Consider the following 71,007-nt stretch of genomic DNA (forward strand, 5'->3'; position numbering starts at 1 on the left):
CATCTATTCCTCTCATGATTGTATGCACCTCTATCAGGTGGCCCCTCAGCCTCCTGTGCTCCAAGGAGTAAATGCCCAGCCAGCCCGAGCTCTCCCTGCAGCTCAGCCCCTGGAGGGCTAGCAATATCCTGGTAAACGTGCTCTGCTCTGCAGCTCCATGGAGTTTGGACAATGGGAGAGTGAAGCTCATGAACAGTAACACAGCCTGGGGCGACTGAAGGTGAGAAGTTAGTAGTTGCCTGTAGACCTGTTGGTAGAGCAGTCACTGCCAGCTGCCCCCTGCCACCGGCTTTGCCACCTTCCCCGGCAGCGCTGCGTGCATCCCTTCTTGGAGATTTGGGACTTGGGTCCAGGAACGCTGAGGCTCTGTACAAGGGACAGAGCCGGCTGTACTTTTAGAGAAGGCTCCGCTCCTTCAACATCTGCAGTAAGATGCTGCAGATGTTCTACCAACCGGTGATAGCCAGTGCCACCTGCTTCACTGCCATGTGCTGGGGGCAGCAGCAGCGCGAAGGCCAAGGACACCAATAGGATCAACAAACACATCAGGAAGGCTGGCTCCGTCCTGGGGGTGGGGGTGGGTTCACGGGGGGGGGGGGGGGGGGGTCTTGGAGGGGAGGATGTTCCTCAAACTGCGGAGCATCTTGGACAATACAGCTCACCCCCTCCATGACGCACTGGTCAACCTGAGGAGGACCTTCAGCAACAGCCTGGTTCCACCAAGATGCAGGACAGACTCAGACTGACTCCCTCTCCACCCCCACCCTCCCCACCCCCACCCTCTCCACCCCCACCCCCACCCCCACCCTCACCCTCCCCACCCCCACCCTCCCCACCCCCACCCCCACCCCCACCCTCCCCACCCTCACCCTCCCCACCCCCACCCTCTCCACCCCCACCCTCCCCACCCCCACCCCCACCCCCACCCTCCTCACCCCCACCCTCCCCACCCCCACCCTCCACCCCCACCCTCCACGCCCACCCTCCCCACCCCCACCCTCTCCACCCCCACCCTCTCCACCCCCACCCTCCCCACCCCCACCCTCCCCACCCCCACCCTCTCCACCCCCACCCTCCACCCCCACCCTCCCCACCCCCACCCTCTCCACCCCCACCCTCCACCCCCACCCTCCCCACCCCCACCCTCCCCACCCCCACCCTCCCCACCCCCACCCCCACCCCCACCACCCCCACCCTCCACCCCCACCCTCTCCACCCCCACCCACCCCACCCCCACCCTCCCCACCCCCACCCTCCCCCACCCCCACCCTCCCCACCCCCACCCTCCCCACCACCTCCCTCCCCACCCCCACCCTCTCCACCCCCACCCTCTCTACCCCCACCCTCCCTCCCCACCCCCACCCTCCCCACCCCCACCCTCCCCACCACCTCCCTCCCCACCCCCACCCTCTCTACCCCCACCCTCCCTCCCCACCCCCACCCTCTCCACCCCCACCCTCTCCACCCCCACCCTCCCCACCCCCACCCTCTCCACCCCCACCCTCCCCACCCCCACCCTCCCCACCACCTCCCTCCCCACCTCCTCCCTCCCCCCAAGACCCCGACCATAACGTCACCTACCCATGTTCTCCACAGATGCTGCCTGACCCACTGAGTTACTCCAGCACTCTGTGTTTTGCTCCAGATTCCGGCACCTGCAGTTCCTAACGTGTCGCATGTTGCAATTGTGGTCTTGCTTGTGATGGGAACACGAGGCAACTCTCTGTTACCTGCCACAGCTGGGCACTAGTATATAAAATCACATTCTTACATTCACCACAACATGTGAGCCCTTGGCCAAACTCAACACTGAATCACTCCAGGTGTCCTGGCAGCGCTGGGGTTTATTAGCAGTCTTCAGCTTCAAGTAACAATAATCACTCATCTTTTTGTTTAATGAAAAAATGTATTCAATTATTTACAAGCAATATTTACAAATGCAGTAAATCACAGCAGAAACCGCCCCCAGAATACAATACAATACAATACAATACAATACAATACAATACAATACAATACAATACAATACAATACAATACAATACAATACAATATAATACAATACAATACAATACAATACAATACAATACAATACAATACAATACAAACAAACATAGCAAATGAAACTACCGTCCAACTCTGTTACACTCCCTGTCCATGATGCACTCACCCCCCCCGCGGTGCCCAGTGGTCCCAGAGACCCCCCCCCCCCAGGTGCCCGAGGACAGCGGGTGGTCCCTCTCTAACCCCACCCGGACACGGACTGATCTAACCCCACCCTCTCCACCACCCTCTCCCCCACCCTCTCCCCCCCACCTTCTCCCCCCCACCCTCTGCCCCACCCTCTGCCCCCCCACCCTCTCCCCCCCCACTCTCTCCCCTCTCCCCCACCCTCTCCCCCACCCTCTCCCCCCCACCCTCTCCCCCACCCTCTCCCCCCCACCCACTGCCCCATCCTCTGCCCCACCCTCTCCCCCACCCTCTCCCTCCACCCTCTCCCCCCCACCCTCTCCACCACCCTCTCCCCCACCCACAGGGTGCCCAGAGATGAGGGTGGTGGGTGTGGTGTGCAGCCAGAAGGCGAGGATCACTCATCTTGGCAATGGCGCGCTGGAACATTCTGTCCTCAGAAGCAAAGATCTCCCAATTTTCTGCTCATTAAAAAGTTATCTGTTGGGAAAGCTGATGAAATGTTACGGCACAATCTGGTGACTGAAGTGGATAAGATTTACTTTCCACATATCCATGGGGCAGCGGGTAGAGCTGCTGCCTCACGGCACCAGACACCCGGGTGTGATCCTGACCTCTGTGTGGAGTTTGTACGTTCTCCCCGTGACCGTGACCGTGACCGTGACCGTGACCGTGACCGTGACCGTGACCGTGACCGTGACCGTGACCGTGACCGTGACCGTGACCGTGACGTGACCGTGACCGTGACGTGACCGTGACCGTGACCGTGACCGTGACCGTGACCGTGACCGTGACCGTGTGGGCTCCCTCCGGGTGATCCGGTTCCCTCCCACACCCCAAAGATGCGTGGGGTTGGAGATTCATTGGCCCACTGTAAATTTCCCCTCTAAGAAATGGGTACAACAGTGGGATAACATAGAACTAGTGAATGCTTGATCGCTGGTTGGCATGGACTCGGTGGGCCGAAGGGCCTGTTTCCACGCTGTATCTCCAAACTAAACCAAAATAAAACATCAAGTCCAGAGTGCCTATTTGTCATGTGTGCTGCCAACAGAACAATGACATCCATTCTTGCTGCAGCTCAACGCAATAACACACAGATAATGTACAATAACCACAAACAAGTATAGAATGATAATTGCAATGCCAGCGAACAATAATAGTGTGAACCTGAAGTGTGTGAATCAGCCAGAGACGAGGAGGAGGAGAGAGGGATAACGTGGAGACAGAACAGGCAGCTAATCACTGGGACATTGGCCACTTGTCGATGTTCCAATGATCACCGCGCTTGAGCTTTGATTAAACGTGCTCCAGGCTGCAGTATTGTTGAAAACAAATGAGCCAAATGATTTAGTTATATTAATGGAAGATACAATTGATTAATTATATTACAGAGATTATTCAATAACTTCAAACTTGAAAAATAATTCACGACTTTAACCGTGAATGACGTATTTTTTCTGGTTCTCACTACTATAATTATTTCTAAATGACATTTCCATTTCTGGCATCAGAACTCATGTGTAAAGACTTTTCTAAAGGTGCTGTAAAGGCAGCAGAATTATGCGTTAATTAACAACGTGCATTAATGCAGCAATGTCACGGCTTATTGCTTCCTCTTGCCTCCTGTTACCTGCATTGCATTCACGGTTCCTGCATGACTGGTGTAGGTGCTGTTCCTGCATAGCTGGTCTATGTGCTGCATTACTGGTGTAGGTGCTGTTCCTGCATTACTGGTGTAGGTGCTGTGTGCTGCATTGCTGGTGTCAGATGCGTTTCCCAGTTGGTGTTTCCATCTTTCACTCTTCAGTAGATACCAAGGTGACACTGATGAAGTCTGGAGGTGAGGATGTTGCTCGAGTTCTGGCAAAGAGCCCAGAGACTACAGACAAGTGCTTCACACAATCCCTGTGTGGGCCAGGGCAGAAAGGGCAGTGGGAGGGACGTATAGTGTGAGCTGTACCTGCTGCGCCTTTCACTTGCCTCTGTCCCACTGCCCTGTGGTAACCTCATAGAACAGGACAGCATGGGAACAGGCCCTTCGGCCCACAATGTCTGTGCTGAACATGACGTCAAGTTAAACTAATATATAAAACATAGCACAAAAAGTAAGGAGATTTGTGTTTGGTAGATTATTTCTTGGTTGTAACAATGCTTCTTGGCAATAAATTTTATACCATTGGAAAGCCTGTTTATTTCCCTTTTAAATGGTGCCACATTTGTAAGGAACATGCATTTGTGGGATGAGCAGCAGAGCTGAGTATATGGGTTGCGCCCATGAAAAATTTGCCAAATCTTCTCTGCCAATGCCAAACAGCTTATTCTGCTGTTGCTATTGACTCTTGTTTTGAGCTTCTGGTACCCCCAGGTGCTGACAATCAGGTGCCAAACACAAATTTCCTTACTTTTTGTGCTATGTTTATATACATTATATATATATATATATATACCTCGATTATCTTAAAATCCCAAATCTCTAATTCCTGATTAAACTTAGGAAGTAGGAATATTCCACAACCCTCTTGGATAAAGAATTCCAGAAGTTTCCCCATTGGCGGGTCACGTGTGAAGGCGGGTCACGTGTGAAGGCGGGTCACGTGTGAAGGCGGGTCACGTGTGAAGGCGGAGCCTAACGGCTGTGGCTCGCTGGCAGTCTGTTTGTCCTTTGCCCTTTTTGTTAGTGTGTTGGTGGTGGGGTGTTTTGTTTTGGTTGTGTATGTGGGGGGGGGGGGTATGTGGGGGGGGTGTGGGTGGGGGAAATCTTTCTTTTTTTAGGTCTCTTCCGCGGGGCCTTCCATCGCCCGGTGCGGCTCGGCCACAGGACTGAACAGCGCCCGGTGCGGCTCGGCCGCGGGGCCTTCCATCGCCCGGTGTGGCTCGGCCGCGGGGCCTTCCATCGCCCGGTGCGGGTCGGCCGCGGGACTGAACAGTGCCCGGTGCGGCTCGGCCACAGGACTGAACAGCGCCCGGTGCGGCTCGGCCGCAGGGCCTTCCATCGCCCGGTGTGGCTCGGCCGCAGGGCCTTCCATCGCCCGGTGTGGCTCGGCTGCGGGACTGAACAGCGCCCGGTGCGGCTTGGCCGCGGGGCCTTCCATCGCCCGGTGCGGCTCGGCCGCAGGGCCTTCCATCGCCCGGTGCGGCTCGGCCGCGGGGCCTTCCATCGCGTGGTGTGGCTCGGCCGCGGGACTGAACAGCGCCTGGTGCGGCTCGGCCGCGTGGACTTTCCATCTCCTTGCGGGGGCTGTGCGGCTCGGTCGCCTCGGTAGGGGTCGAGTTGTCTGTACGTGGGAGGGGCATGGGGGAAGAGAGAGGGGAAGTTTTTGGCCTCCATCACAGTGAGGGGGTGTTTGGTGTCACTGTGATGGATGTTTGTGTTGGGGTTGTGTCTTGTGTTTTTGTACTGCTGGCTAAGTAATCTCGTTCCGTAAGGAATGACAAACAAAGCTATTTTGGACTTGGATTTGGATTCCCAGTTTGCTGGGTTGGATCCCGACTGTGGGAGTTTGTACGTTCTTGCTGTGACCACGTGGGCTTTCTCCGGGTGCGCCGGTTTCCTCCCACATCCTCAAGACGTGCAGGTTTGTAGGTTAATTGACTTCTGTAACTTGCCTCTGGTGTAGGATGTGAAAGATAGAACTAGTGTGAATGGGTGGTCGATGGTTGCCACAGGCTCGGTGGACTGAAGAGCCTGTTTCCATGCTGTGTCAGGCAGCATCTGTGGAGAACATGGATAGGTGAGGTTGTGGGTAGAGGTAAGGGGTTAGATTACTGTTGCTTTGAGTGGAGTCTAGCTGCAGCTTTAATGTAACCAACTGTAACCCAGTTGCCGTGTTTCTGATTTGTTGCTTCAGGAATCAACATTGTCGTTCAAAGGACATTGCAAATTAACTTGCTTTAGTTTGTGTCTCCTCATCTCGCACCGTCTAACAAAACCCTTTCACACTCTGGCCGCCCGGGATTCATGAGATGAAGCCATTATCTCACGGCCTTCCAGTCAATGCCGAGCAGTGAGGAGTTACGCCGTGTGTTGCAGTTTAGTCAGTCTGAAGAAGGGTCTGGACCCGAAACGCCACCCATTCCCTCTCTCCTGAGATGCTGCTGTGAAACGTCACCTATCCATGTTCTCCACAGATGCTGCCTGACCCGCTGAGTTACTCCAGCACTCTGTGAAACGTCACCTATCCATGTTCTCCACAGATGCTGCCTGACCCGCTGAGTTACTCCAGCACTCTGTGAAACGTCACCTATCCATGTTCTCCACAGATGCTGCCTGACCCGCTGAGTTACTCCAGCATTTTGTGAAATAAATACCTTGGATTTGTAGCAGCACCTGTAGTTATTTTCTTACACTACCTGTTGCCGGGCAGGAGCTGGGTGGGACCTGTGCAGCAAGTTACCAAGGTGAGCAGCCGGTTACATCTCCACACACTTCAAATGCAGAATCACAATTCAAAGCCACGTCTTGCAATTCATTCAGCTCGCATGTTTATTAATTAATAGACCTCTCTCCTCTTGGATACAGTGATAGCCACCGCTCGGCCCATCTACCCGGAGACTAGCACCAGGGGAAGGCAATGACACGGTGTCATGGTCACCACTCGGCCCATCTACCCCTAGACTAGCGCCAGGGGAAGCTAGCACCAGGGGAAGGCAATGAAGCAGTGACATGCCCACCGCTCGGCCCATCTACCCGGAGACTAGCACCAGGGGAAGGCAATGACACGGTGTCATGGTCACCACTCGGCCCATCTACCCCTAGACTAGCGCCAGGTGGAAGCTAGCACCAGGGGAAGGCAATGAAGCAGTGTCATGGCCACCGCTCGGCCCATCTCCCAGTAGACTAGCACCTGGGGAAGATAAACACATCATCAATCTTTACCCAGTTGTCAGGAAAATACCTGCAGTTTCTGGCAAATCAGCTTTGAGAAACAACACTGACTTAAGGCAGTTCCTTGTTTCTTTCTGCCACAAATCAGATGTTTGTTCAATAAATTAGGCTCCTGTTTAGTTTGGAAATACAGCGTGGAAACAAGCCCTTCAGCCCATCGAAGCTGACCCTGGCTGTTGATGGGATGAAGATGACGTTGATGTTATCTACTACGTTGTGTGTGGCGGGCTCACACTGCCCTCACCCTGACCCTGGCCTGGACCCTGACCCTGACCCTGACCCAGCCTGACCCCAGCCTGACCCTGACCCTGGCCTGGACCCTGACCCTGACCCAGCCTGACCCTCGCCCTGATCCCAGCCTGACCCTGACCCCAGCCTGACCCTGACCCTGACCCGGACCCCAGTCTGACCCTGACCATGACCCTGACCCGGACCCCAGTCTGACCCTGATCCTGACCCTGACCCTGACCCTGACCCTGACCCTGATCCTGACCCCAGCCTGGCCCTGACCCTGGCCCGGACCCTGACCCTGATCCCAGCCTGCCCCTGGTGCCTACACTGTGGGTGCTGGGCTCACACTGACCCTGACCCTGGTGCCTACACTGTGGGTGGTGGGTCCACACTGACCCTGACCCTGACCCTGACCCTGGTGCCTACACTGTGGGTGGTGGGTCCACACTGACCCTGACCCTGACCCTGACCCTGACCCTGGCCCTGATCCTGGTGTCCACACTGTGGGTGGTGGGTCCACACTGACCCTGACCCTGGTCCCCACACTGTGGGTGCTGGGCTCACCCTGACCCTGATCCTGGTGTCCACACTGTGGGTGGTGGGTCCACACTGACCCTGACCCTGACTCTGACCCTGACCCTGACCCTGACCCTGGTCCCCACACTGTGGGTGGTGGGTCCACACTGACCCTGACCCTGACCCTTGTGCCTACACTATGGGTGCTGGGCTCATACTGCCCTGGTTGTGGGAGCTGATTGATCGGCCACGTGTTGAGCTCAAACAGGGCTTGACATTTGAGAAGTGGAGCAGCTTTGTGGGGAAGTGCAGATTATTAATAATTCACAGCCAATGATAGAGTCGTTTGCACATCTAACGGCTGCAATCTGTTCTCTTTTTTAACGTTATTTTGCACCCCTTGTGAGCTGTGGAGGGTTTGGGCAACTCTAGATGTGACCACACACGTACCCTGCCCCCCCTTGTCCCAAACACACCTCCACCCCCACCTCAAGCCCACACTGCATCCAGCAACAACACTAATGCCACCAGGATGTTGCCAGGACTAGAGGGTATGAGCTACAGGGACAGGTTGAACAGGCTGGGTCTCTATTCCATGGAGCATAGGAGGATGAGGGGAGATCTTATAGAGGTGTACAAAATCATGAGAGGAATAGATCGGGTAGATGCACAGAGTCTCTTGCCCAGAGTAGGGGAATCGAGGACCAGAGGACATAGGTTTAAGGTGAAGGGGAAAAGATTTGATAGGAATCTGAGGGGTACCTTTTCCACACAGAGGGTGGTGGGTTTTTGGAACGAGCTGCCGGAGGAAGTAGTTGAGGCTGGGACTATCCCAACATTTAAGAAACAGTTAGACAGGTACATGGATAGGACAGGTTTGGAGAGATGAGTAAACGCGGGCAGGTGGGACTAGTGTAGCAGGGACATGTTGGGCCGAAGGGCCTGTTTGAGTGCTGTATCACTCTGTGACTCTGTGTCACGGGTCCCACCCATCTACAGATATGATGATGGTGGACGCAGAGCTGAGCAGACGCCCGGCAAACCGGGCCGGGAGGGGTGGACCGAGACATTGCACCGCCAGCCATCTCCCACTGTAGAAATGAGCTCATTATTGCCATGTATACCGAGGTACAGCGAACAGCCTTCATACTGCATGTTAACCAGTCAGCAGAAACATCGTACATCAAGCCGTCTACAGTCTGGAGAAGGGTCTCGACCCGAAACGTCACCCATCCCTTCTGTCCACAGATGCTGCCTGTCCCGCTGAGTTACTCCAGCACTCTGTGAAACGTCACCTATCCATGTTCTCCACAGATGCTGCCTGACCCGCTGAGTTACTCCAGCACTATGTGTCTATGTCTGTGTAAGAAAATAACAGCAGATGCTGGTACAAATCGAAGGTATTTATTCACAAAATGCTGGAGTAACTCAGCAGGTCATGCAGCATCTCAGGAGAGAAGGAATGGGTGACGTTTCGGGTCGAGACACTTCTTCAGACTGATGTCTATTTCTGTAATCATTTCTTTCTGCTGTTTACTGTTTTTCCCTGTAAAATATATTAATATAGACAATAGACAATAGGTGCAGGAGTAGGCCATTCAGCCCTTCGAGCCAGCACCGCCATTCAATGCGATCATGGCTGATCACTCTCAATCAGTACCCCGTTCCTGCCTTCTCCCCATACCCCCTCACTCCGCTATCCTTAAGAGCTCTATCCAGCTCTCTCTTGAAAGCATCCAACGAACTGGCCTCCACAGCCTTCTGAGGCAGAGAATTCCACACCTTCACCACTCTCTGACTGAAAAAGTTCTTCCTCATCTCCGTTCTAAATGGCCTACCCCTTATTCTTAAACTGTGGCCCCTTGTTCTGGACTCCCCCAACATTGGGAACATGTTTCCTGCCTCTAATGTGTCCAATCCCCTAATTATCTTATATGTTTCAATAAGATCCCCCCTCATCCTTCTAAATTCCAGTGTATACAAGCCCAATCGCTCCAGCCTTTCAACATACGACAGTCCCGCCATTCCGGGAATTAACCTAGTGAACCTACGCTGCACGCTGCAGGCCAACATTCCATTGGCTTTCTTCACTGCCTGCTGTACCTGCATGCTTCCTTTCAGTGACTGATGCACTAGGACACCCAAATCTCGTTGAACATCCCCTCTTCCTAACTTGACACCATTCAGATAATAATCTGCCTTTCTATTCTTACTTCCAAAGTGAATAACCTCACACTTATCTACATTAAACTGCATCTGCCATGTATCCGCCCACTCACACAACCTGTCCAAGTCACCCTGCAGCCTTATTGCATCTTCCTCACAATTCACACTACCCCCCAGCTTAGTAACATCTGCAAATTTGCTAATGGTACTTTTAATCCCTTCATCTAAGTCATTAATGTATATCATAAATAGCTGGGGTCCCAGCACCGAACCTTGCGGTACCCCACTGGTCACTGCCTGCCATTCCGAAAGGGACCCATTTATCCCCACTCTTTGCTTTCTGTCTGTCAACCAATTTTCTATCCATGTCAGTACCCTACCCCCAATACCATGTGCTCTAATTTTGCCCGCTAATCTCCTATGTGGGACCTTGTCGAAGGCTTTCTGAAAGTCGAGGTACACCACATCCACCGACTCTCCCCTGTCAATTTTCCTAGTTACATCCTCAAAAAATTCCAGTAGATTTGTCAAGCATGATTTCCCCTTCGTAAATCCATGCTGACTCGGAATGATCCTGTTACTGCTATCCAAATGCTCAGCAATTTCGTCTTTTATAATTGACTCCAGCATTTTCCCCACCACTGATGTCAGACTAACTGGTCTATAATTACCCGTTTTCTCTCTCCCTCCTTTCTTAAAAAGTGGGATAACATTTGCTATCCTCCAATCCACAGGAACTGATCCTGAATCTATAGAACATTGAAAAATGATCTCCAATGCTTCCACTATTTCTAGAGCCACCTCCTTAAGTACCCTGGGATGCAGACCATCAGGCCCTGGGGATTTATCAGCCTTCAGTCCCATCAGTCTACCCAAAACCATTTCCTGCCTAACGTGGATTTCCTTCAGTTCCTCCATCACCCTAGGTTCTCCGGCCCCTAGAACATTTGGGAGATTGTGTGTATCTTCCTCAGTGAAGACAGATCCAAAGTAACGGTTTAACTCGTCTGCCATTTCTTTGTTCCCCATAATAAATTCCCCTGCTTCTGTCTTCAAGGGACCCACATTTGCCTTGACTATTTTTTTCCTCTTCACGTACCTAAAAAAACTTTTGCTATCCTCCTTTATATTATTGGCTAGTTTACCCTCGTACCTCATCTTTTCTCCCCGTATTGCCTTTTTAGTTAACGTTTGTTGCTCTTTAAAAGAGTCCCAATCCTCTGTCTTCCCACTTCTCTTTGCTATGTTATACTTCCTCTCCTTAATTTTTATGCTGTCCTTGACTTCCCTTGTCAGCCACAGGTGTCTCTTACTCCCCTTAGAGTCTTTCCACCTCTTTGGAATAAATTGATCCTGCAACCTCTGCATTATTCCCAGGAATACCTGCCATTGCTGTTCTACCGTCTTCCCTGCTAGGGCCTCCTTCCAGTCAATTTTGGCCAGCTCCTGCCTCATGCCTCTGTAATCCCCTTTGCTATACTGTAATATCGACACTTCCGATTTTCCCTTCTGCCTTTCCATTTGCAGAGTAAAACTTATCATGTTGTGATCACTGCCTCCTAATGGCTCTTTTACCTCTAGTCCCCTTATCAGATTAGGATCATTACACAACACTAAATCCAGAATTGCCTTCTCCCTGGTAGGCTCCAGTACAAGCTGTTCTAAGAATCCATCTCGAAGGCACTCTACAAACTCTCTTTCCTGGGGTCCATTTCCAACCTGATTTTCCCAGTCTACCTGCATGTTGAAATCTCCCATAAGCACCGTAGCATTACATATGTTAAAAAACTATTTCAATTTTTCTGCCAGTTTTGAATTCAAACTAATTTCTTAATTCCATACCTTGAGGCCTCCATAATACTGAATGTGATCCTGTTTAATTATTTACGTTTAGTTACAGCGGGTACTAATAATAATTACAGCTGGCCTCTGTACTGACACATGATGAAGACTGGGCTTGTATTCACTGGAATTTAGAAGGATGAGAGGGCATCTTACAGAAACATAAAACATTCTTAAGGGATTGGACAGGACTAAATGCAGGAACAATGTTCCCAATGTTGGGGGAGTCCAGAACCAGGGGTCACAGTTTAAGAATAAGGGGTAGACCATTTAGGACCGACATGAGGAAAAATTTCTTCACCCAGAGAGTTGTGAACCTGTGGAATCTCTGCCACAGAAGGCAGTGGAGGCCAATTCACTGGATGTTTTCAAGAAAGAGTCAGATTTAGCTCTTGGGGCTAACGGAATCAAGGGATATGGGGAGAAAGCAGGAACGGGGTACTGATTGTGGATGATCAGCCACGATCATATTTGAAGGGAGGGTTTGGCCTACTTCTGTGCCTATGTTTCTGTGTTTAACAGTGAGTGTAGGTTGTGACATTCACACTGAACCAGAGACGCTGCCTGACAGAGTGAGGAAATCACAGACACCCACCCACAACGTTTCCTCTTCTCGTTGCCACCTGACTGCAGAGGTGTGAATGTTGGCACCCGAGGGGTTACATTCTTTGGGTTTTGAGCAAAACGTTAAAATGATGCAGAGTACTTTACGGGAGATATAGTGAACCGTGCGTAAGCTGTACGTTTGCACTAGTGGGAGAGTCTAGGACTAGAGGGCACAGCCTCAGAATTAAAGGACATTCCTTTAGGAAGGAGATGAGGAGGGATTTCTTTAGTCAGAGGGTGGTGAATCTGTGGGATTCTTTGCCACAGACGGCTGTGGAGGCCAAGTCAGTGGATATTTTAAAGGCGGATTATTGATTAGTGCGGGTTATTGATTAGTGCGGGTATCAGGCGTTATGGGGATAAGGCAGGAGAATGGGGTTAGGAGGGAGAGATAGATCAGCCATGATTGAATGGCAGAGTAGACTTTTTTCAGTTTTTAGTTTAGTTTAGTTTAGAGACACAGTGCAGAAACAGGCCCTTCGGCCCACCGGGTCCACACCGGACACTAACACTATCCTACACACACAAGGGACAACGTTTACATTTACCAAGCCAATTAACCTACAAACCTGCACGTCTTTGGAGTGTGGGAGGAAACCGGAGATCTCGGAGAAAACCCACGCAGGTCACGGGGAGAACGTACAAACTGCGTACAGACGGCGCCCATAGTCAGGATCGAACCCGGGTCTCCGGCGCTGCATTCACGGTAAGGCAGCAACTCTACCGCTGCGCCACCGTGCTGTGCACCATGGATGGGCTGAATGGCCCAATTCTGCTCCTATCACATGAATTTATGAAATACTTTCACCAGAACAGTTTAAAATGTGACACTTCCTCGGATCCAGCGGAAATCCAAGATGTCAGTCAGTGGGTGACTCGTGATTGTCAGTCTGACCACCTGTGATTCAGGCTTTGACCTCACAGATGGCAACATGTTGGACCCAACACTGCGTTCAACCCAATCTACACCAACGACAGCCTCTGTCCCATCACAAAGCCCCTGGTCAGGAATCCCCAGCAATCTAGAGTGCTCCGTTATTGAATATAATGCAGCCCACAGCAAGATTAACGTGGACAATGCAGCACAGAATGCCACAGGAGATCCTTCTACCATGGGGCTATCAAACTGTACAACCCCTCCCCCTTCTGTCCTGGGGTAGACTGTGAATGGGACTGGGGACTGGGGACTGTCTCCCCCCACAACACTCTGTCTCTGTCTCTGTCTCCCCCCACAACACTCTGTCTCTGTCTCTGTCTCTGTCTCTGTCTCTGTCTCCCCCCACAACACTCTGTCTCTGTCTCTGTCTCTGTCTCTGTCTCCCCCCACAACACTCTGTCTCTGTCTCTGTCTCCCCCCACAACACTCTGTCTCGAGTGGAACACAACAAAGCAGTGTGACAGGTTCTTGCGGCACTTACCCAACCAGCAAGGCTGAGCAGGAGTAAAGTGCAGCCACATAGTGAGCAGGTGAGTGGGAACCACAGGTGATGTCTCCCAGCCTGGACGTTATGGCCGCAGGCAATAATTCCGTGCCAGTTAAGAATGGGATTGAGAGAGGAGTGATTTTCAGGACATTACTGTTGGCATCAATCACCTTCAGCGATGCCTCGCGAACCCCTGTCTGAGCTGAGATGAATATTCTCCTTCCTGAAGAAATTGGAAACTGGTTTTTAATTTATACTGGACCATCTGTCAAACCAACTCATCTTCTGTCAAGCCCAACATGCTGTTGGCCCATTGCATGTGGCGCAGTTAGCAAATAACTGAAGGGTCTCGCCCCGAAACGTCACCTATCCATGTTCTCCACAGATGCTGCCTGACCCGCTGAGTTACTCCAGCAATCTGTGTCCAGCTATTAATTCTGTTGGGTCCAAATTCCATTCTGTTCATCTGTGAGTGACGTTCCTGCTGCTGCATTGCTCTGGCGCCGGGGATTACGCGTAGCCTGTGGCTGGTTTCATTACACATCGGATTATTAGTTTTAATGCCTTATATCTGCAGAGTAATTAACATTTAATCAAAAGCACCGTTGGTAATGAGGGCTGTGAAATAACCTCCTGCAAGCACGTCACTGGATGCAATGACTCTGACACCAGTCGGCGTGTGGTTGGGATGAGCCAGTGATGATTCAAGGCTCAACACGACCACTCTGAAACAAGTACAACGACTAGGGTGGGGGAGGGACGGAGAGAGAGGGGACGCGAGGGTTACTTGGTCACAGAGGTCAATGTTCACACCCCCGGGGGGGGTGAGGCACCCAAGCGAAATATCAGGTGCTGTTACTTTAGTTTACTTTTACTTTGCAGAGATACAGCGCAGAAACAGGCCCTTCGGCCCACCGAGTCCGTGCCGACCAGCGATCTCCGCACACTAACACTATCCTACACACACCAGGGACAATTTACAATTTTACTGAAGCCAATTAACCTACAAACCTGTGTGCCTTTGGAGTGTGGGAGGAAACCGGAGAAAACCCACGCGGGGAGAACGTACAAACTCCGTACAGACAACAGACAATAGACAATAGGTGCTGGAGTATGCCATTCGGCCCTTCGAGCCAGCACCGCCATTCACCGTGATCATGGCTGATCACTCTCAATCAGTACCCCGTTCCTGCCTTCTCCCCATACCCCCTGACTCCGCTATCCTTAAGAGCTCTATCTAACTCTCTCTTGAATGCATTCAGAGAATTGGCCTCCACTGCCTTCTGAGGCAGAGAATTCTACAGATTCACAACTCTCTGACTGAAAAAGTTTTTCCTCGTCTCAGTTCTAAATGGCCTACCCCTTATTCTTAAACTGTGGCCCCTGGTTCTGGACTCCCCCAACATTGGGAACATGTTTCCTGCCTCTAACGTGTCCAATCCCTTAATAATCTTATATGTTTCTATAAGATCCCCTCTCATCCAACACCCATGGTGATTATGGAACCCGGGTGTCTGGCACCGTGAGGCAGCAGCTCTACCCGCTGCACCAGCGTGCCGTGCTGTTATACTGTGATGAGAGGAGGAGAGATCAGTCCACAGTCACTCACCCGGCCCTCAGTCACACGTCGTTGGACAACCTCCTCCTTGTCTCCACCTGGACACTATTCCTCTCAGGTGGAGTTGCTCATCAGATGTTTGGGGATGTGGTTCGTGGATGTGTGTAGCAAGGAACTGCAGATGCTGGTTTAAACCGAAGATAGACACAAAGTGCTGGAGTAACTCAACGGGTCAGGCAGCATCTCTGGAGAGAAAGAATGGGTGACGTTTTGGGTCGAGACCCTTCTTCAGACAGAATCTCCTGCACATTATTTTATCAGTCTGAAGAAGGGTCTTGACTCGAAACGTCACCCATTCCATCTCTCCACAGATGCTGCCTGACCCACTGAGTTACTCCAGCACTCTGTGAAACGTCCCCTATCCATGTTCTCCACAGATGCTGCCTGACCCGCTGAGTTGCTCCGGCATTTTGTGTCTGTCTTTGGTTGGTGGATGTACCACGACCGCCACTGTGGCCAGTCTGGACTGACCTGCCATGGTCGTGGTCACCATGTTCTAGTACATGTGCAAGTGTTGGGAGCATTGAGATGTCCCTCTGGTTCCACACAGAAGTTGGCGTTGCTCGTCATTGCTTCTGATTATAAATCCAGGCAGTTTCACTCTGATTGTGATCATTAACATTTTTCATCAAATTCACAACGTTTCCATTGGAGATTTCTGTGCTGTAAACACCGCAATTAACAAAGGAATGTTTCAAACCATCCTTCTGATAGTTGAACAAAACCACAACACTGTGTAATGATCCCATCTCCAATGTGAAGGTTTATTGTGTATCGGCCAGTCCAACAGTTGCATGCGATCCACTGACATGGTGTGGTGGGGGGGGGGGGGGGGGTGAGGGTGGGGGGGGTTGATGGGGTGGGGATGAGGTGGTGGGAGGTGAGGGGGTGAGGGTGAGGGTGGGGGGGTGAGGGGGTGGGGGGGTGGGGCGGTGGGGGGTGAGGGGGTGGGTGTGAGGGGGTGGGGGATTGGGGGGTGAGGGGGTGGGGGATGAGGGGATGGGGGGTGGGGGGAGTGGGGGGGGTGGGTGGGGTGAGGGTGAGGTTGGGGGGGGGTGAGGGGGTGGGGTGACGGTGAGAGTGGGGGGGGTGAGGGGGTGGGGGGGTGGGGCAGTGGGGCGGTGGGGGGTGAGGGGGTGAGGGTGGTGGGAGGTGAGGGGGTGGGGTGAGGGTGGGGTGATGAGGGTGGGGGGGTTGATGGGGTGGGGATGAGGTGTTGGGGGGTGAGGGGGTGAGGGTGAGGGTGGGGGGGTGAGGGGGTGGGGGGGGTGGGGCGGTGGGAGGTGAGTGGGTGAGGGTGGTGGGAGGTGAGGGGGTGGGGTGAGGGTGGGGGGGTGAGGGTGGGGGGGTTGATGGGGTGGGGATGAGGTGGTGGGAGGTGAGGGGGTGAGGGTGAGGGTGGGGGGGTGAGGTGGTGGGGGGGTGGGGCGGTGGGGGGTGAGGGGGTGAGGGGGTGGGTGTGAGGGGGTGGGGGATGGGGGGTGAGGGGATGGGGGGTGGGGGGTGGGGGGAGTGGGGGGGTGGGTGGGGTGAGGGGGGGTTTGGGGGGTGGGGGGGTGAGGGGATGGGGGGTGGGGGGATGGGGGGTGGGGGGTGGGGGGAGGTGGGTGGGGTGAGGGTGAGGTTGGGTGGGGTGAGGGGGGGGTTTGGGGGGTGGGGGGGTGAGGGGATGGGGGGTGGGGGGATGGGGGGTGGGGGGTGGGGGGAGGTGGGTGGGGGGAGTGGGGGGTTGGGTGGGGTGAGGGGGGGGGGTTGGGGGGTGGGGGGGTGAGGGGGTAGGGGGTGGTGGGGTGGACCTGATACATGGATGGTGATGAGCTGATGAGTGTTGTGGGGTGGAGCATGGCAGTCTCCCCACAGGGACATCTGACTGAAGCCGGTTGGCGTTTTGTGCATCAAAGCTCGTCCTTTATTTCTGCATCAGTGCGGTCTGATCCGTGACGGAGTTTCTGCAGGAAGACCAGCGTTGGAATTGGGTTATAATGGCCACGTGTACTGCCTGTGTCCCAGCAGCACACACATGTAGTCACGCCACACACACATGTACAACACGTGTGAGCGGCATAGAGAAACACCCCAGGGTGTACAATGCTGAAGTTGCTCCATGCAGACACTTGAAGTGTTAAAGTTACAGAGAAAAAGTGCAAGGTCTGCATTCAGGTAGGTCGGAAGATCGGGACCACACCCGAGTTTATGGAAGTAGCGTGATAATAGTGCAGTCCAATACGAAGCTGCCCCTCAGGCTGGGGGTGGGGTTGGGGGGTTCAGACTGGGGCTGGGGGTGGGGGTTCAGGCTGCGTGTGGGGTGGGGGGTTCAGGCTGGGGGTGGGGTGGTGTGGGTGAGGGGTTCAGGGTGGGGGGGGGTTCAGGCTGGGGGTGGGGGTGTGGGGTTCAGGCTGGGGGTGGGGTGGAGGATGGGGGATGGGTGAGGGGTTCAGGGTGGGGGGGTTCAGGCTGGGGGTGGGGGTGTGGGGATTCATGCTCCTGTACCTCTGCCTGAGGGGCGCGGGGAGGGGGTGATAACTGGGGTGACACATGTTTATTTAATGCTCTATCACTCTGCACCATCCTGTCAGATACCGGCATGGATCAGACGGCCACGGATCGCCAGCCACCTGAGCTCAATCCCCACAATCTTCAACCCAGCCAAGCATTACATTAAAAAAAGCAGATTTGTTCAAATATGTGGCGCGCTGTTAAAAAGCCCATTGCCTCCTAGGTTGGGAAAGTAACATATGAACATTCTTTTCCAAAATAAAACTGTCTGGATCAGTCTGAAGAAGGGTCCTGACCCGAAACATCACCTATCCATGTTCTCCACAGATGCTGCCTGACCCACTGAGTTACTCCAGCACTCTGTGAAACGTCACCTATCCATGTTCTCCACAGATGCTGCCTGACCCACTGAGTTACTCCAGCACTCTGTGAAACGTCACCTATCCATGTTCTCCACAGATGCTGCCTGACCCGCTGAGTTACTCCAGCACTCTGTGAAACGTCACCTATCCATGTTCTCCACAGATGCTGCCTGACCCGCTGAGTTACTCCAGAACTCTGTGGCTGTCTTTGGCTGGACACGTACCTTCATTTCTTCTTCTTTGTCCAGAAACTGAGACCAGGCTTGCAGAGTGTGGGCTGCCGTGTAGTGCAGAATCTGTGAACACAGATGAGGGGAGTCAGTGAGGACCACATGGCTGACATTGCCAATGGACGTGCCGCTTGGTCTACACACCTTTCTCTCCCTGTCGGCAGGGAAATACTTCACACTGGGGAACTGCTCCACGATGACAGAGTCCACTGTGTTTGCTGTGATGTCTATCTTAGCAATCACAAGACTGGCCACCGCCGCGTACTTTGTCCCAAGCTGTTCCCAGAGAGAAAGAATGTCCTTGCATCGCTCAGACCATGGAGCACCTACAAAGCAGAGGATTGGGCTGTTACTCAACACCATACAAAGGCTCAATAGACAAGACCCGGAACTCGAGACTCAAGAAACCAGAGTCAAGACTCAAGACTCAAGAGTCAAGAGTCAAGAGTCCAGAGTCAAGAGTCAAGAGGTGTAGGAAGGAACTGCAGGTGCTGGTTTGAATCGAAGATAGACACAAAATGCTGGAGGAACCCAGCGAGTAACTCTGAGTAACTGTTGGAGTAACTCTGAAGAAGGGTCTCGACCCGAAAAGTCAACCGTTGCTTCTCTCCAGAGATGCTGCCTGTCCCGCTGAGTTACTCCAGCATTTTGTGTCCGTCTTCGAGACTCCAGACTGAAGAGTGTTTATTTGTCGTGCTGGTGTATCACCGCCCCGCGCCCCACGTGACCTCACCCAGCCAGCGGCCACGTGCTCCCGCTCCACCAATGGTGGCCGCCCAGGCCGGGAGGCGGGTTGCTACGCAAGCTCCGTTAGGCGAACACACTCGGGTGCGCAACCCGTCTCCCGGCCCGGTCGGCCGCCATTAGTGGAGCGGGAGCACGTGGCCGCTAGCTGGGTGAGGTCACGTGGGGCGCGGGGCGGTGACGCCACCCTTTGTCCCGTATTTGGGAGTGAGGAAGTTGGCAACCCCATCAGTACATGGCGCCTGTTGTACACTGTCTCGGTGTACAATGCCTGTACAACACTCCCATGCACTTGTACTGAACTATCAGTGTGTTTCGGGATAGGAACATTTCTACGGAACTGTACACATAAAAGGAATCTCACCGCACCTTGGCATCAAAGTACCAGGGGGCACAAATATATGCCCGGCAATTTACAGAAGATGGAACAGTTTTCAAAAGCTTTGATGAACATGGAGATAATACTAAATGAGAGCAGGGTTTGTGGAGATGGTGGAACTTACAAAACAGCACAAGAACATCCTTGGTTGCGTTAAACACAACTTCTTCAAAGTTCCTTCCCACCAGGACCTTGACAGGATGCGTGTTCCAGTCGTCCGGCAGCTCTTCACTGGGCTGTTGTGGCTGTTTACAGAGTGGCCATGTTATCACAGGTGGACCTCTCGTCCAACAGCCAGATACCCTTCCCACAGCGCCTGCTCTCCACTTACCACCCGCCCCACACCCTTGTAGAGATGCCACCTCCATGTCTGGGTTAGAGAGGTACGGCATGGAAACAGGCCCTTCGGCCCACTGAGTCCATGCTGACCAGCGATCATTCGTCCACACTAGTTCTATGTGATCCCAACTTTCCCATCCACTCCCTACACACCAGGGGCAATTTACAGAAGCCAATTAATGTATAAACGTGATGGGGAAGAAGCCAGAGCACCCGGAGAAAACCCACGCGGTCCCAGTGAGAACGTGCCAGGCAGAAGAGGGCTCTGCCCGAGCCGGCCGCCTGCCCCTTTTCCGGGGTCACGTCCGTCCGTGTCCGGGTGGGGTTAGAGAGGGACCACCCTCTGTCTACGGGTATCCTGGGGGATGTCGTGGACCCCTGGGCACCGCGGGGGGGGGGGGGGCATCCTGGACAAGGAGTGTAACAGAGTTGGACAGGAGTTTACTGTTTGTCGTGTGTTATGTGGTGGGTTACGTTTTGTTTTATTGTATTGGAAATATTATTTTTAATAATTGAAAAAAAAATTGAGATAAAAATATAAAAAAATAAAACCCAGTGGCCGTGTTGTGTGTTGAGAGTGAGTGTGTGTGTGTGTGTGTGTGGTGTGGTGTGTTGAGTGTGTGTGTGTGTGTGTGTGTGTGTGTGTGTGTGTGTGTGTGTGTGCGCGCGGTGTGGTGTGTTGAGTGTGAGTGTGTGTGGTGTGGTGTGTTGAGTGTGTGTGTGTGTGTGTGTGTGTGTGTGTGTGTGTGTGGTGTGGTGTGTTGAGTGTGAGTGTGTGTGGTGTGGTGTGGTGAGTGTGTGTGGTGTGGTGTGTTGAGTGTGTGTGTGTGTGTGTGTGTGTGTGTGTGTGTGTGTGTGTGTGTGCGCGGTGTGGTGTGTTGAGTGTGAGTGTGTGTGGTGTGGTGTGTTGAGTGTGTGTGTGTGTGTGTGTGTGTGTGTGTGTGTGTGTGTGTGTGTGTGTGTGTGTGTGTGTGTGTGGTGTGGTGTGTTGAGTGTGAGTGTGTGTGTGTGTGGTGTGGTGTGTTGAGTGTGTGTGTGTGTGTGTGTGCGCGGTGTGGTGTGTGTGTGTGTGTGTGCGCGGTGTGGTGAGTGTGTGTGTGTGTGCGCGGTGTGGTGTGTTGAGTGTGAGTGTGTGTGGTGTGTTGAGTGTGTGTGTGTGTGTGTGTGTGTGTGTGTGGTGTGGTGTGTTGAGTGTGAGTGTGTGTGTGTGTGTGTGTGTGGTGTGGTGTGTTGAGTGTGTGTGTGTGTGTGTGTGTGTGTGTGTGTGTGTGTGTGGTGTGGTGTGTTGAGTGTGAGTGTGTGTGTGTGTGTGTGTGTGTGTGTGTGCGCGGTGTGGTGAGTGTGTGTGGGCTACCAGTGGGTGTGTGCTCATTGAGTGTGAGTGTGTGTGTGAGAGGTGTGGTGTGTTGAGTGTGAGTGTGTGTGTGTGTGAGTGCGAGTGTGAGTGTGTGTGCACGGGCTACCAGTGGGTGTGTGCTCATTGTGTGTGTGTGTGCGTGCAGTGTGTTGTGTTGAGTGTGTGTGTGTGTGCGCGGTGTGTTGAGTGTGTGTTGAGTGTGTGTTGAGTGTGTGTGTGCACGGTGTGTTGAGTGTGTGTGGGTGTGGGTGTGTGCGCGGTGTGTTGAGTGTGTGAGTGCATGGGCTACCTTGGCCTTGCCGTTGAGGTAGGTTCGGCAGAAGTCGGCCACAGCCGGGGCAGTGACCGTGTGTCTCTGCATCCTGTACGTCACCGACTCCGTGATGTTGATCATTCTCACGGCCGGGACGTCCAGGTCCCGGATCTGGAAAAACTCTCGGATTCGCCCGTTCCGATTCTCATCGGAGTCGACCAAAATAAAGATGATCTGTGGAGTTCAATGAGAGAGAGAGATTGGCATCAGCACCACCGCCAACGGAGCAGAGCGCGGCAAACGCACACGGCAAACGCACGCGGCAAACGCACGCGGCAAACGCACGCGGCAAAGGCACGCGGCAAACGGGGAGCGTGGCAAAGGCACACGGCAAACGCACACGGCAAAGGCACACGGCAAATGGGGAGCGTGGCAAACGCACACGGCAAACGCACACGGCAAATGGGGACCGTGGAAAACGCACACGGCAAACGCACACGCGGCAAACGCAGAGTGTGGCAAAGGCACACAGCAAAAGCACACGGCAACACACGCGGCAAATGCACACACGGCAAACGCACGTGGCAAACGCACACGGCAAACGCACAGTGTGGTAAACGCACAACACAGACCAGCTGACCCTCACCACCCCCTTCCCCCCCCCATGGCCAACCCGTGACCAGCTGACCCTCACGACATCTTTCATCTGACAAGACATGGGGTGGCCACATAGTTGAGCCAAGCCCGCTCCAATGTGCTGTAACTCCATTACACATCCAACAGGCGGATTACTGTTTGATCTACACAAATATAATCACCCCGTCAAATTATACAACGACTCTGTGTGATGGGCCGGGTGGAATGGTTCCAGCTTTGCGTGAGAGAGAGAGAGAGAGAGAGAGAGCGCAGCCTGCGCTGACACACGAACGCTGTGTGATGGCCTGGCCAAGCTGGCCATCCACGAGTCACGGCGCCAGGCTCTGCCCGAGCCGGCCGCCTGCCCCTATTCCGGGGTTACGTTGGTGCCCGGGTGGGGTTAGAGAGGGACCACATGCTGTCCACGAGCACCCTGGGGGATTCTGGGACCGCTGGGCACCGCGAGGGGTGGAATGTATCCTCAATAAGGACGTGCAGGGGGTATAGGGAGAAGGCAGGTACAGGTTACTGAGCTGGATGATCAGCCATGATCATATTGAATGGCGGTGCAGGCTCGAAGGGCCGAATGGCCTACTCCTGCACCTATTTTCTATGTTTCTATGTGCTATAGTTGTATGATAGTTTACTTGGTCGACTTGCAATGCTGCCATTGTGGTGCCGGGCTTGTTTAGAATAATTCAGTCTTGCACATATTACAGTAAACAGGTGAATAAATTATATTTGGAGTTTGTAGCGTCTGTGATAGGATTGTGGATGTGACCTCTCCAGCTTTGACTGGGACCAAGTTGAAGAGAGATTGAATGAAGAAGCATTGGGTTGCAAGATCCATCTCACTCCGAGATCAGAAGCAAATGGGCGATCCACATGAAACAGATGCGGATTGTACAGTGGTGATAAGATGCAAATGGCAGGCGGGGACAGAAACCAGGCTGACGTTGCAACATCCTCATCAAAGGTTCATGTTCAAAGCAGCCACCGTGCTGTGACACTGGACACAGTGAGAAGCATAAAGTGCTTATTTAATGTCTTCACTGATTTAATTTTGTGGACTTCAGTAGCAGCTGAATTATATTACTCCTAATGTTAGACGTTCGTAATTGAGCATAAACACTCCGAATTATTTTGTTTACAAGTTCTGCTCCATATTTTACATTAGATGTGTAATAATAACAGAGTCTGTTGCGCAGAGTAGGAGAATCGAGGACCAGAGGACTTAGGTTCAAGGTGAAGGGGTAAAGATTTAATAGGAATCTGAGGGGTAACTTTTTCACACAAAGGGCGGTGGGTGTATGGAACGAGCTGCCAGAGGAGGTAGTTGAAGCTGGGACTATCCCATCGTTTAAGAAACTGTTAGACAGGTACATGGATAGGACAGGTTTGGATATGGACCAAGCGCGGGCAGGTGGGACTAGTGTAGCTGGGACATTTTTGGCCGGTGTGGGCAAGTTGGGCCGAAGGGCCTGTTTCCACACTGTATCACTCTGTGACTCTATGAAGGTGCCTGTTTCCACACTGTGTCACTCTGTGACTCTATGAAGGGCCTGTTTCCACACTGTATCACTCTGTGACTCTATGAAGGGCCTGTTTCCACACTGTATCACTCTGTGACTCTATGAAGGGCCTGTTTCCACACTGTGTCACTCTGTGACTCTATGAAGGGCCTGTTTCCACACTGTGTCACTCTGTGACTCTAGGTTAAATCACAAGTTTGGAGATTAAAAGTGAAAAAGTGCAGTTAAAACTAAATGTCAAGAAATGCACACTGAAATGAAGCCTATTTGTTACTTGATTGTGGTGGAGCAGCTTTAGATGTGAGCTGGAGATGCACTAATTGATTTGAAGGTGGTGGCAGTGAGGCTGACCTGGCCTTTGAAGTGAGCAGCAGTTGTGTGAAAGGCCTCGTACATCGCATCAAACTGCTGCACAGCTTTGCCAGTGAAGAGCAGCAGGTGGCTGTCGATGCCTACATCAAATGTCCTCCTCGAGCTCTGCAGAATAGAGGAAGCAAATACAAATATAAAGCACGGAAACACATCAAATTATTAAAGCATTGCACAGGCTAGATGCAGGAAACATGTCCCCGATGTTGGGGGAGTCCAGAACCAGGGGCCACAGTTTAAGAATAAGGGGTCGGCCATTTCGGACTGAGATGAGGAAAAACTTTTTCACCCAGAGAGTTGTGAATCTGTGGAATTCTCTGCCAAAGAAGGCAGTGGAGGCCAATTCACTGGATGTTTTCAACAGAGAGTTAGATTTAGCTCTTAGGGCTGATGGAATCAAGGGGTATGGAGAGAAAGCAGGAATGGGGTACTGATTGTGGATGATCAGCCACGATCATATTGAATGCTGGTGCCAGCTCGAAGGGCCGAGTGGCCTCCTCCTGCACCTATTGTCTACGTTTCTATGTTTCTATGCAAATTAATTTCTCACATTTGAATACCTTGGAAACAAAGATGGTTTTAAAATTTTACTTTACAGAAAGAATTTAAGTTAGTTTTATTTAAGAATTCCACTTCAAATTGAACAATATGAACCCTAGTAATGCCACAGTGGGCAATGTAACGAGTGGGGCATGAATCTCACTTCATTCATTTCTACTCAGAGGGACTGTGCAGTAACTCAAAATAATAGAGTGTAGCGTTCTGAATTCGGTGATATGACCTCTGGCTGTGACTGAAAAGCAGAGGTGCTGGCTGGGTGGTCACTTGACCATCGAGAGGCTGACCATACGACACACACCCAGGTCTGATCACTCTGTGGTGAGCCTGCCTCCACTGGGGGGGTCTTGTGTAACAATACCCAGTGACGTTGAGGTACACAACTGAAGATGTGTCTGAATGGTACCAACATCACCTAGTGGTCACCCCCAAGAACAACACCATGCAAAGCAATTGTACTGCAAACCTTCAGGGACTGTAACAGCCCGTCCCACTAATCAATCTGACATCTCTGAGACCCCTCCTCAAACTAACCATTAAACTCTTGTCTGATTAACGTAATAGAAGAAATAACTTGAAACTGTTAATGTAGCGTAATAAAGCATTACCACGTGATTGTATTCTGTGACTGACTGCAGTGCGTTGACTTTGATGAATTTAACAAGAGGGTTTTTCTGCATTCCATGTCCGTCAGCAGGCGGGTAATCAATGCGTCGTTCTTCAAACTACAACCAAGCAGAAACGTGGAGCCGTTACAGATACATAGATACATAGACAATAGGTGCAGGAGGAGGCCATTCAGCCCTTCGAGCCTGTACGCACCGCCATTCACCATGATCATGGCTGATCATCCACAATCAGTACCCCATTCCTGCCTTCTCCCCATATCCCTTGATTCCGCTAGCCCCTAGAGCTCTATCTAACTCTCTTTTGAAAGCATTCAGTGAATCGGCCTCCACTGCCTTCTGAGGCAGAGAATTCCACAGATTCACAACTCTCTGGGTGGGGTGTGGTGGGGTGGGGTGGGATGGGACTTTATTAGTCACATGTACCGAGGTACAGTGTACAGTGAAGTACGAGTATCACTATACATAAGCATCTCAGATACGGGACCAGTGTGTTGCAGTGGTACACTGAGACAGCACATAGTCCAGTGTAGCCCACAACACAGACGGCTGTGGAGGCCACAAGGCAGTGGATATATTTAAGGCAGTGATAGATAGATTGTTGATTAGTGCGGGTGTCAGGGGTTATGGGGAGAAGGCAGGAGAATGGGGTTAGGAGGGAGAGATAGATCAACCATGATTGGAGTAGACGTGATAAGCCAAATGGCCTAATTCTACTCCGATCACAATAAACAATTGGTGCAGGAGCAGGAGTAGGCCACAATATGATACGTTTTACTCTACAAATTGAGAGGGAGAAGGGAAAATCGGAAGTGTCAGTATTACAGTATAGCAAAGGGGATTACAGAGGCAGGAGGCAGGAGCTGGCCAGATTTGACTGGAAGGAGGCCCTAGCAGGGACGACGGTGGAACAGCAATGGCAAGTATTCCTGGGAATAATGCAGAAGTTGCAGGATCAATTTATCCCAAAGAGGAGGAAAGATTCTAATGGGAGTAAGAGGCAACTGTGGCTGACGAGGGAAGTCAAGGACAGCATAAAAATAAAAGAGAAGTATATCACAGCAAAGAATTGTGGGAAGCCAAAGGATTGGGATTCTTTTAAAGAGCAACAGAAGATATCAATATCAATTATAGACCAGTTAGTCTGACATCAGTGGTGGGGAAGATGCTGGAGTCAATTATAAAAGACGAAATTGCGGAGCATTTGGATAGTAGTAACAGGATCGGTCCGAGTCAACATGGATTTACGAAGGGGAAATCGTGCTTGACTAATCTTCTGGAATTCTTTGAGGATGTAACTAGGAAAATTGACAGGGGAGAGCCAGTGGATGTGGTGTACCTTGACTTTCAGAAAGCCTTCGACAAGGTCGCACATAGGAGATTAGTGGGCAAAATTAGTGGGCATGTTGTGCTGTTACTTGCGAGCGAAGCTCCAAGGCAAACTCCTTGTATATACACATACTTGGCTAATAAAATGTGTTTATTTATGCAATTCAAGTCTACTCCGCCATTGAATCATGGCTGATCTATCTCTCCGTCCAAACCCCATTCTCCTGCCTTCTCCCCATAACCCCCGACACCCGTACTAGTCGAGAATCTATCCATCTCTGCCACAAATATATCCACTGACTTGGCCTCCACAGCCGCCTGTTGTACAAGTGCCAGTGATCTTTTACACAATCACATAGCTCTTCAGTAACATCACACGATTGCACTGATTGTGGACATTGGGAGTGTAACTACTGTGGGTCAGGCAGCATCTGTGGAGAACCCTACCTTGCGGAACAGTGCGACCGTGTCCCTGGTGATGTTGTACTTGGCAAAATGCTCCACTTTGTCCGTGACACCAAACGGCAGATCGGGGATATCTTTGGCAGCTTCATAGAATGTCTGTGTGTCACCACCTTGCAGGTCCTGATTGGAAGTTATTTAATAATACTTTATAAATAATAAGCTCATAACATTGAAAAAAAATTATAATACAGAATTTATTTGTGAAACTAGAAGGGTGCAGTCCATACAATCTTCAAAATAGTTGCATAGAAAACCCAGGCACTAATGTTGTTACCGGTATAAACAACGTTGTGGTATTAGCAGTGATTGCCATTAGAATTGAACTACATGAAGTATATGAAGGGTTTTGATCCTGGATGCTCCAGGTCACATCTACTTTATACACACACAAAACTGGAGCAACTCAGCGAGACAGGCAGCATTTCAGGTCGAGACCCTTCGCCTGACTAGCCTGAAGAAGGGTCTCGACCCGAAACATCACCCATTCCTTCTCTCCAGAGATGCTGCCTGTCCCACTGAGTTACTCCAGCGTCTATCTGTTGTCTACACCAGCACCTGCAGTTCCTTCCTGCACACATTGCATTGTATTTTGTTATTCTTCCTGTCACCTGTAGAGGTGAGTCTCTCTATCTCAGTGTTAAGGCACAAAGTTTAGAGTAGTTTAGTTTAGAGATACAGCGTGGAAACAGGCCCTTCGGCCCACTGAGTCCATGCCAACCAGCGATCCCCGCACATTAACACTATCCTACCCACTCCAGGGACAATTTACACTTACACCAAGCCAATGAACCTACAAACCTGCACGTCTTTGGAGTGTGGGAGGAAACTGAAACTCCTGGAGAAAACCCATGCAGGTCACGGGGAGAACGTGCAAACTCCGTACAGACAGCACCTGAAGTCGGGATGGAACCCGGGTCTCCGGCGCTGCATTGGCTGTAAGGCAGCAGCACTACCCACCGCACCACCGTGCACAGGGTTTTGATTAAATAATCCGTTTATAAGCAATTTGAATAATGTTAATTTAAAAATATCGTGATGGAGTTCAGTTAAAAACGATGTTAATGTTCCTTAAAAATATTTGAAACAAGTTTTTAAATGTTGTGATTAAAGTCTGATTCATGTAGAACAAAGTGGCTGTTTCAATGAGCTGCCCCATCCCAATCACACCCTTGCCCATACCTTCTCATTAATACATCGGGCAGTGTTGCTTTATTGTATATCATGACTTTGAATCTCAGTTCCTCTTACTAACCCCGTTTTAATTGCTATTTCACGCTGCTCTTTGTGTTTCCCTGGGACCATCTGTTGTTCTCAGTTTCCACACACAATTACCTCCTTGTGAACAGAGATTATTCTGAGTTTTTGCCTCTTCAATATTTCCCATAAGATGCCCCAGTTTCCACAATCTCCCGGCCTCCTCCATCTTTAACAGCCCGACACACAGCGTCCTCAAGTACCCTCATCCCAAATAGAAACGAAGATATGCAGTGCTGGTTAATACACAAAAGGAGACACTGTGCTGGAGTAACTCAGCGGGTCAGGCAGCGTCTGTGGAGAACATGGATAGGTGACGTTTCACAGAGTGCTGGAGTAACTCAGCGGGTCAGGCAGCATCTGTGGAGAACATGGATAGGTGACATTGGTGAGGAAGTTGGCAACCCTATGCGTGGGTCTCCACACGGATGGGAAAGACCCACGGGCCAAACATGGCCAAATGGGATCAGTGTGGATGGGGATTGTGGGTCGGCATGCACGAGTTGGCCAGTTTCTGAGCTGTGACCATGGCTGGGAATGTGACCGCTGTTTTAGTGAGTGTTTCGCAATACACCGGCCATACGATGATTCATTACAGACTCTGGCACAAAGTACAGCAGGTGGCTCAATGCCCCAACACCATGAAACACGGCTGGCTGCCACTACCTTGAAGAATCCGATGACCACCACATCTCCCGAGTCCGTGAAGCTGTCGAGGTGAGCCAGGCTGGTCAGGGGATCGGCACTCACCCCTGTCCTCCTCTTTAACCACGTCACGATGGAAGAGTCTGTCCTTACTCCTGGAAGAAAGCACTTAGAACCTTGGACTGGGGAGGGACAGCATGGAAACAGGCCCTTCAGCCCAGCGAACAACAATCACCACTGACCACTGAACCTTGGACTGGGGAGGGACAGCATGGAAACAGGCCCTTCAGCCCAGCGAACAACAATCACCAAGACCACTGAACCTTGGACTGGGGAGGGACAGCATGGAAACAGGCCCTTCAGCCCAGCGATCACCATGACCACCAATCACCATGACCACCAATCACCATGACTACTGAACCTCGGACTGGGGAGGGACAGCATGGAAAGAGGCCCTTCAGCCCAGCGAACACCAATCACCACTGACCACTGAACCTTGGACTGGGGAGGGACAGCATGGAAACAGGCCCTTCGGCCCACCGACCAACAATTCACTGGTTCTATCCAACACTCTTGGGACAATTTACAATTTACAGCAGCCAATTAACCTACAAACATGTCTGTCTTTGGGATTCACAAGTTCACAAGTTAGAGGAGTAGAATTAGGCCATTCGGCCCACTGAGTCTACTACTACCCACACTACTGTAAGAGATTGTTCAGTATTACATTGTGGAGCATCACTGCATTAAACAGGATCAATAAATCTGACAACCTTCCTCCCAATTCATAAACTTGATTGAGTTCAAAAATCAATATTATTAAACCCTGCTTTAAATGTCAATGTGAATTACTGTAAACAGAGTTAGATAATTGTGTACGGTTATAAATCCTTTTAACATATTCAAACATATTTCATGAATGAATGTAAACGTGACGTGTGTGTCGTGTGTAGTATGTTCAGGGAGGCCGTGTTACATGCACTGAATGCATGATCTGGCGTGTCATGTGCACACGCATCCTCCAAACATTCACAGCAGGAAACAAAGTCTCTCAGAGTCATTTACACAGGCACATGGATCTGCTGGGAATGGAGTGATGTGGCTCACGTCAGGCAAGGGGACGAGATTAGATTGCCATCATGTTCAACACGGACTTTGTGGGCAGAAGGGCCTGTTGTTGTGTGCTCTGTACCATGGGCTATGTTCTCTGCTGATCAGGCAGCATCTGTGGAGGGAAACGTCACCTCTCCATGTTCTCCACAGATGCTGCCTGACCCGCTGAGTTACTCCAGCACTCTGTGTGTGACTATTCTACTGAGCGTACGTTCTGAAGATGTATCTGTGCACTTGGTCAGATGTTGAGGTTGACATTATACTTCCTCAGGGAGTGAGCAGGGTTGTAGTTTGACAGCGAGTGTTGTTTGGCAAACACTGCAGGAATGGGAGTGATGGTGTTGGTGAGGCAGTGCGTACAGTGTTGGTGAGGCAGTGCGTACAGTGTTGGTGAGGCAGTGTGTACAGTGTTGGTGAGGCAGTGTGTACAGTGTTGGTGAGGCAGTGTGTACAGTGTTGGTGAGGCAGTGTGTACAGTGTTGGTGAGGCAGTGTGTACAGTGTTGGTGAGGCAGTGTGTACAGTGTTGGTGAGGCAGTGTGTACAGTGTTGGTGAGGCAGTGTGTACAGTGTTGGTGAGGCAGTGCATACAGTGTTGGTGAGGCAGTGTGTACAGTGTTGGTGAGGCAGTGTGTACAGTGTTGGTGAGGCAGTGTGTACAGTGTTGGTGAGGCAGTGTGTACAGTGTTGGTGAGGCAGTTGGTACAGTGTTGGTGAGGCAGTGCGTACAGTGTTGGTGAGGCAGTGCGTACAGTGTTGGTGAGGCAGTGCGTACAGTGTTGGTGAGGCAGTGCGTACAGTGTTGGTGAGGCAGTGCGTACAGTGTTGGTGAGGCAGTGGGTACAGTGTTGGTGAGGCAGTGCGTACAGTGTTGGTGAGGCAGTGCGTACAGTGTTGGTGAGGCAGTGCGTACAGTGTTGGTGAGGCAGTGCGTACAGTGTTGGTGAGGCAGTGCGTACAGTGTTGGTGAGGCAGTGCGTACAGTGTTGGTGAGGCAGTGCGTACAGTGTTGGTGAGGCAGTGCGTACAGTGTTGGTGAGGCAGTGCGTACAGTGTTGGTGAGGCAGTGGGGGTGACGGTGTGTGAGCGGGCGTGCGTTACGTGTTGGTGTGAGCAGGCGTGCGTTACGTGTTGGTGTGAGCGGGCGTGTGTTACGTGTTGGTGTGAGCGGGTGTGCGTTACGTGTCGTGTGAGCGGGCGTGAGCTACGTGTCGGTGTGGAGCACGCGTGGAGCTCCGTGTTGGTGTGGAGCACGCGTGGAGCTCCGTGTCGGTGTGGAGCACGCGTGGAGCTCCGTGTCGGTGTGGAGCTCCGTGTCGGTGCCAGCACTGACCTGTGCAGTTCTGTGGGCTGCTCCTGTCACCGTTCACAAAGTATTTCAGCGTGGGATAGTCGTGGACGTGGAACTCCTGGACAAGTTCCTTCTGTGTCGGGACGTCCACCTTGCCCAGCGCTGCGGCATTATTCTCCTTCTTCAGCTGTTCTGCCGCCGCCTCAAACTCAATCAGCAGCTCGTGTGAAGCCCCAGACAGTGGGGCATCTGTACAGTGAAGGAGCAATCAGCACTGCACAGGATGCTCTGTGGCTCCATTAACCTACGAACCCACACGCACACACACACACACACGCGCACACACACACGCACACACACACACACGCACACACACACACACACACGCGCACACACACACACACGCGCACACACACCCACACGTGCACACACACGCGCATGCACACACACATGCACACACCCACACGCGCATGCATGCACACGCACACACACGCACACACATACGCACACATACACGCACGTGCACACAGACACGCGCACACACACACACACGCACACACACACGTGCACACGGACGCGCTCACACACATATGCACATGCACACATGCACGTACACGCACAGACGCACGCACACACGCATGCATACCTGCATGCACGAACGCACGCGCACGCACACACGCACGCATGCACACATGCATGCGCACATGCACGCGCACACGCACGCGCACACACACATGGACGCCTTTGCAATGTGGGAGGAAACCAGAGAACCCGGAGAAATGCACGCGGTCACGGTGAGAACGTGCAAACTCCGTACGGATCCGTGGATCGTGTAGAAACATACAAAATTCTTAAGGGATTGGACACGTTAGAGGCAGGAAACATGTTCCCAATGTTGGGGGAGGCCAGAACCAGGGGCCACAGTTTAAGAATAAGGGGTCGGCCATTTAGAACTGAGATGAGGAGAAACTTTTTCAGTCAGAGAGTTGTGAATCTGTGGAATTCTCTGCCACAGAAGGCAGTGGAGGCCAGTTCTCTGAATGCATTCAAGAGAGAGGTAGATTTGGCTCTTTGGGCTAACGGAATCAAGGGATATGGGGAGAAGGCAGGAACGGGATACTGATTGTGGATGATCAGCCATGATCATATTGAATGGCGGTGTTTATTCACAAAATGCTGGAGTAACTCAGCAGGTCAGGCAGCATCTCGGGAGAGAAAGAATGGGTGACGTTTCGGGTCGAGACCCTTCTTCAGGGTGCTGGCTCGAAGGGCTGAATGGCCTCCTCCTGCAACTATTTTCGACTGTATGTTTTCTATGATTTCTATGTCAGGGTGGACCCAGGTCTGCGCTGTGAGGCAGCAGCTCTACCCGCTGCTCCACCGTGCTGCAGTGCGTGGTCCATTGGTCCATTGGTCCATTGGTCCATTGGTCCATTGGTCCATTGGTCCATTGGTCCATTGGTAGTGACACAGGCTGGAAGTCACGGATGTCACGCATCTGTTGTGCTGCCACAAAGAAGAGTTTCATTGTTTCGTTCAAGGACATTTGACAATGAGGCCCTCCTGCCTCCTGCCACACGCACACTGCCCTGGATACCAGTTACCAACACAACTACCTGCATCTGAAGAAGGGTCTCGACCAGAAACGTCACCCATTCCTTCGCTCCACAGATGCTGCCTGACCCGCTGAGTTACTCCAGCACTCTGTGTCTGTCTTCAGGTAGTGAGCAACCTCACCAGTGATACGACACTGCCACCTCCTGGCCCCACTGCAAACTGCACACACCCTTCCTGGACACAGAATCCAGCTCATACACAAACATAGATACACAGAAAACAGGTGCAGGAGGAGGCCATTCGGCCATTCGAGTCAGCACCGCCATTCATTGTGATCGTGGCTGATCATCCACAATCAGTAACCCGTGCCTGCCTTCTCCCCATACCCCGTGATTCCACTGGCCCCTAGATCTCTATCTAACTCTCCTCCGCTGCCCTCTGTGGCAGAGAATCCCACATATTCACAACTCCCCCTCTCCCCCTCTCTCTCCCCCTCTCCCCCTCTCCCCCTCTCTCTCCCCCTCTCTCTCCCCCTCTCTCTCCCTCTCTCCTCCTCTCCCTCTCTCCTCCTCTCTCTCCCTCTCTCTCCCTCTCTCTCCCTCTCTCTCCCTCTGGGTGAAAAAGTTCCTTCTCACCTCAGTTTTAAATGGCCTCCCCTTTATTCTTAGACTGTGGCCCCTGGTTCTGGACTCCCCCAACATTGAGAACATTTTTCCTGCATCTAGCTTGTCCAGTCCTTTTATAATTTTATACGTCTCTATAAGATCCCCTCTCATCCTTCTAAACTCCAGTGAATACAAGCCCAGTCTTTCCAATCTTTCCTCATATGACAGTCCCACCATCCCGGGGATTAACCTGGTGAACCTACGCTGCACTGCCTCAATTACAAGGATGTCCTTCCTCAAATTAGGAGACCAAAACTGCACACCATACTCCAGGTGCGGTCTCACCAGGGCCCTGTACAACTGCAGTAGGACCTCCTTGCTCCTATATTCAAATCCTCTCGTTATGAAGGTCAACATGCTGTTAGCTTTCTTCACTGCCTGCTGTACCTGCATGTTTACTTTCAGTGACTGGTGTACAAGGACCTGCACCCAGGTCTCGTTGCACTTCCCTTTTTCCTAATCTGGCACCAATAGACAACAGGTGCAGGAGGAGGCCATTCAGCCCTTCGAGCCAGCACCACCATTCAATGTGATCATGGCTGATCATTCACAATCAGTACCCCGATTCAGAGAGATGGTGGAGGCAGCCACAATACAACACCGCGCACACAACTGCTTAGACTCACCTGGTGAGGCAGCCACACCTGTACACCACACACACACAACTGCTTAGACTCACCTGGTGAGGCAGCCACACCTGTACACCACACACACTCTACACTTAGACTCACCTGGTGGAAGCCACACCTGTACATCACACACACTCTACACTTAGACTCACCTGGTGAGGCAGCCACACCTGTACATCACACACACTCTACACTTAGACTCACCTGGTGGAAGCCACACCTGTACATCACACACACACAGCAGCTTAGACTCACCTGGTGAGGCAACCACACCTGTACATCACACACACACACAGCAGATTAGACTCACCTGGTGAGGCAGCCACACCTGTACATCAGACACACACAGCAGCTTAGACTCACCTGGTGAGGCAGCCACACCTGTACATCACACACACACAGCAGCTTAGACTCACCTGGTGAGGCAGCCACACCTGTACATTACACACACTCTATCGTTAAACACACCTGGTGGAGGAAGCCACACCTGTACATCACACACACTCTACACTTAGACCTGCCTGGTGAGGCAACCACACCTGAACACCTCACACACTACACTTATACTCACCAGGTGAGTCTAACACTACACCACACTTAGAGTTACCTGGTGAGGCAGCCACACCTGAACACCTCACACATTACACTTATACTCACCAGGTGGAGGCAGCCAGGTGAGTCTAACACAACACCACACACTCTACACTTAGCTTCAGGCTGAATAAACTCACGGAATAGGAGCAGGAGGACGTTGTTTTCACTGAGTGCCTGGTCAAGGGTTTGTTTGGTGATCACGAGGATCCCTTGGTCATCTATGATCTTGTGTCGCGCTGCCTTCCCTGCCTTGCTGTCAGCTTGTGCCTTCTTGTCTTTGGGGCCAAGCTCAGCTCCGATGGTGGGTATGAGAGTGGGCAGCAGCAATACCAGCAGCGATAGCCTCATGGTGCGGTGAAGACAGGAGCCCACCATCTAACCTTGCCACACGTCACTCACAGCAGTGAAACCTTCACAGCAGCTTGCAGATAACCAGAGCAAACAGTCCCTGCACCTGTGCACCCAACCCTCAAAATACCTGTGTAAACACCTGCAATCAAGGTGATTCCACCTTGCCCACAGCACAAGGTCAGCCTTACCCGCGGCTCCACGGGATTGGAGTTTCTGCATGCCTCACCTTGTCGGAACCAAAGCAAAGTGCTGGAGTTACCTGAACCTGGCGCATTAGAACGATTTGCTCCCCCCTCCCCCCCACCCCCCCACCCCCCCACCCCCACCCCCCACCCCCCCACCATCCCCCCACCCACCCCCACCCCCCCACCCCACCCCACCCCCCACCCCACCCCCCACCCCACCCCCACCCCCCCATTCATTGCCACAGACGGCCGTGGAGGCCAAGTCAGTGGATATTTAAGGCAGAGACAGATAGATTCATGATTAGTGCGGGTGTCAGAGGTTATGGGGAGAAGGCAGGAGAATGGGGTTAGGAGGGAGAGATAGATCAGCCATGATTGAATGGCGGAGTAGACTTGATGGGCCGAATGGCCTAATTCTACTGCTACAACTTGTGAACAGAAGCCACAGGTCCAATGAATTCAAGACACAGATGCACTTAGATTAAGTCCGTGGTGTGAGAGAGGATTTATTGTGAGTGTAAACTGTTGCCACTGCTCCTGCGTTAAGCGATGTGTAGAGTGTTTACATCACCAGGGCTGCACACAGGAGCAGTCTCTCCCACACAACCACCAGTGGGTGTCACCCACAGAGCGGCCGTCTGTTTGACCGGGTGCGTTGCCCGGTCCTGCTCTCCAGCACCACCACACAGGGGAGACTACAACTCATTCTTCATGTCCACGCTAGCAGCCGCCTCGTCTTCTGCAGATCGCCCCGCAGTGACGTTGGTCTTCGCCAGGAGAACCTCGTCCGTGCCCTGCAACACCCAGGGGGTCATTACACATGGAGACCCACGTCCACCCCCTGCAACACCCACCCAGGGGGTCATTACTCCCGGAGACCCACGTCCACCCCCTGCAACACCCAGAGGGTCATTACTCCCGGGGACCCACGTCCACCCCCTGCAACACCCACCCAGGGGGTCATTACTCCCGGAGACCCACGTCCACGCCCTGCAACACCCAGGGGGTCATTACACACGGAGACCCACGTCCACCCCCTGCAACACCCAGGGGGTCATTACACACGGAGACCCACATCCACCCCCTGCAACACCCAGAGGGGTCATTACTCCCGGAGACCCACGTCCACCCCCTGCAACACCCACCCAGGGGGTCATTACTCCCGGGGACCCACGTCCACCCCCTGCAACACCCACCCAGGGGGTCATTACTCCCGGGGACCCACGTCCACCCCCTGCAACACCCAGGGGGTCATTACTCCCGGGGAAAGCGAGAATGTGTCTGAGAGTAGGGGTTGCCAACTTCCTCACGCCCAAATATGGGACAAAGGGTGACGTCACCATCCCGCGCCCCACGTGATCTCACCCAGTCAGCGGCCACGTGCTACACAACCCGCCTCCCGGCCCGGGCGGCCGCCATTGGTGGAGCGGGAGCGCGTGGCCGCTGGCTGGGTGAGGTCACGTGGGGCGCGGGGCGGTGACGTCAGCCTTTGTCCCGTATTTGGGAGTGAGGAAGTTGGCAACCCTACTAATACGGGACAAGGGCGGTCCCGTACGGGACAAACTCATTTACACCAGAATACGGGCTGTCCCGGCTAATACTGGGCGGCTGGTGACACTACTCAGAGTACAGGATGGGCTGTGCGGTAAGCTCGTGCCGGTGACAGACTGGACCACTCACCACGTCACCATGGTCATCTGTGCCGTCTGCTTCAGGGAGCTCACCGCCGTTTTCCAGAAAGCTGGTGAAGGTTTCCAGATCCCTGGCCCCAGTGAAGTCCACAATCTGCCACACAAGCCACAGGCAGGTTAGTTACTACACGATGTGCTGCCCCCACACAACATATTGGAACAGGGAGCCCCACCCAAAACGTCACCTATCCATGTTCTCCACAGATGCTGCCTGACCTGCTGAGTTACTCCAACACTCTGTGAAACGTCACCTATCCATGTTCTCCACAGATGCTGCCTGACCCGCTGAGTTACTCCAGCACTCTGTGTCTGAAATTGGAATCTAACATATGTAACATGTTGGGATGGGAAGTAATATCTTTGTGAAGGGATCCACCATGTGATCATGGCTGATCTATCTCTCCCACACAACCCTATCCTTCTGCCTTCTCCCCGTAACCTTTGACCACCGGAAGGCAGTGATGGTTCTCCATCATCTACGTCATCTTCGTGAAGTCATCCACCGTTGGGTGTTGTGGCTCTGAACCTAATGCAGGCACATGGGACGAGCCGGGGAGGAGGGAGGGAGGGGCCTGAGAGATGGACATGGTCTCGTCTGTACGCAGGTAGGGAGTCTTAAAACAGAGGGCATAAGGTGAGAGGGGAGAGGGGAGAGTTTAATAGGAACCAAAGGGCCAACCTTTCCACACAGAGGGTGGTGAGTGTTTGGAACGAGCTGCCCCAGGAGGTGGTAAAACCAGGTACAGTTACGACATTTAAAAGACACTTGGACCGGTGCATTGATAGCAAAGATTAATGGGTGGTAGATTGGGCTAGCACGGTTAGGTAACGTGGTCGGAATGGAGGCGTTGGGCCGAAGGGCCTGAAGGGCGGTGGATGGCTCCGTGACAATGACCCCAGTTGTGTGCACAGTGGTCAGAGAGGGAGCTTCAACATACCTTTCTGTCTGGGCCAGCGGGGAAGTACTTGATGGTTGGGAACCCTTGGACCGTGACCGCCTCCACCTCGTTGACCGTGGCATCCATCTTGGCGATGACAATGTTTGCGTGGTCTTCGTACCTCTCCGCCAGCGCGTCCCAGACTGGGGACAGCTCTTTACAGTGACCGCACCACGGGGCATCTGCCAGGGACAACAACATCACTAAAGCACTCACCCCCTGCACGCCACCACAGTGGTGTTGGCAGCAACCAACAACCAACAACCTACCTGTCTGCCACTGACCTGGCCTCCACAGCCTTCTGTGGCAACGAGTCCCACAGATTCACCGCCCTGAAGGACCAGCAGTGAAGGGGTCTGGAGGACCAGTGGGGCAGGGGTTGGGAGGACCAGTGGTGCAGGGGCTGGGAGGACCAGTGGTGCAGGGGCTGGGAGGACCAGTGATGAAGGGGTTGGGAGGACCAGTGGGGCAGGGTTGGGAGGACCAGTGGGGCAAGGGTTGGGAGGACCAGTGGGGCAGGGTTGGGAGGACCAGTGGTGCAGGGGCTGGGAGGACCAGTGGTGCAGGGGCTGGGAGGACCAGTGATGAAGGGGTTGGGAGGACCAGTGGGGCAGGGTTGGGAGGACCAGTGGGGCAGGGTTGGGAGGACCAGTGGGGCAGGGTTGGGAGGACCAGTGGGGCAGGGTTGGGAGGACCAGTAGATGAGCAATCTCTGGGGAAGGCGGGATGGTTACTGGGCTGCTTTTGATTTCTGGCAGTGGGAGTGTGTGACTCCCAGTGTGAGTGGCATGGAAGGGCAGCAGGGACTGGTGAGGGGCGGTCACTGGTCACGGGGTGAGGGGGTGAGGGGCGGTCGCTGGTCGCGGGGGGGAGGGGTGAGGGGCCAACCTGTCGCTGGTCATGAGGGTGAGGGGGTGAGGGGTGAGGGGTGAGGGGTGAGGGGCCAACCTGTCGCTGGTCATGGGGGTGAGGGGTGAGGGGCGGTCGCTGGTCGCGGGGGTGAGGGGTGAGGGGTGAGGGGTGAGGGGTGAGGGGCCAACCTGTCGCTGGTCACAGGGGTGAGGGGTAGTCTCTGGTCGTGGGGGTGAGGGGCCAAGCCAACACAAATGCACAGAGGATGGAGACGTTCTGGGACCGGATGTTTATTCATTTAAACCCACACATTGGTGTTTGTGTCCCCAGTGAGAGCCCGGTCTACTGGTGTTTGTGTCCCCAGTGACAGCCCTGTCTACTGGTGTTGGGGTCCCCAGTGAGAGCCTGGTCTACTGGTGTTTGTGTCCCCAGTGAGAGCCTGGTCTACTGGTGTTTGTGTCCCCAGTGAGAGCCTGGTCTACTGGTGTTTGTGTCCCCAGTGAGAGCCTGGTCTACTGGTGTTTGTGTCCCCAGTGAGAGCCTGGTCTACTGGTGTTTGTGTCCCCAGTGACAGCCCTGTCTACTGGTGTTGGGGTCCCCAGTGAGAGCCCGGTCTACTGGTGTTTGTGTCCCCAGTGAGAGCCTGGTCTACTGGCAGCAACAATACTGGGATCAGGAAATGATTGAGGCAGGGAATGTTTCCTAATTAAATCTTCGTACGTCGCTGGATTGTGATTTCCTCGCCCTTGTTGGGACTGAGGAAACTTACCGTTGAAGGAGGTTCCAGGTGAAACTTGTCCTTTAAACACAGTGACCAGCGCTGTGCTAAAGATAAAGCTGCACGTGTGTAGTGACTTAATATTGAACACAATATTGTCTCATAATACAATATTGATCATGCTTGGAGCCAATAGTTCTAGCTTTATCCTTGTTGAAACTAGGCTGTGTTCCTGGTTTGTGTCACCACTACTAGAAACATCAGCGCTGGTCAGGGGACATTCGTTAGTGTTTGGCTGAGGTGTGTAGACCACCACATTGGACTGACCGCACTCAACACCTTAAACCCAGGGCTGACATTATCTAAATATCGTGTTTAGTTAAGTATAGATTAGAGATACAGTGTGTAAACAGGCCACCGAGTCCGCACCGACCAGCGATCCCCGCACACTAACACTATCCTACACACACTGGGGACAGTTTACATTTACACCGAGCCAATTAACCAACAACCTGTGTGTCTTTGGTGTGGGAGGAAACCGGAGAAAACTCACGCAGGAGAACGTACAAACTCCGCACAGACAGCACCCGTAGTCAGGATGGAACCCGGGTCTCTGGCGCTGTGAGGCAGCAGCTCTACCCGCTGCTCCACCGTGCCGCCTGAACTGTGTTGTTTGAATACACAGCACTGACATCTAAGCTAGCCGTGTGTCACATCACTGACATCTCCGCCAGCCGTGTGTCACAGCACTGACATCTAAGCTAGCCGTGTGTCACATCACTGACATCCCCGCCAGCCGTGTGTCACAGCACTGACATCTAAGCTAGCCGTGTGTCACATCACTGACATCTCCGCCAGCCGTGTGTCACAGCACTGACATCTAAGCTAGCCGTGTGTCACATCACTGACATCCCCGCCAGCCGTGTGTCACAGCACTGACATCTAAGCTAGCCGTGTGTCACATCACTGACATCCCCGCCAGCCGTGTGTCACAGCACTGACATCTAAGCTAGCCGTGTGTCACATCACTGACATCTCCGCCAGCCGTGTGTCACAGCACTGACCGTGTGTCACAGCACTGACCGTGTGTCACACCAATACTTACAGAACTCCACAAACACATTCTTCCTCTCGTCAAAGGCCACTTCTTCAAAGTTCTTCCCAACCAGGACTTTCACGGGATTCTTGTCCCAGTCGTCCGGAATATCTTTACTCTTTAAATAAGGCTTGAAAAGATTGAAGAAATTCTTGTTACGATGGATAGAATGGGAGTGTAGAACAGTCCAGCTCAGGAACAGGCCCTTCGGCCCACAATGTCCATGCCAAGCCCACTCTGTGCTTCAGTGGCCCTGCACAGACTGGTTGGCTGAAGAAAAGGGCTTTTCCTTTTATTTCAGAGATACAGCGTGGAAACAGCGCCCCCCCCCTCGCCCCCCCCCCCCCTCCCGGCCCACCGGCCCCCCCCCCCTCGGTCGTCCCCCCCTCGGCCCCCCCCCCCCTCGCCCCCCCCCCCTCGGCCTCCCCCGCCCCCCCCCCCCGCCCCCTGGGCCCACGCCGACCAGCGATCCCCGCACACTAGTTGTATGTTCTGCTACATTCTCATCTACACCGTACACACTAGGGGCCATTAACTTACAGACCTGCACGTCTTTGGGATGTGGGAGGAAACCGGAGCACCCGGAGAAAACCCACAAGGTCACAGGGAGAACGTGCAAACTCCACTCAGACAGCATCCGAGGTCAGGATGGAACCCGGGTCCCTGGGGCCGTGAGGCATCAGCTCTACCCGCTGCATCATTGTGCCGCCCAAAGGCCAAGACTAATAAACCCAGCCCAAAATTCACGGCCCTCTGGGCCACAGGGACCCCCACCCACCCGACAACCTGGAGAAACCTCTCCAGAACATGACATGCAATGACTCTTGTTACGGTGACACAGTGACCCTGGCTTGGCAGCACCAGGGGGTGATGGTGTGGAACCCAGAGTGTCGTGTGGTACGCACAAACAACGGACTACACATGCTGCTTTACAAACAGGACACAAAGAACAACTCAGTGGGTCAGGCACAGACCCCAGACTGAAGAAGGGTCCCGACACCAAACGTCACCTATCCATGTTCTCCACAGATGCTGCCTGACCCGCTGAGTTACTCCAGCACTCTGTGAAATGTCACCTATCCATGTTCTCCACAGATGCTGCCTGACCCGCTGAGTTACTCAAGTGCTGTGGGTCACACATTGTTTATTGTGATCTATTTCTGTTTCAGACTTATTCACAATAAAGCTGTTGAGAAATACTAAGGTTATCAAATACTGGGAACAATGCAGAGAAGTGGCATGTGGTAATATATTGTAAGCTGTGCCGGGCAGAGTAACATTGTGGGAGGTACCTGGAGATGTCCATCCAGACCACGCTGACAGAAGCTCTGGACATTACTGGCTGTGATCTCATCCAAAGGGAACTTGTACTTCTTCTTGCCGATGATGTCAATGAGACGGATTGTGGGAGCATCCTCTCTCTTCACAGAGAAGTAGTCCAGCACGTGGTCATTGTCACGGTCAGTGTCCACATAAACAAAGAGCACCTGAAACCAGAGAGGGCCAGCACTGAGCACAAGCTCCAGCCTTGGTCTCCCATCCATCCACATCTTCACACAGGATCATCTCCCTGACCAGCACCGTTACAACAGTGCATTCATTGCATTACCAAACTAAGACAGGACTGGTGATTATGTCAACTAGAGATTGCCAGAGGAGGTGGTTGAGGCAGGGACCATCACAACATTCAAGAGACATTTGGACAGGTACATGGATAGGACCAGGTGTAGAGGGATATGGCCAGACACAGGGAGGTGGGACTAGTGTAGATGGGGCATGTTGGTTGGTGGGACTAGTGTAGATGGGGCATGTTGGCCGGTGGGACTAGTGTAGATGGGGCATGTTGGTAGGTAGGACTGGTGTAGATGGGGCATGTTGGCTGGTGGGACTAGTGTAGATGGGGCATGTTGGTAGGTAGGACTGGTGTAGATGGGGCATGTTGGTAGGTAGGACTGGTGTAGATGGGGCATGTTGGCTGGTGGGACTAGTGTAGATGGGGCATGTTGGTAGGTAGGATTGGTGTAGATGGGGCATGTTGGCTGGTGGGACTGGTGTAGATGGGGCATGTTGGTAGGTAGGACTGGTGTAGATGGGGCATGTTGGCTGGTTGGACTAGTGTAGATGGGGCATGTTGGCCGGTGGGACTGGTGTAGATGGGGCATGTTGGCAGGTAGGACTGGTGTAGATGGGGCATGTTGGCAGGTAGGACTGGTGTAGATGGGGCATGTTGGCCGGTGGGACTAGTGTAGATGGGGCATGTTGGCCGGTGGGACTGGTGTAGATGGGGCATGTTGGCAGGTAGGACTGGTGTAGATGGGGCATGTTGGCCGGTGGGACTAGTGTAGATGGGGCATGTTGGCCGGTGGGACTGGTGTAGATGGGGCATGTTGGCAGGTAGGACTGGTGTAGATGGGGCATGTTGGCAGGTAGGACTGGTGTAGATGGGGCATGTTGGCAGGTAGGACTGGTGTAGATGGGGCATGTTGGCAGGTAGGACTGGTGTAGATGGGGCATGTTGGCAGGTAGGACTGGTGTAGATGGGGCATGTTGGCAGGTAGGACTGGTGTAGATGGGGCATGTTGGCAGGTAGGACTGGTGTAGATGGGGCATGTTGGCAGGTAGGACTGGTGTAGATGGGGCATGTTGGCAGGTAGGACTGGTGTAGATGGGGCATGTTGGCAGGTAGGACTGGTGTAGATGGGGCATGTTGGCAGGTAGGACTGGTGTAGATGGGGCATGTTGGCTGGTGGGACTAGTGTAGATGGGGCATGTTGGTCAGTGGGACTAGTGTAGATGGGGCATGTTGGCAGGTAGGACTGGTGTAGATGGGGCATGTTGGTCAGTGGGACTAGTGTAGATGGGGCATGTTGGTCGGCATAGTTGTTCCCTCGAAATCATTCCCATCCATGTTTCTGACCAAATGTCTTTTAAATGGCATTGTAGTCCCTGTCTCAACTACCGCCTCTGGCAGCTCGTTCTGTACTCCCACCCCCTCCTCTGGCAGCTCATCCCCCCTCCTCTGGCAGCTCGTACCATGCACCCACCCCTCCTCTGGCAGTTTGTTCCCCTCCTCTGGCAGCTCGCCTCCCCTCCTCTGGCAGCTCGTTCCGTACGCCCACCCCCCTCCTCTGGCAGCTCATCCACCTCTGACAGCTCGTTCCTCTCCTCTGGCAGCTCGTTCCATGCATCCACCCCTCCTCTGGCAGCTCGTTCCATACTCCCACCTCTCCTCTGGCAGCTCGTTCTGTACACCTACCCCTCCTCTGGCAACTCGCCGCCTCCTCTGGCAGCTCGTTCCATGCACCCACCCCTCCTCTGGCAGCTTGTTCCATGCACCCATCCCTCCTCTGGCAGCTCGTTCCGTGCACCCACCCCTCCTCTGGCAGCTCATTCTGTACACCTACCCCTCCTCTGGCAGCTCGCCCCCCTCCTCTGGCAACTCGTTCCGTGTTCCCACCCCTCCTCTGGCAGCTCGTTCCGTACTCCCACCCCTCCTCTGGCAACTCGTTCCGTGCTCCCACCCCTCCTCTGGCAGCTCGTTCCATGCATCCACCCCTCCTCTGGCAGCTCGTTCCATGCACCCACCCCTCCTCTGGCAGCTTGTTCCATGCACCCATCCCTCCTCTGGCAGCTCGTTCCGTGCACCCACCCCTCCTCTGGCAGCTCATTCTGCACACCTACCCCTCCTCTGGCAGCTCGCCCCCCTCCTCTGGCAACTCGTTCCGTGTTCCCACCCCTCCTCTGGCAGCTCGTTCCGTACTCCCACCCCTCCTCTGGCAACTCGTTCCGTGCTCCCACCCCTCCTCTGGCAGCTCGTTCCATGCATCCACCCCTCCTCTGGCAGCTCGTTCCATGCACCCACCCCTCCTCTGGCAGCTCGTTCCATGCACCCACCCCTCCTCTGGCAGCTCGTTCCGTGCTCCCACCCCTCCTCTGTGTGGGGAGCTGCCGTGCCCCTGGGTCTGAGGGGCGTGTCTCTACCTTGCCTCTGAAGAAGGCCGCTGCCTCTCGAAACTCCTGCAGAAGCTGCTGCTGTTCCTCGATTGTTTTGTTGATGAACATCAGGATGTGATTGTCAATTTTAGCATCAAATATCTTTGGGTTAGTCTGCAAAATGAAAACATCATTGGTGAAACACAGCTGGACAGACTGTACAAGCAGAAGGTCATCAGTTCATTGGTGATAGGAGCAGAATAGGCCATTCAGCCCATCGTCCACTCCACCATTCTATCACAGCCGGTCTAATTAGTTCCCCTCTGGATATACAAAGAAATTAGTCATTTGCCTCATATTCCCATCTTTGCCCCCTATCTTCACTCCATGGCAATCATCGAAGGGTTTTATTAATATTAAACATGTGCTGGTAAATCTCTCCCCACACACCCTGTCCTGCTGTTACCATGGTATCTCGAGTGTTTCCTGCCCCTCGTGATCTTTCCCCTCTCACTGTGAACCTGTGCCCTCTAGTTCTCGGCTCCCCTACTCTGGGGGAAAGACTCTGTGTGTCCCCCCCATCTATTCCCCCCGTGATTTGACCCCCACCTTCACGAGACCACCCTCAGCCCCCAGTGCAGCAAGAACTGGGGCCACAGTTTAAGAATAAGGGGTAGGATGAGGAAAACGTTTTTCAGTCAGAGTTGTGAATCTGTGGAATTCTCTGCCTCAGAAGGCAGTGGAGGCCAATTCACTGGATGCATTCAAGAGAGAGTTAGATAGAGCTCTTAATGATAGCGGAGTCAGGGGGTATGGGGAGAAGGCAGGAACGGGGTACTGATTGAGAATGATCAGCCATGATCACATTGAATGGCGGTGCTGGCTCGAAGGGCCAAATGGCCTCCTCCTGCACCTATTGTCTATTGTCTATTGACTATAGAACTAACGCCCTTCCATCAATGCACACGTCTGTCAGGAAGCAACGTTACTGCGACCTACCTCTTTGGTGAATTCAGTAACCAGGTGCATCTCATTAATTCTGATGAATTTACTGAGTTGGTCCTTCACCAATCCTGACTGCTGATCAATCTCAAAGTCCGTTCTGTGATCATCAAACTGTGGGCAAAATCGCAAGTTAATTGTTCCTTCAGCAGAGATAGTCTCTCCCAGTCAGAATCACACGCCATGATTCCACTGCCAACATGGCACTTCCCTCTGGAAGGCCACTCTGGACTGTCACAGCCACCACAGCCAGACATTACAACAGCTTTACTCCACAAGTGGTAGCTCGACTCAACAACCAAACCTCTGTAGCCTCCTTCTGCTCTGGTTTATTTCACTCACTTGTGTAAACTGTAACGTTGTATTCTTAATGTCTTAATGTTTTATGTTTTATTCATAATTTACTGTGTGTTGGCGTTGTTACTTGTGAGCGGAGCACCAAAGCACATTCCTTGTGTGTGCATATACTTGGCCAATAAACGTGCTCAATTCAACTCATACTCATTACCGCTACAGCACAAAGCTGTTCCCACGACAAGAAATGGCGCAGGAATATCCAGGGCTCGTTCTGTGACTGGCACCAATGAAACATGACTCTTAATGACATCAATCCAGATAATCGTCTCACAGCATGAAAGTGAAGACAAGCAGTCGGGGAGGTGGCAGAGATGGGAATCCTTGCCGATACATTATCACTGAGAGTGGGTGTGCGGGTAATCAATCACACACCGTGCTATGGGAGCTGTGGCGATGGGATGAATACTGTAGGTGTGGGTGGTATGTTTAATGTTACCAACAATGACCTCTCTACAGACCCATGTGTGGAGCCCCACACGTTGCCCACTAACACACCCTGGTGCTTTACCCACACGTTGCCCACTAACACACCCTGGTGCATTACCCACACAGTGCCCACTAACACACCCTGGTGCTTTACCCACACGTTGCCCACTAACACACCCTAGTGCATTACCCACACAGTGCCCACTAACACACCCTGGTGCTTTACCCACACAGTGCCCACTAACACACCCTGGTGCTTTACCCACACAGTGCCCACTAACACACCCTAGTGCATTACCCACACAGTGCCCACTAACACACCCTAGTGCATTACCCACACAGTGCCCACTAACACACCCTAGTGCATTACCCACACGTTGCCCACTAACACACCCTAGTGCTTTACCCACACAGTGCCCACTAACACACCCATGGTACTTTAGCTCCTAGTCAGGAGACAGCACTGACCTGCTTGAACATAGAGACAGTGTCCGTGGTGATCCCGTACTGTCCACGGATCTCCGCGCTGCTGCTCAGGCCAAACGGGATGTCCACAGCTACCTCTGCCACCTCCACAAACACCTTCACATCGTCACCTTCAGCATCCTCCACAGAGAAAAGCAATATCAGCCACACAGCATCGCCCAGGAACACGGGCTCATCATCACAACACGGGCTCATCATCACAACACGGGCTCATCATCACAACACGGGCTCATCATCACAACACGGGCTCATCATCACAACACGGGCTCATCATCACAACACAACAGACAATAGGAGCAGGAGGAGGCCATTCGGCCCTTCGAGCCAGCACCACCATTCAATGTGATCATGGCTGATCATTCTCAATCAGTACCCCATTCCTGCCTTCTCCCCATACCCCCTGACTCCTCTATCCTTAAGAGCTCTATCTAGCTCTCTCTTGAATGCATTCAGAGAATTGGCCTCCACTGCCTTCTGAGGCAGAGAATTCCCCAGATTCACAACTCTCTGACTTAATTTTTTTTTCCTCATCTCCGTTCTAAATGGCCTACCCCTTATTCTTAAACTGTGGCCCCTTGTTCTGGACTCCCCCAACATTGGGAACATGTTTCCTGCATCTAGCCTGTCCAACCCCTTAATAATCTTATATGTTTCAATAAGATCCCCTCTCATCCTTCTAAATTCCAGTGTATACAAGCCTAGTCACTCCAGTCTTTCAACATATGACAGTTCCGCCATTCCGGGAATTAACCTAGTAAACCTACGCTGCACGTCCTCAATAGCAAGAATGTCCTTCCTCAAATTTGGAGACTAAAACTGCACACAGTACTCCAGGTGCGGTCTCACTAGGCCCCTGTACAACTGCAGAAGGACCTCTTTGCTCCTATACTCAACTCCTCTTGTTATGAAGGCCAACATTCCATTGGCTTTCTTCACTGCCTGCTGTACCTGCATGCTTCCTTTCGGTGACTGATGCACTAGGACACCCAGATCTCGTTGTACGTCCCTTTTTCCTAACTTGACACCATTTAGATAATAATCTGCCTTCCTATTCTGACCACCAAAGTGGATAACCTCACACTTGTCCACATTAAACTGCATCTGCCATGCATCCGCCTCACGGACTCATCATCATCGTGACACAGCTCACAAGCTGTAAGACTGGGTCACTGCCACACGCCCCAAACACAAGCCTGACATTCCAGCAGCACAACATGTGTGTAAACACTAATAAACAGCAACGTATGTACAGTGTATATATACATGTGTGTGTGCATGTGTGTGTGTGTATGTGTGTGTATATATGTGTGAGTGTGCGTGTGTGTGGGTATATATATATATATATATGTGTGTGTGGGTGCGCGCGTGTGTGCGTATATATGTATATCTGTGTGTGTATGCGTGTGTACATATATATATATATATATATATATGTGTGTGTGTGCGTGTGTGTGCATATATATATGAGCGTGTGTGTGTGCGCGTGTGTGTGTGCGCGTATATATATATACATGTGTGTGTGCGCGTATATTTATGTGCGTGTTTCTGCGCGTGTGTGCATATATATATATTTATGTGTGTGTGTGTGCGTGTATATATGTGTGTGTGTGTGTGCGTGTATATGTGTATGTGTGTGCGCGCGCGTGCGCGTGTGTGCATGTGCGTATATATATATATGTGTGTGCGTGTGCGTATATATATATATGTGTGTGCGTGTGCGTATATATATATATGTGTGTGTGTGTGCGTATACATATATGTGTGTGTGTGCGTTTATATATATGTGTGTGTGCGTGTGAACGTATATATATGTGTGTGTGTGTGCGTATGTGTGTGTGTGTATGTGTATATACATGTGTGTGTGTGCATATATATAAATGTGTGCGTGTGTGTGAGTGTGCGTGTGTGTGAGTGTGCGCGTGTGTGTGTGTCATAGAGTCCTACAGCACAGAAAGAGGCCCTTCGGCCCATCGTGTCCGTGCCGCCCGTTACCAAACACAGTCTAATTTTAATCCCATTTTCCCGCATTTGGACCGTAGCCCTGAATGTTGTAGCATTTCAAGTGCCCATCCAAATGCCTCTTAAACGTTGTGAGTGTTCCCGCCTCCACCACCACCCCAGGCAGTGAGTTCCAGACTCCAACCACCCTTGGGTGAAAAAGTTATTTCTCACATCCCCCCGAAACCTCCCTCCCCTTACCCTGTATCTATGTCCCCTCGTTGTTGAGCCTTCCACCAGTGGAAGAAGTTCCCCGCCATCTACCTTATCTATGCCCCTCATGATCATGTACACCTCGATCATGTCCCCTGTCAGCCTTCTCTGCTCCAGGGAAAACCCCAGTCTGCCCAGTCTCTCCTCATAGCCGAGGCCCTTCATCCCTGGCAGCATCCTGGTGAATCTCCTCTGCACCCTCTCCAAAGCTATCACATCCTTTCTATAATGTGGTGACCAGAACTGTACACAATACTCCAGCTGTGGCCTCACCAGTGTTCTGTACAATTCCATCATTACCCCCCTACTTTTATATTCGATGCCCCGGCTAATGAAGGCCAGTAACCCATATGCCTTTTTAACCACCCTGTCCACCTGTCCTGCTGCTTTCAAGGACTTGTGTACCTGTACTCCAAGGTCCCTCTGTACCCCTGTCTTCCCTAGGGTCCTTCCATTCATGGTGTACTCCCTCTCCAAGTTATTTCTGCCAAAGTGCATCACCTCGCACTTTTCAGGATTAAATTCCATCTGCCACTGCTCCGCCCATCTGACCATCTCATCTATATCTTCCTGCAGCTTGCAGATCCCTTCCTCGCTATTCACCACCCCCCCTACCTTTGTGTCATCTGCAAACTTGCTGATCATGCCCTGTACGTTGACATCCAGATCATTTATGTAGATTACAAACAGTAAGGGACCCAACACCGATCCCTGCGGCACCCCACTGGACACCGGCCTCCAGTCACAGAAGCAACCTTCTACCATCACCCTCTGCCTTCTGTCACTAAGCCAGTTTTTTTAATCCATTTTGCCAAGGTGCCCTGGATCCCATGGGCTCTTACCTTCTTGACTAGTCTCCTGTGTGGGACCTTGTCAAAAGCCTTACTGAAATCCATGTATACCACATCCACTGCACTACCCCCATCTACCTCCTTGGTCACCCCTTCAAAAAATTCAATCAAGTTAGTCAGACACGACCTTCCCTTAACAAAGCCATGTTGACTATCCTTAATTAACCCTCGATCCTCCAAGTGAAGACTGATTCTGTCCCTCAGAATCTTTTCTAACAGCTTCCCCACCACCGATGTCAGACTCACCGGCCTGTAGTTCCCAGGTTTATCCCTACTGACCTTTTTAAATAATGGCACCACATTAGCTATCCTCCAGTCCTCCGGTACATCCCCTGTTGCAAGAGAGGCTCTGAAAATTTGTGCCAGAGCCCCCGCAATCTCCTCCCTTGCCTCTCTCAGCATCCTGGGATACATCTCGTCAGGGCCCGGAGACTTATCCACTTTTAAGCCTGCCAGAGCCTCTAGCACAGCCTCCCTGTCAATAGCAATATGCTCAAGAACATCACAACCCTCCTGCTCCATTTCTAAGTCCGCATCGCCCTCCTCCCTCGTAAAAACAGATGCAAAAAATTCATTTAAAACATCTCCTACATCCTCTGGCTCCACACACAGCTTTCCACTATGGTCCCTGATGGGCCCCACTCTTTCCCTCGTTATCCTCTTACCCTTGATATACTTATAGAACACTTTGGGATTGTCTTTTATTTTGCCCGCTAGTGCTATCTCATGGCCCCTTTTTGCTCTCCTAATTTCTTTTTTAAGAACCGCCCTACACCTTCTGTATTCCTCTAATGATGCCTGTGCCTTAAGTTCTTTATGCCTTCCAAAAGCCCCCCTTTTTTTTCGAATCAATCCTACTATATCGTTCGACATCCAAGGTTCTTTGGACTTGTTTGTCCCACCCTTGAACTTTAGGGGAACATGCTTCCTCTGTACTTTTTCAATTATTCCTTTGAATGACTCCCACTGTTCTGATGCGGTCCTCCCCACGAGAAGCTGATCCCAGTCCACCAGGGCCAACTTCTGCCTTATCAGATTAAAATCGGCCTTGCCCCAATTTAGAAATTTTCCTTTTTCCCCTGGTCCCTCTTTATCCTTTTCCATTACCACCTTAAATATCACTGAATTGTGATCACTGTCACCAAAATGCTCTGCCACTGACACTTCAGCCACCTGTCCGGCCTCATTTCCCAAGATTAAGTCCAATACCGCCCCCTCCCTTGTTGGACTTTCAACATATTGGCTCAAAAAGCCCTCCTGGATGACCCTTAGGAACTCTGCACCCTCAGGGCCCTTGACACTTTGGCTATCCCAATCAATATTCGGGAAGTTGAAATCCCCTACTATTACTACCCTGTTGTTTTCACACCCCCCCGAGATTTGCCTACAAATATGTTCTTCTATTTCCCTCTGACTGTTTGGGGGTCTGTAGTATACACCCAGTAAGGTGCATGCCCCTTTTCTATTTCTCAATTCCACCCAAATAGCCTCATTTGAGGAACCCGCTAATATGTCATCCCTTCTTACAGCAGAAATAAATTCTTTGATTAATACTGCAACACCCCCTCCCCTTTTTCCCTGCTCTCTGTCTCTCCTGAAGATTCTATATCCTGGAATATTGAGCTGCCAGTCCTGCCCTTCCTTCAACCATGTTTCCGTAATGGCAACAATGTCGTACTCCCATGTGTTCAGTAACACCTTCAATTCATCCCCCTTGCTTCCAATACTCCTTGCATTAAAATAAATGCCGTTCAGACTTGCCCAACCCCATTGTGCTGGGGCATTCTTGTTCTGCCTCCCAATCTGACCAGTTGTTTCCTCTATATTTACCTTCTCCTCACCCCCTATACTAGCTCCATGCTGTATCCCAACAGTGTGTGTGTGTGTGTGTGAGTGTGAGTGTGTGTGTGTGTGTGTGTGAGTGTGTGTGCGTATATGTGTGTGTGTGTGTGTGTGTGTGTGTGTGTGTGTGTGTGTGTGTGTGTGTGTGTGTGCGAGTGTGCGTGCGAGTGTGCATGCGTGTGCGTGCGTGTGTGCGTGCGTGTGTGAGTGTGTGTGTGTGTGAGTGTGTGTGTGTGTGTGTGTGTGAGTGTGTGTGCGTATATATATGTGTGAGTGTGTGTGTGTGTGTGTGTGTGTGTGTGTGTGTGTGTGTGTGTGTGTGTGTGTGTGTGTGTGTGTGTGTGTGTGCGTGTGTGCGTGTGTGCGTGCGTGTGTGTGTGTGTGTGTGTGAGTGTGTGTGCGTATATATATGTGTGTGTGTGTGTGTGTGTGTGTGTGTGTGTGTGTGTGTGTGTGTGTGTGTGTGTGTGTGTGTGTGTGCAAAGACAACAAAGCCAAGCCCCACGTCCATACAGTTGAGAGTTTAGTGCAGGCTGTCGTGCTGTTGTGTTTAATAACCTGATGGTTGTGTATTTTCTATGTCGACGTCTATTTTGCAAGTTTGTGAAACTAGTTTAGCTGGAATCAGTACCTGGAAGAATCCCACCACGGCAATCTGTGCGGAACCAATGAAGTCTTGCAGTTGAGCGACAGAGTCCAGGAGCAGGTAGCTGCTGCCAGCCACCCTCCGCTTCACCCAGCTCACAATCCCACTCTCAGTCTGTCTCCCTGCAAACCACAACGTATCAGATAAACATCGGCACAAGTCGTGGTGGTTCACTCAGTGCATTATCCATAGACTGATGCCACATTAACTCAAGCAAGGTGCTGGCATGCATATCAACTAAACATCAAACTACACCCCCCCTCCCCACAGCCACAACCAGTGGGTCGGCACGGTGGCGCAGCGGGTAGAGCTGCTGCCTCACAGCGCCAGACACCCGGGTTCCATCCTGACCACGGGCGCTGTCTGCATGGAGTTTGGACGTTCTCCCCGTGACCGCGTGGGTTTTCTCCGGGTGCTCCGGTTTCCTCCCACACTCCAAAGACGTGAGGGTTTGTAGGTTAATTGGCCTCAGTAAAGATTGTAAATTGTCCCTAGTGTGTGTAGGATAGTGTTAGTGTGCGGAGATCACTGGTCAGCACGGACTCGGTGGGCCGAAGGGCCTGTTTCCACGCTGTATCACTAAAGTCTAAAGTAAAAGTCAATGCACTTGCATAAGTCCAAGTGGAAACTAGTTGGTGAAAGATTCTGTAAAGTGGAATAAGTGTGATAATTCAGACTGTAACTAGGGGTGAGTAGACAACTAACAGACAAATAACACAGTGCTGAGATTTATAAATGTAAATGGGACCTGTGTCAGTTCATTAAATAAAGTACCTTTCTGTCAGAATATTCCACCTCGGGGAATTGTGGACATTAATATCATCTCATCAGACTCGACCCAGCGACAGTTAGATCATTAAACATTGAATCGTTGCAGGCATTATCAAGTTGTAATGAACATTGACACAAATGGACAGTGCTAAGCTAATTCAAGTCTTGAATCCACTCCACCATCAGCGAGGTTTCTGCAGATCAGTGATTGAACCACACTGTGTGTTCTGCCTTCACTTGGTAATGTCTCAGTTTAACAGCGATCTGTCCACTTCACACAGTAACAAACAGCTGCCCATTGTGAGGCTGTGCGTGTGTTGCTGTGCGTGTGAGGCTGTGCGTGTGAGGCTGTGCGTGTGAGGCTGTGCGTGTGAGGCTGTGCGTGTGTTGATGTGCGTGTGAGGCTGTGCGTGTGAGGCTGTGCGTGTGACGCTGTGCATGTGAGGCTGTGCGTGTGAGGCTGTGCGTGTGAGGCTGTGCGTGTGAGGCTGTGCGTGTGTTGATGTGCGTGTGTTGCTGTGCGTGTGTTGATGTGCGTGTGTTGATGTGCGTGTGAGGCTGTGCGTGTGTTGATGTGCGTGTGAGACTGTGCGTGTGTTGATGTGCGTGTGAGGCTGTGCGTGTGAGGCTGTACGTGTGTTGATGTGTGTGTGAGGCTGTGCGTGTGAGGCTGTGCGTGTGAGGCTGTGCGTGTGAGGCTGTGCGTGTGTTGCTGTGCGTGTGTTGATGTGCGTGTGAGGCTGTGCGTGTGAGGCTGTGCGTGTGTTGATGTGCGTGTGTTGATGTGCGTGTGTTGATGTGTGTGTGAGGCTGTGCGTGTGAGGCTGTACGTGTGTTGTGCGTGTGAGGCTGTGCGTGTGTTGATGTGCGTGTGTTGATGTGCGTGTGTTGATGTGCGTGTGAGGCTGTGCGTGTGAGGCTGTGCGTGTGTTGATGTGCGTGTGTTGATGTGCGTGTGTTGATGTGCGTGAGGCTGTGCGTGTGAGGCTGTGCGTGTGAGGCTGTGCGTGTGAGGCTGTGCGTGTGAGGCTGTGCGTGTGAGGCTGTGCGTGTGAGGCTGTGCGTGTGAGGCTGTGCGTGTGAGGCTGTGCGTGTGTTGATGTGCGTGTGTTGATGTGCGTGTGTTGATGTGCGTGTGAGGCTGTGCGTGTGAGGCTGTGCGTGTGAGGCTGTGCGTGTGAGGCTGTGCGTGTGAGGCTGTGCGTGTGAGGCTGTGCGTGTGTTGATGTGCGTGTGAGGCTGTGCGTGTGAGGCTGTACGTGTGTTGTGCGTGTGAGGCTGTGCGTGTGTTGATGTGCGTGTGTTGATGTGCGTGTGTTGATGTGCGTGTGAGGCTGTGCGTGTGAGGCTGTGCGTGTGTTGATGTGCGTGTGTTGATGTGCGTGTGTTGATGTGCGTGAGGCTGTGCGTGTGAGGCTGTGCGTGTGAGGCTGTGCGTGTGAGGCTGTGCGTGTGAGGCTGTGCGTGTGAGGCTGTGCGTGTGAGGCTGTGCGTGTGAGGCTGTGCGTGTGAGGCTGTGCGTGTGAGGCTGTGCGTGTGAGGCTGTGCGTGTGTTGATGTGCGTGTGTTGATGTGCGTGTGTTGATGTGCGTGTGAGGCTGTGCGTGTGAGGCTGTGCGTGTGAGGCTGTGCGTGTGAGGCTGTGCGTGTGAGGCTGTGCGTGTGAGGCTGTGCGTGTGTTGATGTGCGTGTGAGGCTGTGCGTGTGAGGCTGTGCGTGTGAGGCTGTGCGTGTGTTGATGTGCGTGTGCGTTGTGTCAGTAGCAGTGTGAGGGAACCACATTACCTGTGTAGTCTACTGGTGCGTCTCTGTTGCCCGCTTGAAACAGCTTCAGTGTGGGGTAGCTGTGGACCTGGAACTCTGCGGCCAGCTCGGACTCCTCGATGGCATTGACCATGGCCAGACTGACCTCCACAGACTCTTCCCTCAGCTGCCCGGCGGCTCTGGAATATTCCGGAGCCAGACTCTGACAGTGGCCACACCAGGGGGCATCTTCAGCAAGGACAGAGAGAAGTAACATTAATCATCACCTTCAACTCTGAACACACGCACAGTAACGACCATGGTTAGATAGTCCAGGGTCACTGATGAAGCAGATGGCAGCTCAGCGATGCTCTCTGGTTGTGGCATCTTTATATAGACAATGGACAATATGTGGTTGTTTAACACTTTATATTATAGTGCAGTCTTCATTACAAAGAAAAGTAATTCCTTGCAATGATCCACATCTACAGATGACTCCAGATGCAGCAGGAACGGTTCACAATATCCCTGTGCGTGGCCAAGGGAGACTGCTTTGTAACCAGTGCTCTGGTCCACCAGCTTTACATGGGGTGTGTCTGTAGTTATCACAGCGTATCCAGTACTCTGCTGATTGATTGGTGGATAACGTGCTCACAAATGTGTCACTTCTCACGGCAACAGGTTCAGTGGATATTTGTACGTGTGGTTTGTCAAGGAAGTTTAATTCAACGTTGGGTCAAAGCTTGGAGAGAAGGTTGGGTCCGTTACTCAGGCACACTTACAGAAGGTTGGGTCCGTTACTCAGGCACACTTACAGAAGGTTGGGGCCACGTTACTTGGGCCCGCGTTACTCAGGCACACTTACAGAAGGTTGGAGAGAAGGTTGGGCCCATTACTCAGGCACACTTACAGAAGGTTGGGCCCGTTACTCAGGCACACTTACAGAAGGTTGGGGCCACGTTACTCAGGCACACTTACAGAAGGTTGGGGCCACGTTACTTGGGCCCGCGTTACTCAGGCACACTTACAGAAGGTTGGAGAGAAGGTTGGGCCCATTACTCAGGCACACTTACAGAAGGTTGGGTCCGTTACTCAGGCACACTTACAGAAGGTTGGGGCCTGCGTTACTTGGGGCTGTTACTCAGGTGCACTTGCAGAAGGTTGGGGCCACGTTACTTGGGCCCGCGTTACTCAGGCACACTTACAGAAGGTTGGGGCCATTACTCAGGCACACTTACAGAAGGTTGGGGCCATTACTCAGGCACACTTACAGAAGGTTGGGGCCCGTGTTACTCAGGCGTACTTACAGCAGGTTGGGGCCTGTGTTACTCAGCGTACTTACAGAAGGTTGGGGCCGTGTTACTTGGGCCTGCGTTACTCAGGCATACTTACAGAACGTTGGGCCTGTGTTACTCAGCGTACTTACATAACGTTGGGCCTGTGTTACTCAGCGTACTTACAGAAGTCCACCAGCAGGTACTTGCTCTCCTTCAGAGCTGTGGCAAAGTTGTGTTTGTTCAGCACCAAGACGTCTTGCTCTTCCGTGATCTGGTCGGAGCCGGCCTCCTGGACATCCTGGTGTGGTGGTGTGGCGGGGTCCTGTAGCTGGGCATTGGCAGTTGTGGTCAGGATGGTGAGGGTGAGGAGCAGTGTGGCCAGGTAGCTCTGGGACATGGTGATGGGTCCACACACACTGACTGAGGAGGCAGGGCTGATAAAGACCAGGCCAGAGAGACGCCCAGCTCCTACACTGCGTGGAGCGTTACTACTGGCCTGCGCTCTGATCACCCCCACCCCTGGAACTACACCAGCACCTGGTGTGGCAACTACTTCATCTGAGCTTGTGGGGAAAACGTCACCTTCTGCCAATATATTGCACCTGTTTGTGAACTTATCAGTGCGAAACTTCAGAAATGTTGGATTAATGATCACTTCAGGTGATCGATCGGTGGGTAACCTTGTCAGTTAATAACTCACACGTGCAGTGAAATTAAGTATTCATTCTAAACTTTTAGTTCCATTTTAGTTTAGTTTAGAGATACAGTGCAGAAACAGGCCCTTCGGCCCACCGAGTCTGTGCCGCCCAGCGATCCCCACACACTAACACAATCCTACACACACTGGGGACAATTTACAATTACACCAAGCCAATTAACCCACAAACCCGCACATCTTTGGAGTGTGGGAGGAAACCAAAGATCTCGGAGAAACCCACGCAGGTCACGGGGAGAACGTACAAACTCCGTACAGACAGCGCCCGTAGTCGGGATGGAACCCGGGTCCCTGGCGCTGTGAGGCAGCAACTCTACCGCTGCGCCACCATGCCGGCACGCTGATTTCTCACCCATTTCTGATGGGGAAGAGTCTCATCACTCCATGACCATTAAACACTCTTGGCTGCAGACAGACACAGAGTGCTGGAGTAACTCAGTGGGTCAGGCAGCATCTGTGGAGAACATGGATGGGTGACGTTTCACAGAGTGCTGGAGTAACTCAGTGGGTCAGGCAGCATCTGTGGAGAGAGGGGGTGCGTGACCCTTCGGTCTTGTCCTGAAACGTTACCCAATCCCTTCTCCCCAGGGATGCTGCCTGTCCTGCTGAGTTACTCCAGCATTTTGTGTCTATCTTTGGTTTAAACCGGCACCTGCAGTTCCATCCCACAAACACTCCGGGCTCCTGGGTTGGAATGATAATGGCCAGATCAGGATTGCCGGCTCCACAATACGGAAACTCTCCTGGACTTTCCTGAGAGACCTGCAAAACGAAACACTCTGTCCCCCAGGCAAGAATCAGCTGCAGCAATACTGGCGAGGCCACTCCTGGTCTGGTGTTGGGGGCCACTCCTGGTCTGGTGTGGGGCCACTCCTGGTCTGGTGTTGGGGGCCACTCCTGTTCTGGTGTTGGGGGCCACTCCTGGTCTGGTGTGGGGCCACTCCTGGTCTGGTGTTGGGGGCCACTCCTGGTCTGGTGTTGGGGGCCACTCCTGGTCTGTTGTGGGGCCACTCCTGGTCTGGTGTTGGGGGCCACTCCTGGTCTGGTGTTGGGGGCCACTCCTGGTCTGGTGTGGGGCCACTCCTGGTCTGGTGTTGGGGGCCACTCCTGGTCTGGTGTTGGGGGCCACTCCTGGTCTGGTGTGGGGCCACTCCTGGTCTGGTGTTGTGGGGCCACTCCTGGTCTGGTGTGGGGCCACTCCTGGTCTGGTGTGGGGCCACTCCTGGTCTGTTGTGGGGCCACTCCTGGTCTGGTGTGGGGCCACTCCTGGTCTGGTGTGGGGCCACTCCTGGTCTGTTGTGGGGCCACTCCTGGTCTGGTGTGGGGCCACTCCTGGTCTGTTGTGGGGCCACTCCTGGTCTGGTGTGGGGCCACTCCTGGAGTCTGTGTTGGGGCCACTCCTGGTCTGGTGTGGGGCCACTCCTGGTCTGGTGTGGGGCCACTCCTGGAGTCTGTGTTGGGGCCACTCCTGGTGTTGGGGCCACTCCTGGTCTGTTGTGGGGCCACTCCTGGTGTTGGGGCCACTCCTGGTCTGTTGTGGGGCCACTCCTGGTCTGGTGTGGGGCCACTCCTGGTGTTGGGGCCACTCCTGGTCTGGTGTGGGGCCACTCCTGGTCTGGTGTGGGGCCACTCCTGGTGTTGGGGCCACTCCTGGTCTGTTGTGGGGCCACTCCTGGTCTGGTGTGGGGCCACTCCTGGTGTTGGGGCCACTCCTGGAGTCTGTGTTGGGGCCACTCCTGGTGTTGGGGCCACTCCTGGTGTTGGGGCCACTCCTGGTGTGGTGTGGGGGCCACTCCTGGTGTGGGGGCCACTCCTAGTGTTGGGGGCCACTCCTAGTGTTGGGGGCCACTCCTGGTGTGGTGTGGGGGCCACTCCTGGTGTTGGGGCCACTCCTGGTGTTGGGGCCACTCCTGGTGTGGGGGCACTCCTGGTCTGGTGTGGGGCCACTCCTAGTGTTGGGGGCCACTCCTGGTGTTGGGGCCACTCCTGGTGTGGGGGCACTCCTGGTGTGGGGGCCACTCCTGGTGTTGGGGGCCACTCCTGGTGTGGGGGCCACTCCTGGTGTGGGGGCCACTCCTGGAGTCTGTGTTGGGGCCACTCCTGGAGTCTGTGTGGGGGCTACTCCTGGTGTGGGGGCTACTCCTGGTGTTGGGGGCCACTCCTGGTGTTGGGGCCACTCCTGGTGTTGGGGGCCACTCCTGGTGTTGGGGCCACTCCTGGTGTGGTGTGGGGCCACTCCTGGTGTGGGGCACTCCTGGTGTTGGGGGCCACTCCTGGTGTGGGGGCCACTCCTGGTGTGGGGGCCACTCCTGGACCCTTGCCTTGAGGCCACTCTTGTGCCCACCTGTGGTCTCCCTGCTACAGCGTGGATGTGGTTCATCTGCACGGAGCTGAGAGCAGATTTACGTGGATGTTGCCAGGACTCGAGGGCCTGTGTTACAGGGGGGGGGGGGGGGGGGGAGGCTAGGACTTTATTCCTTGGAGCGCAGGGGGCTGGGGGTGATGTTATTTGCAGGAGTGTATGAAATCATGAGGGGATAGGTGGTGTGAATGCATTGAGTCGTGCCCAGAGTGGGGGAATCAAGCACCAGAGACACAGGTGAAGGTGATGTTAGACAATGTTTGGCCCAACACATCCTCACCTGCGACAGAACTGTGCGTTTAAATGTTGAACTAGATGTGAGAATGAGCTGGGCTCGCCCCACGGGTGAGGGGTGGGTGGGTGGAGCTGGACTCGCCCGGTGGGTGAGGGGTGAGTGGAGGTGGGCTCGCCCGGTGGGTGAGAGGTGGGTGGGTGGAGCTGGGCTCGCCCGGTGGGTGAGGGGTGGGTGGGTGGAGGTGGGCTCGCCCGGTGGGTGAGAGGTGGGTGGGTGGAGCTGGGCTCACCCGGTGGGTGAGGAGTGAGTGGGTGGAGGTGGGCTCGCCCGGTGGGTGAGGGGTGAGTGGAGGTGGGCTCGCCCGGTGGGTGAGGGGTGAGTGGAGCTGGGCTCACCCGGTGGGTGAGGAGTGAGTGGGTGGAGCTGGACTCGCCCGGTGGGTGAGGGGTGAGTGGAGGTGGGCTCGCCCGGTGGGTGAGAGGTGGGTGGGTGGAGGTGGGCTCGCCCAGTGGGTGAGGAGTGAGTGGGTGGAGGTGGGCTCGCCCGGTGGGTGAGAGGTGGGTGGGTGGAGGTGGGCTCGCCCGGTGGGTGAGAGGTGGGTGGGTGGAGGTGGGGTTCTGAGGCAGCTCACAGCTGACTGACTCTGGGAAGCGGGCGAGCCCAGCAGATGCAGGGAGAGACGTGGAGACTGGTGGTGGGTCCACGTTGTGGCTGTCGTTTACCCACCTCCTCCACTGGATCCACATTGTTGACATTGCCAAGTGCTGACGCATGCTAGGAGTGACTTTAACAAAGTAACCACTAAAGTTATAACCAGGCAGAGAGAGTACACACGTAAACAGATCATACAATGTAGTAGTTGGCGATTCACCTAGAAATAGTTGTTTTATTTCACAAACTGCAGGACACAGGTTTAAGTTGAGTGGAGAAAACGTTAATGGGAACCTGCTGGGCAACGTTTTCATACCGAGGGTGGTGGGTGTATGGAACCAGCTGCCGGAGGAGGGAGTTGAGGCTGGGACTATATTTAAGACATTGGACAGGTTGATGGAATGGAAATGTTTTGGATAGACACGGGCCAAATGCAGGCAGGTAGGACGAGGTTAGATGGGCATCTTTGTTAGCAGGGATGAGTTGGACCGAAGGGCCTGTTTTTATGCTGTGTAACTTTATGATTCTGATGTGTTAAGGTCAATATGAATTACAGTGCCCTCCGTAATGTTCGGGACAAAGACCCATCATTTATTTATTTGCCTCTGTACTCCACAATTTGAGATTTGTAAAAGAAAAAATCACATGTAATTAAAGTGCACGTTGTCAGATTTTAATAAAGGCCAATTTTATACATTTTGGTTTCACCATGTAGACCCGAAACGTCACCCATTCCTTCTCTCCCGAGATGCTGCCTGACCCGCTGAGTTACTCCAGCACTCTGTGAAACGTCACCTATCCATGTTCTCCACAGATGCTGCCTGACCCGCTGAGTTACTCCAGCACTCTGTGAAACGTCACCTATCCATGTTCTCCACAGATGCTGCCTGACCCGCTGAGTTACTCCAGCACTCTGTGTGTAAACGCAGAGTAAAGGCTGAGTTAACCCAGACTGGTGCTTGTTGCTGTTGATTGTGAAGCTGCCTTTCTTGAATGAAGACCACTGCGATTGCACAGATCGACTGTCCTGTGACGATTGTACTGTGTGTGGCGGTGATGGAAAGTGAATTGCACAGACCAGACGTACAAGCTCAGCACCTAGCCACCGTAAAGGAAAATAACCTTGATGGAATAAAGGTTAAAGGTGTCAGACGTACAAAAGATGTCGAGGTATAAACTCTGAAACCCACATGGCAATTTGCGCAGTATTTTTGCCAATGAGTTTAGTTTAGAGTTGTGCCATCCACTTTAGCTTAGTTTAGTTTAGAGATACAACGCGGAAACAGGCCCTTTGGCCCACCGGGTCCTCGCCGCCCAGCGATCCCCGCGCACTAACACTATCCTACACACACTAGGGACTCTTTTACATTTGCCAAGCCAATTAACCTACAAACCTGCACGTCTTTGGAGTGTGGGAGGAAACCGAAGATCTCGGAGAAAACCCACGCAGGTCACGGGGAGAACGTACAAACTCCGTACAGACAGCGCCCGTAGTCGGGATGGAGCCGGGTCTCTGGCGCCGTGAGGCAGCAGTACTACCCGCTGCACCACCGTGACCGCCTTGGTGTGGTTGTTCTTTCTTTGATTAGCTGGCAATGGCGCTGATTCTACTCTTGGGTTTAATGGTGCAATATGTGAAGTGTAAATAACACAGTGCAGGGCCTGGCCAAACACAATCCCACCCACACTCTCAGCCTTGACAAACAACTAGCATCAGCTTGGATTGGCTTGTGAGAGATGTGCACCGATCAGCCAAAACATTATGACCACTGACAGGCAAAGTGAATAACATTGATTATCTTGTTACAATGGCCATTCTAGACTGGGTATTGAGTAATGAGGAAGGGTTAGTTAGCAGTCTTGTTGTGAGAGGCCCCTTGGGCAAGAGTGATCATAATATGGTGGAGTTCTTCATTAGGATGGAGAGTGACAAAGTCGATACAGAAACAAGTGTTCTGAACTTAAAGAAAGGTAACTTTGAGGGTATGAGGCGTGAATTGTCCAAGATAGACTGGCAATTGATGCTGAAAGGGTTGACGGTGGACATGCAATGGAAGGCATTTAAAGGTCGCATGGATGAACTACAACAAGTGTTCATCCCAGTTTGGCAAAAGAACAAACCAGGAAAGGTAGTGCATCCGTGGCTAACAAGGGAAATCAAGGATAGTATTAAAACAAAAGATGAAGCATACAGATTAGCCAGAAAAAGTAGCATACCAGAGGACTGGGAGAAATTCAGAGTCCAGCAGAGGAGGACAAAGGGCTTAATTAGGAAAGGGAAAATAGATTATGAGGGAAAACTGGCAAGGAACATAAAACCTGACTGCAAAAGCTTTTATAGATATGTCAAGAGAAAAAGATTAGTTAAGGCAAATGTAGGTCCCTTGCAGTCGGAAACAGGTGAATTGATCATAGGGAACAAGGAGATGGCAGACCAATTGAACAAATACTTTGGTTCTGTCTTCACTAAGGAAGACATAAATAATCTGCCGGAAATAGCGGGGGACCGGGGGTCTAACGAGATGGAGGAACTGAGGGAAATCCAGGTTAGTCGGGAAGTGGTGTTAGGTAAATTAAATGGATTAAAGGCCGATAAATCCCCAGGGCCAGATAGGCTGCATCCCAGAGTGCTTAAGGAAGTAGCCTCAGAAATAGTGGATGCATTAGTGATAATTTTTCAAAACTCTTTAGATTCTGGAGTAGTTCCTGAGGACTGGAGGGTAGCTAATGTAATCCCACTTTTTAAAAAGGGAGGGAGAGAGAAAACGGGGAATTATAGACCAGTTAGCCTAACATCGGTAGTGGGGAAAATGCTAGAGTCAGTTATTAAAGATGTGATAGCATCACATTTGGAAAGTGGTGAAATCATCGGACAAAGTCAGCATGGATTTACCAAAGGCAAATCATGTCTGACGAATCTTATAGAATTTTTCGAGGATGTAACTAGTAGAGTGGATAAGGGAGAACCAGTCGATGTGTTGTATCTGGACTTTCAGAAGGCCTTCGACAAGGTCCCACATAGGAGATTGGTGTACAAACTTAAAGCACACAGTATTGAGGGTTCAGTGTTGAGGTGGATAGAAAATTGGTTGGCGGACAGGAAGCAAAGAGTAGGAATAAACGGGTCCTTTTCGGAATGGCAGGCAGTGACTAGTGGGGTACCGCAAGGCTCAGTGCTGGGACCCGTTATTTACAGTGTATATTAATGATTTGGACGAGGGAATTGAATGCAACATCTCAAAGTGTGTGGATGACACGAAGCTGGGTGGCAGTGTTAGCTGCGAGGAGGATGCTAGGAAGCTGCAAAGTGACTTGGATAGATTAGGCGAGTGGGCAAATGCATGGCAGATGCAATATAATGTGGATAAATGTGAGGTTATCCACTTTGGCGGCAAGAACAGGAAAGCAGAGTATTACCTGAATGGTGACCGATTAGGAGAGGGGGAGATGCAACGTGACCTGGGTGTCATGGTGCACCAGTCATTGAAAGCAAGCATGCAGGTGCAGCAGGCAGTGAAGAAAGCGAATGGTATGTTGGCATTCATAGCAAGAGGATTTGAGTTTAGGAGCAGGGAGGTTCTACTGCAGTTGTACAGGGCATTGGTGAGACCGCACCTGGAGTATTGTGTGCAGTTTTGGTCTCCTAATCTGAGGAAAGACATTCTTGCCTTAGAGGGAGTACAGAGAAGGTTCACCAGATTGATCCCTGGGATGGCGGGACTTTCATATGAAGAAAGACTGGATAGACTGGGCTTGTACTCGCTGGAATTTAGAAGACTGAGGGGGGATCTTATAGAAACATATAAAATTCTTAAGGGGTTGGACAGGCTAGATGCGGGAAGATTGTTCCCGATGTTGGGGAAGTCCAGAACCAGGGGTCACAGCTTAAGGATAAGGGGGAAGTCTTTTAGGACCGAGATGAGAAAACATTTCTTCACACAGAGAGTGGCGAGTCTGTGGAATTCTCTGCCACAGAAGGTAGTTGAGGCCAGTTCATTGGCTATATTTAAGAGGGAGTTAGATGTGGCCCTTGTGGCTAAAGGGATCAGGGGGTATGGAGAGAAGGCAGGTACAGGTTACTGAGCTGGATGATCAGCCATGATCATATTGAATGGCGGTGCAGGCTCAAAGGGCCGAATGGCCTACTCCTGCACCTATTTTCTATGTTTCTATGTTTCTAATGGCACCTGTCAAGGGGTGGGATATATTCGGCAGCAAGTGAACAGTCAGTTCTCGAAGTTGATGTGTTGGATGCAGGAGAAATGGGCAGGAGTAAAGACCTGAGCGACTTTGACAAGGGCCAAATTGTTCTGGCCAGACTACTGGGTCACAGCATCTGTGGAACGGCAAGGCTTGTGGGGTGCTCCCGGTCAGCAGTGGTGAGTACCGACCGACAGTGGTCCGAGGAGGGACAAACCACAAACCGGCGACAGGCAGGGTGTTGGGCGCCTAAGGCTCATCGATGCGCGAGGGCAACGAAGGCTATCCCGTCTGGTCCGAACCGACAGAAGGTCGACTGTGGCACAAGTCACAGAAAATATTAATGGTGGTCACGGGAGGAATGTGTCACAATACACAGTGCATCGCACCCTGCTGCGTATGGGGCTGCACACGGAGGACCAACAGCATATTAGGCAGGGGGGCATAATGTTTTGGCTCGCCGGTGTTTGACCTTTCTGGACACTGTCAGCAAATGAAACACAAGAGGATGATGGGAGGTCTTGTCATGCCCAATCTTTATTAAAGCATCAAACACAAGTCACAGGAACATCAGAGGTTCACAAGGAGATAGGATGGTGCCCAGAGAGTGGGAGGGCAGGCCATGCCCATAGTAAATGGGCAATGGTGGCAGCACCAGTACCAGCCCTGGGTCAGTGCACACCCATCTCAATACACTTTACCAATCTTGCTCACATTCACAAAACGCTTTGAAATGAAGGAGGGGACCAGATTGCACATTTGCCATTGATACAGTTAGCTGTGACAGGGAGTAGCAAAGCAATCAGGACTGGGGGTGGCACGACAGCTGTGTTACACCACACTCCTGTGTAGGGGTGGGGGAATGGGGTTAGGAGGGACAGATAGACCAGCCATGATTGAATGGCGGAGTAGACTTGATGGGCCGAGTGGCCTCATTCTGCTCCAATCAATGGTGACCTCAACACACATCTTCAACACACTATCTAACATGCTACCTTCACCACAAGAAGCTTCTCGGTGGAAGGCAAAGTCCAAGGCAGAAGACATCACTAAAATGCAACCAATATTCAACACAAGTAACCAAGGATACTGTCAAATAACAGCTACAATTCCACATTCCTCTCTGATCAACAAAGACATTTGGGATTTGGGACCAATGGCAAATTGAGATGAAGCAGAGGGTCGATGGCAAAGTTGCCAAAGGCTGGATGTAAGGAGCGCAAGGTCAGGACATGCTGAAGCAGTTTACAACACACAACGCCCTTTACAAATGTAGGTGCCCAGTTCATGTGCTTCATTGTAAAGGTGTTTAATGTCTGGCTTCAAACTGACCATCCACGTTAACCTTCAGTGGAAGCAAAATGAAAGTATTTATCCATTGTCATTATGCTTAAAATATTATTGATCATTTTTGATTTAATTTTGGCAGGCTTTTAGTTTAGAGATACAGCTCGGAAACAGGCCCTTCGTCCCACAGAGTCCATGCCGTTCAGCGATCCCCACACACTAACTGTACACTACCCTACACACACTAGGGCCAATTTACACTTATACCAAGCCAATTAACCTAGACCTGTAAAGCAAGGAACAGCAGATGCTGGTTTAAACTGAAGATAGACGCAAAAAGCTGGAGTAACTCAGCGGGACAGGCAGCATCTCTTCAGTCTGAAGAAGGGTTTCAACCCGAAACGTCACCCATTCCTTCTCTCCAGAGATGCTGCCTGACCCGCTGAGTTACTCCAGCATTTTGTGTCTAACCTACAAACCTGTTCGTCTTTGAAGTAAACTTCAGAAAATACTTATTCAGGGCAATCAATGGTAAATTCCAATGCAGTAAAGGGCTGGAACATTAATACAGCTTCCACTTGGATTGCCAATTAAACAACTGTTCACATCCAGCATTGTGTGTGTTTATCCCAGATTTATATAAATGATGAAGCAGAATCAACGATAGGATATGTGCTTGAGAGCAAGGCCTGGCAATATAGTCCAGATCCAGGGGCCACAGTCTAAGAATAAAGGGGAGGCCATTTAAAACTGAGGTGAGAAAAAAACATTTTCACCCGGAGAGTTGTGAATGTGTGGAATTCTCTGCCACAGAGGGCAGTGGAGGCCAATTCACTGGATGGATTTAAGAGAGAGTTAGATAGAGCTCTAGGGGCTAGTGGAATCAAGGGGTATGGGGAGAAGGCAGGCACGGGTTACTGATTGTGGATGATCAGCCATGATCACATTGAATGGCGGTGCTGGCTCGAAGGGCCAAATGGCCTCCTCCTGCACCTACTTGCCATGTTTCTATGTTAGTCACTGCTCCACTGAACACATGGTTGACAAGCTTCCCATTCACGCTGGGAATGGCATGGCACGGTTAGTTATTGGTCTAATCTATCTCACATCCATGATGCTCACCTTCATCTCAACATTCAACAGCTGGACATTACTACCTGAAGCACTTGTACTGGAAGCAAAGGGGTCTGCAGACAGAGTTACGCTTGTACAATGAATGACACACACAGATAGTCATGGTGATAAAAAGCCGTCAAGTAACTGTGGTACCAGGCCAGTGATCCCTCTGGCTGCTGGTTTACATCTGCTGTTCCATAAGCCCTGGGGACTGGAGGCACGTCCTACTCCTCCCAGTCCTTCTTTATGCTCAGCTTCCACTCCCAGTGCAAGTGGTCACACTTGTCGTCGTCTGTGAAGTGGGACTTCATGGTGTACGCACCCCGCACCATCACACCCCGCGGAACCTCCTCCACTGGGCTGACAAACTCATACTCTGCCACCCTGGGGCCATAGCTGCCCAACATGTAGATGTCCTTGCTCGCTGTACACCAGAGAGGGAAGAGTTAGTGCGTGGACAGAGACTGCTGTAACATTGAACACAGGGACACTCACAGTACGTACCAGAGTGAGGAGTTAGTGCGTGGACAGAGACTGCTGTAACATTGAACACAGGGACGCTTGCTATACACACCAGAGCTTAAGGATAGCAGAGTCAGGGGGTATGGGGAGAAATCAGGAATGGGGTACTGATTGAGAATGATCAGCCATGATCACATTGAATGGCGGTGCTGGCTCGAAGGGCCAAATGGCCTCCTCCTGCACCTGTTGTCTATTGTCTATTGAGTGGGGAGAGTTAGTGCTTGGACAGAGACCTCTGTAACATTGAACAGAGCGACAATGGTGCCCAGAGTAGGTGAATCTAGAACCAGAGGACATAGGTTTAAGGAGAAGGGGAAAAGATTTAGTAGGAGCCTGGCACAACCTTTGCACATAGAGGGTGGTGGGTGTATGGAACGAGCTGCCAGAGGAGGGGTGGGTGTATGGAACGAGCTACCAGTGGAGAGGGTGGGTGTATGGAACGAGCTGCCAGAGGAGGGGTGGGTGTGTGGAACGAGCTGTCAGAGGAGGGGGGGTGAGCTGCCAGAGGAGGGGGGTGAGCTGCCAGAGGGGATGGGTGTATGGAACAAGCTGCCAGAGGAGGGAGTTGACGTAGTTCCACAACATCTCAGAGACACTTGGCCAGTTGGATGGCACAGGTTTAGAGGGATGTGGGCCAAACGCGGGTAAATGAGACGAGTTTAGATGAGGCAACTTGGTCAGCGTGGTGAACAATTCTACGATTCTAAATCACAATAATATTGGTGAGGAAATAGAAATAGAGTCACCAAATTGTCAGAAGGCAGAACATGAAGGGTGTTAGCAGTGAGGGCAGATTAAACCAGGCTCCATCGTGACGTTGGGCAGGTTGGGTGAATGGGAGGCAGTTTACTGTGAATGATCAGGTGATGATCCACTGGCTTCAAACACAGAGGTTATGTAGTGGAAAGGTGACTGAATGGAGCAGACCAACAGGATATTAAACACTCCAACCTCCAAACCAGCTCCGAGCTACATCGCCCAGGGCACTGGATTGGTCTTTATGCACTCCGATTGTTTAGGGTGTGTGTGTGTGTGTCTATGTACGTATATGTATGTGCGTATAGGAGTGTGTGTGTGTGTGTGTGTCTATGTACGTATATGTATGTGCGTATAGGAGTGTGTGTGTGTGTGTGTGTCTATGTACGTATATGTATGTGCGTATGTGTGTGTGTCTATGTACGTATATGTATGTGCGTATAGGAGTGTGTGTGTGTGTGTCTATGTACGTATATGTATGTGCGTATAGGAGTGTGGAAAATAACTGCAGGTGCTGGTTTAAGTCGAAGGTCGACACAAAATGCTGGAGTAACTCAGCGGGTCAGGCAGCATCTCGGGAGAGAAGGAATGGGTGACGTTTCGGGTCGAGACCCTGAAGAGTCGAGTCTGAAGAAGGGTCTTGACCGGAAACGTCACCCATTCCTTCTCTCCCGAGATGCTGCCCGACCCACTGAGACACTCCAGCATTTTGCCTCTACCTTTGTACGTTTGTGTGTGTGTGTGTGTGTGTGTGTGTGTGTGTGTGTGTGTGTGTGTGTGTGTGTGTGTGTGTGTGTGTGTGTGTGTGTGTGTATATATGTAGATATGCACACTGATCTTTTTGTCTCATTGATTATATTGTTTACAGAGCTCTCTGTTTACACATAGTGTGGCGCTGCTACAAGCCAGCATGTCACTGTTGTATCTGGGATGTGTGGACGTGATGAGCTCTGGCCTGGTGGAGGGCGAGGCGTGAGGTGTGTGTTGCCCACCAGCCCCAGGGCCAGCACGCTGTGGAGCCAGGCTGTCCACTGCCTTCCATTATAAGGGGATTGGCGTACAGGAGTATGGGCATCATGATGGGGGGGGGGGGGGAGAGAGTTCTGCTTCCATCGCAGGTCACAGCCTCAGAATTAAAGGACGTTCCTTTAGGAAGGAGATGAGGAGGAATTTCTTTAGCCAGAGGGCGGTGAATCTGTGGGATTCAGAAGGCTGTGGAGGCCAAATCATTGGAGATACTTAAGGCAGAGATAGATAGGTTCTTGATCAGTAGGGTGTCAGGGGTTATGGGGAGAAGGCAGGAGAATGGGGTCAGGAGGGAGAGATGGATCAGCCATGATTGAATGGCGGTGTAGACTTGATGAGCCGCATGGCCTAATTCTGCTCCTATCACCTTCTGACCTTGTGACGCCAGTGGCGGCCAGCGGTTGAACAAGTTCAATGAGGAGGTGGACAAAAGGACTGAGGATCTTGGATGGATCATCAGCCTTGGGGATGTTGAATGGGAGAGCAGGCCTGATGGGCTGAATGGCCTACCCCTGCTACAACACTTCAAGAGAATGCTTGTCCTAGCTGGGTGAAGCAGATATATTCTAGCCGAGTGGTTCAGGGCGTTGGAATCCCCACACAGAACTCACCCTGCAAACGGCCCTTGCAAGTGTAATGCACGTACTTCAATCCCGAAACAATCTCCTTGTTAACCTGAGAGAGAAGTCAAGAAGTGAATATAATAAACACTAACATGGATCCCCAAGAGAGGATTGTTCATTTAGAGTCACACAGCGTGGACACAGGCCCTTCAGCCCAACCTGCCCACCCTACCCCAACCAACATGTCCCACCTACACTAGTCCACATACATGCATTTGGCCCATATCCCTCGACACCTGTCCAATCCATGTACCTGCCCAAATGTTGTTCATGTCCCTGCCTCAACCACTTCCACTGGCAGCTCGTTCCATATCTACCCCCCCTCACCCCATCTACCCCTCACCCATCTACCCCCCTCACCCCCACGTGGGGTTGGGGTGGGGGGGGTTGGGGCAGGGTGGGGGTCGGGTGGGATGGGGGTTCGGGGATGGGGTTGGGGGGATGGGGTTGGGGGGATGGGTTGGGGGGGTGGTAGGGTTGGGGCGGGGTTGGGGGGATGGGGATGAAGGGGATGGGGATGAAGGGGATGGGGTGGGAGTTGGGGGTCAGGACCACAGATGGTGCCAGACTGACCCACCCACTGGACTGATCAGCTGACGTTGTGTGTGGGGGTTGTGTGTGTGATGTTGGGGGGTGGGGTTGTGGGGGGTGGGGTTGGGGGATGGGGATGGGGGTGGGGGTGATGGGGTTGAGGGGGTGGGGTTGGGGGCAGGGTTGGGGCAGGGTGGTGGGTTGGGGGCGGGGTGGGGGGTCGGGTGGGATGGGGGGGTCGGGGATGGGGTTGGGGGATGGGGTTGGGGGGATGGGGATGGGAGGGTGGGGGGATGGGGTGGGAGTTGGGGGTCAGGACTACAGATGGTGCCAGACTGACCCACCCCACTGGACTGATGGTCAGCTGACGGTTAGTGTGACGTTGGGGCAGGGGATGGGGTGGGGTTGGGGGGGGTGGGGGTTGGGTGGGATGGGGTGGGAGTTGGGTGGGATGGGGTTGGGGGGGTGGTGGTTGGGTGGAGGTTGGGTGGGGTGGGGGTCTGGGGGTCAGGACCACAGATGGTGCCAGACTGACCCACCCCACTGGGCACTGGTCACCTGACGGTGAGTGTGGGGGTTGGGGCAGGGGTTGGGTGGGGTGGGGGTCTGGGGGTCAGGACCACAGATGGTGCCAGACTGACCCACCCCACTGGGCACCTGGTCACCTGACGGTGAGTGTGCTCAGCACAGAGTTGAGCGCAGCAA

General features: G+C 52.4%; 3 protein-coding genes across 3 annotated transcripts in view; all 3 read right to left on the reverse strand.

Annotated features, from left to right (window-relative positions):
* Window positions 1–17,375: 17,375 nt before the first annotated feature.
* Window positions 17,376–35,250, reverse strand: LOC144604192 (protein disulfide-isomerase-like). The gene is made up of 11 exons (XM_078418397.1): window positions 35,040–35,250; window positions 31,500–31,706; window positions 29,076–29,209; window positions 27,138–27,275; window positions 25,344–25,460; window positions 24,160–24,285; window positions 21,677–21,874; window positions 19,816–19,936; window positions 18,713–18,894; window positions 18,563–18,634; window positions 17,376–17,429 (listed from the first exon to the last, which is right to left on the reverse strand). Exons 1-11 carry the CDS (start codon window positions 35,248–35,250, stop codon window positions 17,376–17,378), a joined length of 1,560 nt encoding a protein of 519 aa, XP_078274523.1.
* An 883-nt stretch (window positions 35,251–36,133) lies between these two features.
* LOC144603833 (protein disulfide-isomerase A2-like) lies at window positions 36,134–56,675 on the reverse strand. The gene is made up of 11 exons (XM_078417560.1): window positions 56,462–56,675; window positions 55,044–55,250; window positions 52,473–52,609; window positions 46,920–47,057; window positions 45,666–45,782; window positions 44,715–44,840; window positions 42,026–42,220; window positions 40,743–40,863; window positions 38,068–38,249; window positions 37,119–37,223; window positions 36,134–36,232 (listed from the first exon to the last, which is right to left on the reverse strand). Exons 1-11 carry the CDS (start codon window positions 56,673–56,675, stop codon window positions 36,134–36,136), a joined length of 1,641 nt encoding a protein of 546 aa, XP_078273686.1.
* An 8,280-nt stretch (window positions 56,676–64,955) lies between these two features.
* The window catches only part of LOC144604155 (rho GDP-dissociation inhibitor 2-like), an 11,577-nt gene continuing 5,525 nt past the window's right edge, over window positions 64,956–71,007 (reverse strand). The window contains exons 4-5 of the mRNA XM_078418361.1: window positions 69,760–69,823; window positions 64,956–67,268 (exon numbers count right to left, since the gene is read on the reverse strand). Of these exons, the coding sequence (XP_078274487.1) occupies window positions 67,069–67,268; window positions 69,760–69,823 (264 nt within the window). The 3' untranslated portion in view covers window positions 64,956–67,068. The remainder of the gene's footprint in view (window positions 67,269–69,759; window positions 69,824–71,007) is intronic.

The sequence above is a fragment of the Rhinoraja longicauda genome, chromosome 21 (genome assembly GCF_053455715.1).
Source record: "Rhinoraja longicauda isolate Sanriku21f chromosome 21, sRhiLon1.1, whole genome shotgun sequence".
Classification (NCBI taxonomy): Eukaryota; Metazoa; Chordata; class Chondrichthyes; order Rajiformes; family Arhynchobatidae; genus Rhinoraja; species Rhinoraja longicauda.

What these genes read in the sequence shown, in the direction of transcription:
- LOC144603833 (XM_078417560.1), bottom strand. Translation starts at nt 56,675, where the DNA reads ATGTCCCAGAGCTACCTGGCCACACTGCTCCTCACCCTCACCATCCTG. An exon ending in CGCACCAGTAGACTACACAG is followed by an intron (nt 52,610 to 55,043) that starts GTAATGTGGTTC and finishes TGTGGTTTGCAG; the next exon opens with GGAGACAGACTGAGAGTGGG. An exon ending in GAATGTGTTTGTGGAGTTCT is followed by an intron (nt 38,250 to 40,742) that starts GTAAGTATTGGT and finishes TGTCCCTGGCAG; the next exon opens with ATGCCCCGTGGTGCGGTCAC.
- LOC144604192 (XM_078418397.1), bottom strand. Translation starts at nt 35,250, where the DNA reads ATGAGGCTATCGCTGCTGGTATTGCTGCTGCCCACTCTCATACCCACC. An exon ending in TGGTCATCGGATTCTTCAAG is followed by an intron (nt 27,276 to 29,075) that starts GTAGTGGCAGCC and finishes ACTTCCAATCAG; the next exon opens with GACCTGCAAGGTGGTGACAC. An exon ending in CTGCCGACAGGGAGAGAAAG is followed by an intron (nt 18,635 to 18,712) that starts GTGTGTAGACCA and finishes CTGTGTTCACAG; the next exon opens with ATTCTGCACTACACGGCAGC.